This window comes from Rattus norvegicus, chromosome 18, assembly GCF_021556685.1.
Source record: "Rattus norvegicus strain SHRSP/BbbUtx chromosome 18, alternate assembly SHRSP_T2T, whole genome shotgun sequence".
NCBI lineage: Eukaryota > Metazoa > Chordata > Mammalia > Rodentia > Muridae > Rattus > Rattus norvegicus.
In genome coordinates this window covers 423,385-495,473 of record NC_141551.1, presented here as the reverse complement: position 1 = coordinate 495,473, position 72,089 = coordinate 423,385, and the positions used below count along the sequence as shown (strand labels likewise).

Genomic DNA, 72,089 nt, shown 5'->3' with positions numbered 1-72,089 from the left:
CGGGATGATATTTTCTAGTTCCATCCATTACCCTAAGATTTTTATGAAGTCTTTGTTTTTAGTAGCTGAGTAGTACTGCATTGTATAAGTGCACCATATTTTCTATACCCTTTCCTCTGTTGAAGGCATCTGGGGTCTTTCCATCTTTTGGCTATTAGAAATAAGGCTGCTATGAACATAGTGGAGCATGAGTCCTTGTTATGTTTTTGGAGCTAATTATGGGTGTATGCCCAGGAGTAGTATAGCTGAGTCCTCAGGAAACACTATGGCCAATTTTCTGAGGAACCACCAGATAGATTCCCACCGTGGTTTTTCCAACTTGCATTCCCACCAACAATGGAGGAGTGTGCCTCTTTCTCCACATCCTCGCCTTTATGTACTGTCACCTGAGATTTTATCTTAGTCATTCTGACTGGTGTGAGGTGCACACTCCCAGGTTGTTTTGATTTGCATTTCCCAGAAGACTAAGTATGTTGACCATTTCTTTAGTTACTTCTCAGCCATTCTATATTCCTCAGGTAAGAATTCATTGTTTAGCTCTGTACTCTTTTTTTTCTTTATTAACTTGAGTATTTCTTATTTACATTTCAATTGTTATTCCCCTTCCCACTTTCTGGGCCAACATTGAACTGCCTGAGGATCCAGCTATACCTCTCTTGGGCATATACCCAAAAGATGCCGCAACATATAAAAAGACACGATCTCCACTATGTTCATAGCAGCCTTATTTATAATAGCCAGAAGCTGGAAAGAACCTAGATGCCCTTCAACAGATGCATGGATACAGAAAATGTGGTACATCTACACAATGGAATATTACTCGGCTATCAAAAACAATGACTTTATGAAATTTGTAGGCAAATGGTTGGAACTGGAAAATATCATTCTGAGTGAGGTAACCCAATCACAGAGAAACACATATGGTATGCACTCATTGATAAGTGGCTATTAGCCCAAATTCCTGAATTACCCAAGATGCCTAGAACACAAGAAACTGAAGACAGATGATCAAAATGTGAATGCTTCACTCCTTCTTTAAAAGGCGAAGAAGAATACCCTTGGCAGGGAATAGAGAGGCAAAGATTAAAACAGAGACAGAAGGAACACCCATTCACAGCCTACCCCACATGTGGCCCATACATATACAGCCACCCAATTAGACAAGATGGATGAAGCCAAGAAGTGCAGGCAGACAAGATCCGGATGTAGATCTCTCCTGAGGGACACAGCCAGAATACAGCAAATACAGATGCGAATACCAGCAGCAATCCACTGAACTGAGAAAAGGACCCCCGTTGAAGGAATTAGAGAAAGAACTGGACGACCTTGAAGGGGCTCGAGACCCCATATGAACAACAATGCCAAGCAACCACAGCTTCCAGGGACTAAGCCACTACCCAAAGAGTATACATGGACTGACCCTGGACTCTGACCTCATAGGTAGCATTGAATATCCTAGTAAGATCATCAGTGTAAGGGGAAGCCCTGGGTCCTGCTAAGACTGAACGTGATTAATGGGGGGAGGGTGGCAATGGGGGGAAGGATGGGGAGGGGAACACCCATAATGAAGGGAAGGGGGAGGGACTAGGGGGATATTGGCCCGTAAACCGGGAAAGGGAATAACAATCGAAATGTAAAAAAGAAATACTCAAGTTAAAAAAAATAAAAGAAAAAAAAAACACAATCGAAATGTAAGAAATACCCAGGTTAATAAAGATGGAAAATAAATTAATAATAAATAAATAAATTTTCCCAGTTAAAAAAAAAAAAGAAGGGCATTTGGGTTCTTTCCAGCTCCTGGCTATTATAAATAAGGATGATATGAACATAGTAGAGCACGTGGCTTTGTTGTATGTTGGGGCATCTTTTGGGTACATGCCCAAGAGAGGTATAGCTGGATCCTCAGGTAATTCAATGTCCAATTTTCTGAGGAGCCTCCAGACTGATTTCCAGAATGGTTGTACCAGTCTGCAACAATGTACCCACCAACAATGGAGGAGTGTTCCTCTTTCTCCGCATCCTCGCCAGCATCTGCTGTCATCTGAGTTTTTGATCTTAGCCATTCTCACTGGTGTGAGGTGAAATCTCAGCGTTGTTTTGATTTGCATTTCCCTTATGGCTAAAGATGTTGAACATTTCTTTAGGTGTTTCTCAGCCATTCAGCATTCCTCAGCTGTGAATTCCTTGTTTAGCTCTGAAACCCATTTTTAATAGGGTTATTTGTCTCCCTGCGGTCTAACTTCTTGAGTTCTTTGTATATTTTGGATATAATTCCTCTATCTGTTGTAGGATTGGTAAAGATCTTTTCCCAATCTGTTGGTTGCCGTTTTGTCCTAACCACAGTGTCCTTTGCCTTACAGAAGCTTTGCAGTTTTAAGAGATCCCACTTGGCGATTCTTGATCTTAGAGCATAAGCCATTGTTGTTTTGTTCAGGAAATTTTCTCCAGTGCCCATGTGTTCGAGATGCTTCCCCAATTTTTCCTCTATTAGTTTGAGTGTATCTGGTTTGATGTGGAGGTCTTTGTTCCACTTGCACTTAAGCTTTGTACAGGGTGATAAGCATGGATCGATCTGCATTCTTCTCCATGCTGACCTCCAGTTGAACCAGCACCATTTACTGAAAATGCTATCTTTTTTCCATTGGATGGTTTGGGCTCCTTTGTCAAAAATCAAGTGACCATAGGTGTGCGGGTTCATTTCTGGGTCTTCAATTCTATCCCATTTGTCTATCTGTCTGTCTCTGTACCAATACCATGCAGTTTTTATCACTGCTCTGTAATACTGCTTGAGTTCAGGAATAGTAATTTTCCCTGAAGTCCTTTTATTGTTGAGGATAGTTTTAGCTATCCTGGGTTTTTTGTTTTTCCTGATGAATTTGCAAATTGTTCTGTCTAACTCTTTGAAGAATTGGATTGGTATTTTGATGGGGATTGCATTGAATCTGTAGATTGCTTTTGGTAAAATGGCCATTTTTACTATATTAATCCTGCCAATCCATGAGCATGGGAGATCTTTCCTTCTTCTGAGGTCTTCCTGAATTTCTTTCTTCAGAGGCTTGGAGATCTTTTACTTGCTTGGTTAAAGTCACACCGAGATACTTTATATAATTTGGGACTATAATGATGGGTGTCATTTCCCTAATTTCTTTCTCAGCTTCTTTCTCTTTTGTGTAGAGGATGGCTACTGATTTATTTGAGTTAATTTTATACCCAGCTACTTTGCTGAAGTTGTTTATCAGCTTTACTAGTTCTCTCGTGGAACTTTTGGGATCACTTAAATATACTATCATATCATCTGCAAATAGTGATATTTTGACTTCTTCTTTTCCAATCTGTATCCCCTTGATCTCCTTTTGTTGTTTGATTGCTCTGGGTAGAACTTCAAGAACTATATTGACTAAGTAGGGAGCCAGTGGGCAGCCTTGTCTAGTCCCAGATTTTAGTGGGATTGCTTCAAGTTTCTCTACATTTAGTTTAACCTTAGCGACTGGTTTGCTGTATATGGCTTTTACTATGTTTAGGTATGGGCCTTGAGTTCCTATTCTTTCCAGGACTTTTATCATGAAGGGGTGTTGAATTTTGTCAAATGCTTTGTCATCATCTAATGAAATGATCATGTGCTTTTGTTCTTTCAGTTTGTTTATATAATGGATCACGTTGATGGTTTTCCGTATATTAAACCATCCCTGCATGCCTGGGATGAAGACTACTTGATCATGGTGGATGATTGTTTTGATGTGCTCTTGGATTCTGTTTGCCAGAATTTTATTGAGTATTTTTCTGTCGATATTCATGAGGGAAAATGGTCTGAAGTTCTCTTTCTTTGTTGGGTCTTTGTGTGGTTTAGATATAAGAGTAATTGTGGCTTCATAGAAGGAATTCGGTAGTGCTCCATCTGTTTCAATTTTGTGGAATAGTTTGGATAGTATTGCTATGAGGTCTTCTATGAAGGTCTGATACAATTCTGCACTGAACCCATCTGGACCTGGGCTCCTTTTGGTTGTGAGACTTTTAATGACTGCTTCTATTTCTTTAGGAGTTATGGGTTTGTTTAAATGGTTTGTCTGTTCCTGATTTAACTTCGTTACCTGGTATCTCTCTGGGAAATTGTCAATTTCCTGTACATTTTCAAGTTTAGTTGAATATAACCTTTTGTAGTAGGACCTGATGATTTTTTGAACTTCCTCTGATTCTGTAGTTATGTCTCCCTTTTCATTTCTGATTTTCTTAATTTCGATACACTCTCTGTGTCTTCTCGTTAGTCTAGCTTAGGGCCAATCTATCTTGTTGATTTTCTCAAGGAACCAACTTTTGGTTCTGTTGATTCTTTCTATGGTCCTTTTTGTTTCTATTTGGTTGATTTCAGCTCTGAGTTTGATTATTTCCTGCCTTCTACTCCTCCTGGGTGCATTTGTTTCGTGTTGTTCTAGAGCTTTTAGGTGTGCTGTCAAGCTGCTGACGTATGCTCTCTCCTATTTCTTTCTGCAGGCACTCAGAGCTCTGAGTTTTCCTCTTAGCACAGCTCTCTTTGTGCCCCATAGGTTTGGGTATGTTGTACCTTCATTTTCATTAAATTCTAAGAAGTCTTTAATTTCTTTCTTTATTTCTTCCTTGACAAAGATATCGTTGAGTAGAGCATTGTTCAACTTCCATGTATATGTGGGCATTCTTCCCTTATTGTAGTTGAAGACCAGCTTTATCCCAGGGCGGTCTGATAGGACACATGGGATTTTTTCGATCTTTATATATCTGTTGAGGCCTGTTTTATGAACAGTTATATGGTCAAATTTGGAGAAAGTACCATGAGGTGGTGAGAAGAGGCTATATCCTTTTGTTTTAGGAGAGAATGTTCTATAAATATTTAAGTCCATTTGGTTCATGACTTCTCTTAGTCTGTCTACGTCTCTGTTTAATTTCTGTTTCCATGACCTGTCCATTGATGAGAATGGTGTGTTGAAATCTCCTCCTATTAATGTGTGAGGCACAATGTGTGTTTTGACCTAAATAAGGTTTCCTTCAACTCTGTAGGTGCCCTTGTATTTGGAGCATAGATATTTAGGATTGAGAGTTCACCTTGGTGCATTTTTCCTTTGATGAATGTGAAGTGTCCTTCTCATCTTTTTTGATGACTTTTAGTTGAAAATCAATTTTATTCGATATTAGAATGGCTACTCCAGCTTGCTTCTTCCTACCATTTGCTTGGAAAGTTGTTTTCCAGCCTTTTACTCTGAGGTAGAGTCTGTCTTTGTCTCTGACGTGTGTTTCCTGTAGGCAGTAGAATACAGGGTCCTCATTGTGTATCCAATTTGTTAATCTACATCTTTTTATTAGGGAGGTGAGACCATTGATGTTGAGAGATATTAAGGATTAGTGATTATTGCTTCCTGTCATATTCATATTTGGATGTGAGGTTATGTTTGTGTGCTTTTCTTCTCTTTGTTTTATTGCCAAGACGATTAGTTTCTTGATTTTTCTAGGGTGTAGCTTGCCTCCTTATGTTGGGCTTTACCATTTATTATCCTTTGTATCACTGGATTTGTAGAAAGATTATTGTGTAAATTTGGTTTTGTCACGGAATATCTTGGTATCTCCATCTATGTTAATTGAGAGTTTTGCTGGATACAATAACCTGGGCTGAAATTTGTGTTCTCTTAGGGTCTGTATGGCATCAGTCCAGGATCTTCTGGCTTTCATAGTCTCTGGCGAGACGTCTGGTGTGATTCTGATAGGTCTGCCTTTATATGTTACTTAACCTTTTTCCCTTACTGCTTTTAATATTCTTTCTTTATTTTGTGCGTTTGGTGTTTTGACTATTATCTGACAGGAGGAGTTTCTTTCTGGTCCAATCTATTTGGAGTTCTGTAGGCTTCTTCTATGCTTATGGGCATCTCTTTCTTTAGGTTAAGGAAGTTTTCTTCTATGATTTTGTTGAAGATATTTACTGGTCCTTTGATCTGGGAGTCTTCACTCTCTTCTATACCTATTATGCTTAGGTTTGATCTTCTCATTGAGTCCTGGATTTTCTGTATGTTTTGGACCAGTAGCTTTTTCTGCATTACATTATCTTTGATAGCTGAGTCGATGATTCCTATAGAATCTTTTGCTCCTGAGAGTCTCTCTTCTATCGCTTGTATTCTGTTGGTGATGCTTGTATCTACAGCTCCTTGTCTCTTCCTTTGGTTTTCTATATCCAGGTTTGTTTGCCTGTGTTCTTACTTGATTGGTTCTATTTCCATTTTTAATTCCTTCCTGAATCCCATTCATTTTTTTAATTATCTTGAGTATTTCTTATATACATTTCGAGTGTTATTCCCTTTCCCGGTTTCCGGGCAAACATCCCCCTCCCCTTCTTTATGGGTGTTCCCCTCCCCATCCTCCCCCCATTGCCACCCTCCCCCCAACAATCTAGTTCACTGGGGGTTCAGTCTTAGCAGGACCCAGGGCTTCCCCTTCCACTGGTGCTCTTACTAGGATCTGAATCCCATTTTTTAATAGGGTTATGTGTCTCCCTGCGGTGTAACGTCATGAGTACTTTGTATATTTTGGATATAAGCCCTCTTTCTGTTGTAGGATTTGTAAAGATCTTTTCCCAATCTGTTGGTTGCCGTTTTGTCCTAACAACAGTGTCCTTTGCCTTACAGAAGCTTTGCAGTTTTATTAGATCCCATTTATCAATTCTTGATCTTAGAGCATAGGCCAATGGTGTTTTGTTCAGGAAATTTTCTCCAGTGCCCATGTGTTCAAGATGATTCCCCTTTTTCTCTTCTATTAGTTTGAGTGTATCTTGTTTGATGTAGAGGTTCTTGATCCACGTGGAATTAAGTTTTGTACAGGGTGATAAGCATGGATCGATCTGTATTCCTCAACATGCTGAACTCCAGTTGAACCAGCACCATTTGCCGAAAATGCTATCTTTTTTCCACTGAATGGTTTCGGCACTTTTGTTGAAAATCAAGTGACCATAGGTGTGTGGGTTCATTTTTGGGTCTTCAATTCTATTCTACTTGTCTATCTGTCTGTCTCTGTACCAATAACATGCAGTTTTTAATCACTATTGCTCTGTAATACTGCTTCAGTTGAGGGATAGTGATTCCCCCTGAAGTCTTTTATTGTTGAGGATAGTTTTAGCTATCCTGGGTTTTTTGTTATTCCTGATGAATTTGCAAATTGTTCTGTCTAACTCTTTGAAGAATTGGATTGGTATTTTGATGGGAATTGCATTGAATCTGTAGATTGTTTTTGATACAATGGCCATTTTTACTATATTAATCCTTCCAGTCCATGAGCATGGGAGATCTTTCCATCTTCTGAGGTCTTCTTCAATTTCTTTCTTCAGAGGCTTGAAGTTCTTACCATACCGATCTTTTACTTGCTTGGTTAAAGTCACACCGAGGTACTTTATATTATTTGGGACTATAATGATGGGTGTCATATCCCTAATTTCTTTCTCGGCTTGTTTCTCTTTTGTGTAGAGGAAGGCTACTGATTTATTTGAGTTAATTTTATACCCAGCTACTTTGCTGAAGTTGTTTATCAGCTTTAGTAGTTCTCTGGTGGAACTATTGGATCGCTTATATATACTATCATATCATCTGCAAATAGTGATATATTGACTTCTTCTTTTCCAATCTGTATCCCCTTGACCTCCTTTTATTGTCTGATTGCTCTGGGGAGAACTTCAAGAACTATATTGAATAAGTAGGGAGCCAGCGGGCAGCCTTGTCTACTCCCTGATTTTAGTGGGATTGCTTCAAGTTTCTCTCCATTTAGTTTAATGTTAGCGACTGGTTTGCTGAATATGGCTTTTACTATGTTTAGGTATGGGCCTTGAGTTCCTATTCTTTCCAGGACTTTTATCATGAAGGGGTGTTGAATTTTGTCAAAAGCTTTCTCAGCATCTAATGAAATGATCATGTGGTTTAGTTCTTTCAGTTTCTTTATATAATGGATCACGTTGATGGTTTTCTGTATATTAAACCATCCCTGCATGCCTGGGATGAAGCCTACTTGATCATGGTGGATGATTGTTTTGATGTGCTCTTGGATTCTGTTTGCCAGAATTTTATTGAGTATTTTTCTGTCGATATTCATAAGGGAAAATGGTCTGAAGTTCTCTTTCTTTGTTGGGTCTTTGTGTGGTTTAGTTATAAGAGTAATTGTGGCTTCATAGAAGGAATTCGGTAGTGCTCCATCTGTTTCAATTTTGTGGAATAGTTTGGATAGTATTGCTATGAGGTCTTCTATGAAGGTCTGATACAATTCTGCACTGAACCCATCTGGACCTGGGCTCCTTTTGGTTGTGAGACTTTTAATGACTGCTTCTATTTCTTTAGGAGTTATGGGTTTGTTTAAATGGTTTGTCTGTTCCTGATTTAACTTCGTTACCTGGTATCTCTCTGGGAAATTGTCAATTTCCTGTACATTTTCAAGTTTTGTTGAATATAACCTTTTGTAGTAGGATCTGATGATTTTTTGAACTTCCTCTGATTCTGTAGTTATGTTTCCCTTTTCATTTCTGATTTTCTTAATTTCGATACACTCTCTGTGTCCTCTCGTTAGTCTAGCTTAGGGCTTATCTATCTTGTTGATTTTCTCAAGGAACCAACTTTTGGTTCTGTTGATTCTTTCTATGGTCCTTTTTGTTTCTATTTGGTTGATTTCAGCTCTGAGTTTGATTATTTCCTGCCTTCTACTCCTCCTGGGTGCATTTGTTTCGTGTTGTTCTAGAGCTATTAGGTGTGCTGTCAAGCTGCTGATGTATGCTCTCTCCTATTTCTTTCTCCAGGCACTCAGAGCTATGAGTTTTCATCTTAACTCAGCTTTCATTGTGTCCCATAAGTTTGGATATGTTGTACCTTCATTTTCATTAAATTCTAAGAAGTCTTTAATTTCTTTCTTTATTTCTTCCTTGACCAGTTTATCGTTGAGTAGAGCATTGTTCAACTTCCATGTATATGTGGGCATTCTTCCCTTATTGTAGTTGAAGACCAGCTTTATCCCAGGGCGGTCTGATAGGACACATGGGATTTTTTCGATCTTTATATATCTGTTGAGGCCTGTTTTATGAACAGTTATATGGTCAAATTTGGAGAAAGTACCATGAGGTGGTGAGAAGAGGCTATATCCTTTTGTTTTAGGAGAGAATGTTCTATAAATATCTGTTAAGTCCATTCGGTTCATGACTTCTCTTAGTCTGTCTACGTCTCTGTTTAATTTCTGTTTCCATGACCTGTCCATTGAGAGTGGGGTGTTGAAATCTCCTCCTATTATTGTGGAGGTGCAATGTGTGCTTTGAGCTTTCATAAGGTTTCATTTATGTAGGTAGGTGCCCTTTTATTTGGAGCATAGATATTTAGGATTGAGAGTTCATCTTGGTGCATTTTTCCTTTGATGAATATGAAGTGTTCTTCCTTATTTTTTGATGACTTTTAGTTGAAAATCAATTTTATTCGATATTAGAATGGCTACTCCAGCTTGCTTCTTCAGATCACTTGCCTTTCACTCTGAGGTAGTGTCTGTCTTTGTCTCTGAGGTGTGTCTCCTGTAGGCAGCAGAATGCAGGGTCCTCATTGCGTATCTAGTTTGTTAATCAATGTATTTTTTTTTGCAGCACAACATTTAATTGGGGCAGGCATACAAGTATAGAGGTTTAATCCATTATCATCAAGAAGAGAGCATGGCAGCATCCAGGGGGGCATGGTGCAGAATGATCTGAGTTCTACATCTTCACCCAAAGAAAGCCAGGAACAGACTAATCATCTGAGGGAGTAGGTAGAAGGAGCATCTCAAAGGCCATCACACAGTGACACACAACCTCAAACAAGGCCATCCCTGATAATAGTGCAAATCCCTGGGCCAAGCATATGCAAACCATCACAATTTATAATGAGATGAACATGGGTTTTTTCTTTGAGTTTGTTTATACAATGAATTACATTTATTGAGTTACATATACTTTACCATCCCTGCATTCCTTGGATGAAACCTTCTTGATCGGGATGGGTGATTATTTTGATGTGTTCTGGGATTTAGATTGCTAGAAATTTATTGAGTATTTTGTAATAGGTATTCTTATGGGAAATTGTTCTGGAGTTCTCTTTGATGGGTGTTTGTGTGCTCCCCTGCCGGGAAATTCCACCAGTTATACCTCCCCCACTCATTTGTGGTTTTATTACCTAGTTACATCCTCTCCTCTTGGTAGTCACATGACCGGTAGGAATGGCAGAGACTTTCCACCACCCAAAACCACAGCATTGTTCCAGGAACCAAGGACAATCTGACTATAGCTCCAAAAAAATCCTTGTGGGCCTTGATAGCCCCATCCCCATTCCTGTGGCTTTTTTTTTTGGTTGTTGTCCTTACATATAGCATATATCTGTAGAATGGGGTTCTTAGCCATCTTCTCCTGCTTGAAGGCTGAGGAACCCCGATGCCCCAGAATTAATAAACCTCTTGCTGATTGCATCAAATCTAGGCTCTGGTGGTCTTTGGTTACCTGTGGATCTTTGGTGGTATTCCTTCGGGTCCAAGAGTATCTGTGTAGAAAATTTTCCACTTTCTCCTGATGTTCAAGTTTTGTTGAGTATAGGTGTTTGGAATGGGATCTCATAATTATTTAGTATTTTCTGTTTCTGCTGTTTTTTCTCCATTTTCATTTCTGATTTTGTTAATTTCGAAACAGTCAAGGTGCCCTCCCCTGAGTTTGGCAAAGGTTTTTCTACCTTGGCCATTTTCTCAAAGAACTAGCTTCTGGTTTTTTTCATTCTACATAGAGTTTGTTTTGTTGTTGTTGTTGTTGTTTCTTTGTATTTGTTTTGTTTGATTTTTCTTTTTGTTTTTCTTTCTTGTTTCTTTCTTTGTTTCCACTTGGTTGTTGACAGCACTGAGTTTCAGTATGCCATGCTGTCTTTTTGTGTATTTGTTCCATTTTGTTCTAGAGCTTGCAAGTGTGTTGTCAAGCTGCTGCTGTACTCTCTCCAGTTTGATTTTGGAGAAACTCAGAACTTTGAGTTCTCTTGTTAAGTGTGCTTTCATTGTGTCCCATGAGTTTGGGTATGTTGTCCCTTCATTTGCATTAAATTCTTAAAAGTCTTTAATTTTTTTCTTTCTTCCTTAACTAATTATGTTGTTGTAAAATTATTAAATATATAATGGTTGTCTTTTACTCCCTCTAGATCCAGCATTTGGGTCTTTCTTACTTACAGTTGGGTATTTCTTATTTACATTTCAATTATTATTACATTTACTGGTTTCCATGGAAACATCCACCTAACTCCTTCCCCTCTCCTTCTGTATGGGTATGGAGTATGCTAAGCAGTCCTGTTTAAGATTAGGATAGTAGTATATATGTTTGTTTAGCAGGATTGTCCAGATATTTGTCTCCAAACCATAAAAAAGGGGACAAATCTTGTTTAAACTCAGCGATAAGGCCCATGATGGTATAAAAAACAGGACCCTAATAAAATGCTCAAGATGAGATTAGAGTGCCACAAACAACATTGAGGCCTGGTCTTCCATATGGATACGATTATCAGTTCCAAGTCAAATGTGGACTTGGATAGGAATGTTTTTTGGATACTTAGGGTTCCCTTTGTACAGCACTGTTTTATTAGACTTCTCCTGAGTTTGTACCATTTTATGAGAGTTACTGACGGCTTCATAGAAATTTCCACTTGGTTCTACTTATCCCCTGTAAATAGTAAAAAACACGCTACTCTTCAGAAGCTCACTTCATATAAGACACAGCTTGTGCATGATCTACCCACCACAGCTGCTGCAGATTCTACCTTCTACCTTTCCTAGCATTGTCATCCTCTGGACCTCCAAATCAGGATCCCATCACTGGAAAAGAAACTACTATTTCAGGACTCTCATGCACTTAAGAAATGATTCTGGGGATCTTTGCTGTGTAAATCTGCTAGCTGCCTACGTAGCACTTGCAATCCTTATTTAAACTGTATTTCAACAACCTGAGGCCTTTTCTGGATAGAAAATCATCCATCCCAGCATATGTGGAATCCAAAACACTGTTTTTTGGCTAGCTCCTCTTTTAGCATTACACAGAACGGAGCCCATGGTATCATTAAATTGTTGATATTTTAATTGTATGGGAAGTGATTTCTTTCTGGGATATATTAACTCTGAGAGAGCTGTATCTTCTAGTCTGTATTGAAATGATTCTCAGACAATGTAGTCTTAGACTAGCCTAAGACTCAGGTAGCCTTGATCTTGGTCAGTTGCTCACCAGGGCGATGACCTTGCATTCTTTTACTGGAAATGCCTAAATTTTTGAGATAAAGGAATGAAGCAAAATGATTTTTTATACTTGCTTTTTTGAGTCATATAATGAACTGTCCATTTTTTCTACCTTCACATGAGAACCAGGGGAATTGTGTACTCTCTTAACTGTCAGATGAAAAAGGGTGGGCAATAGCTAGATCAACAACCAAAGTTGAAGGGAGTCTGCTGTAGCAGTCGCCATTCTGGAGAAGTACCTGATTCAGGCAGGGTGAAAAATTTGTAATTTCACATCACATATTAAATAATACATGTAATAAAAAAGTAGATTAGTGGATCCTTAATTTTTTTTATGTGGAAATCCATTGATATAATTCAGTATATAAAAACTGAAAAATGTCACATGATTATATCATTAGATGCTGAAAAATATCGCAAAATTCCATCATTTCTTTTTTTTTTTTTTAAAGACACCTTCACACTTTTTACTCCCTTTACCTAATGCGTCCTTAATGCACAAACAACCTAAAGAATCCAATTAAAAGAATCGAAGTTTACAACACGGTGGGGCAGCGAGACCGCCATGGTTCTATATCATGACACAGTGAGTGAAGGGTTAATTTGGAATTTCTGCTCCATAAACTGTTCCCAAATGGTTTACTGCACCCATAAGAGATAAATACACAATACTGCCGCTGCTGATCCATAGCATGGCTTCTTTTCTTTTCTTTTCTTTTCTTCTCTTTTCTTTTTTTTTAAGCTGAGCACAACTATTATCATTTTGTAATTAAAAGCATAAAATATATCTAACACCCAGTCCAACACTACATCAGTTGTACAGAATATTTAGTTATCCATTCCATTATTATCCATTATTTAAGAAAGGCCTAAAATCTATATTATATCTTGCTAGCTTGTACACTATCTGATAACTATCCAATAAAATATGTATTTTCAGAGTTAAACAGCCTGATAGGCTATGAAACTAGAATCAGTCTTCAACCCCATCAGAAATCTGAGAACGACCAAATATCTATACACATAGGAAGCCTAACATGGCTTCCAGAACTGAGAGGTTGTAGAGACAAATCTCCACTAGTGCAGTCGCCTGTTAGGAACATGTGAGTGCAAGTCTTCAGTCTTCGGGCCCAAAATCAACTGACAGACTCTTGAAATGGAGATTTTGAAGGGCTAATCACCCTGTCTTGGCAGTTTATCAGTCAAATATTCTGCATAATTTGTCCTTTTCTGGACAGTATAGTCTGCACATGAAACAGGCAGTTTTGTCAAGTGGCTGCCTAGCCACAAATTATTTCCTCACCTGAAGGTAGAGATGTTCACATTCTTCGTTAAATCCACCAAAGGGGAACAGTTAGGAGCAGATATGACTCAAAAAAAGATAAATAACTTTAAATCTCATACTTTGTGGATTTCTGACGTTTGTGAAAACCATCTATGTATATGAGACTATCTGGACTGTTGTCTTTATATCTTTTTTCTTTTTCAGTTACTACTGTACATTATTGTGTTCAACCAAATCATCATGCTACAAAAATAGCAAGCTGCCATAATAAAAAATAAGGCTCCTCTATCCAGCACCAGATAGCATCATTTTACTTTCAAGCCTAGAAATTGCACACTTGTATATAAACCAACCGAAGATGAGCATTGAGAGTTCATCTTGTTGGATTTTTCCTTTGATGAATATGAAGTGTCCTTCCTTATCTTTTTTGATGATTTTTAATTGAAAGTTGATTTTATTTGATATTAGAATGGCTACTCCAGCTTGCTTCTTCTGACCATTTGTTGGGAAAGTTGTTTTCCAGCCTTTTACTCTGAGGTAGTGTCTGTCTTTGTCTCTGAGGTGTGTTTCCTGTAGGCAGCAGAATGCAGGGTCCTCATTGCGTATCCAGTTGTTAATCTATGTCTTTTTATTGGGGAGTTGAGGCCATTGATGTTGAGAGATATTAAGGAATAGTGATTATTGCTTCCTGTTATATTCATATTTGGATGTGAGGTTATGTTTGTGTGCTTTTCTTCTCTTTGTTTTGTTGCCAAGACGATTAGTTTCTTGCTTCTTCTAGGGTATACCTTGTCTCCTTATGTTGGGCCCTACCCTTTATTATCCTTTGTAGTGCTGGATTTGTAGAAAGATATTGTGTAAATTTGGCTTTGTCATGGAATATCTTGGTTTCTCCATCAATGTTAATTGAGAGTTTTGCTGGATACAGTAACCTGGGCTGGCATTTGTGTTCTCTTAGTGTCTGTATGACATCAGTCCAGGATCTTCTGGCCTTCATAGTTTCTGGCGAGAAGTCTGGTGTGATTCTGATAGTTCTGCCTTTATATGTTACTTGACCTTTCTCCCTTACTGCTTTTAATATTCTTTCTTTATTTTGTGCGTTTGGTGTTTTGACTATTATGTGACGGGAGGTGTTTCTTTTCTGGTCCAATCTATTTGGAGTTCTGTAGGGTTCTTGTATGCCTATGGGTATCTCTTTTTTTAGGTTAGGGAAGTTTTCTTCTATGATTTTGTTGAAGATATTTACTGGTCCTTTGAGCTGGGAGTCTTCACTCTCTTCTATACCTATTATCCTTAGGTTTGATCTTCTCATTGAGTCCTGGATTTCCTGTATGTTTTGGACCAGTAGCTTTTTCTGCTTTACATTATCTCTGACAGTTGAGTCAATTATTTCTATGGAATCTTCTACTCCCGAGATTCTCCCTTCCATCTCTTGTATTCTGTTGGTGAAGCTTGTATCTACAGCTCCTTGTCTTTTCTTTTGATTTTCTATGCCCAGGGTTGTTTCCATGTGTTCTTTCTTGATTGCTTCTATTTCCATTTTTAATTCCTTCAACTGTTTGATTGTGTTTTCCTGGAATTCTTTCAGGGATTTTTGTGTCTCCTCTCTATGGGTTTCTACTTGTTTATTTATGTTTTCCTGGGATTCTTTCAGGCATTTTTGCGATTCCTCTCTGTAGGCTTCTACTTGTTCTCTAAGGGAGTTCTCCATGTCTTTCTTGAAGTCCTCCAGCATCATGATCAAATACGATTTTGAAACTAGATCTTGCTTTTCTGGTGTGTTTGGATATTCCATGTTTATTTTGGTGGGAGAATTGGGCTCCGATGGTGCCATGTAGTCTTGGTTTCTGTTGCTTGGGTTCCTGCGCTTGCCTCTCGCCATCAGATTATCTCTAGTGTTACTTTGTTCTGCTATTTCTGACAGTGGCTAGACTGTCCTATAAGCCTGTGTGTCAGGAGTGCTGTAGACCTGTTTTCCTGTTTTCTTTCAGCCAGTTATGTGGACAGAGTGTTCTGCTTTCGGGCGTGTAGTTTTTCCTCTCTACAGGTCTTCAGCTGTTCCTGTGGGCCTGTGTCTTGAGTTCACCAGGCAGGTTTTTTGCAGGTGAAAAGTTGCTCCTACCTGTGGTTCCAAGGCTCAAGTTTGCTCGTGGGGTACTGCTTAAGTCCTCTCCGTGGCGGCAGCAACCAGGAAGACCTGCGCCGCTCTTTCCGGGAGCCTCCGTGCACCAGGGTTCCAGATCGCGTTTGATGTTTTCCTCTGGCGTCTGGATGTGTGCAGAGTGCAGTCTCCTCTGGCCTCCCAGGCGTGTCCGCCTCTCTAAAGGTTTAGCTCTCCCTCCCACGGGAGTAGGGTGCAGAGAACTGTTTATCCGGTCTGTTTCCTTCAGGTTCCGGCGGTGTCTGAGGCGCAGGGGTCCTGCCGCTCCTGGGCCCTCCCCCACGGGAACCCAGAGGCCTTATACAGTTGCCTCTTGGCCAGGGATGTGGGCAGGGGTGGGCAGTGTTGGTGGTCTCCTCCGCTCTGCAGCCTCAGGAGTGCCCACCTGACCAGGCGGTGAGGTCTCTCTCCCACGGGGTTTGGGAGAAGAGAGCTGCTGCGGGCCGGGATCCGCGGGTGTGGGACTTCCGGTAAACACAGGAAGTGCCCTGTCCTAGAGGAATTTTGCCTCTGTGTGTCCTGAGTTCACCAGGCAGGTTTCTTGCAGGGGAAAAGTTGGTCCTACCTGTGGTTCCAAGGCTCAAGTTTGCTCGTGGGGTACTGCCTAAGTCCTCTCTGCGGCGGCAGCAACCGGGAAGATCTGCGCCGCTCCTTCCAGGAGCCTCTGTGCACCAGGTTTCCAGATGGTGTTTGGTGTTTTCCTCTGGCGTCTGGACGTGCGCAGAGTGCAGTCTCTTCTGGCCTCCCAGGCGCGCCCGCCTCTCTGAAGGTTCAGCTCTCCCTCCCACGGGATTTGGGTGCAGAGAACTGTTTATCCGGTCTGTTTCCTTCAGGTTCCGGCGGTGTCTGAGGCGCAGGGGTCCTGCCGCTCCTGGGCCCTCCGCTACGGGAACCCAGAGGCCTTATACAGTTGCCTCTTGGTCAGGGATGTGGGCAGGGGTGGGCAGTGTTGGTGGTCTCCTCTGCTCTGCAGCCTCAGGAGTGCCCACCTGACCAGGCGGTGAGGTCTCTCTCCCACAGGGTTTGGTAGCAGAGAGCTGCTGCCAATTAATGTATTTTTATTGGGGAGTTGAGACCATTGATGTTGAGAGATATTAAGGATTAGTGATTGTTGCTTCTTGTTATATTCATATTTGGATGTGAGATTATGCTTGTGTGATTTTCTTCTCTTTGTTTTGTTGCTAAGACGATTAGTTTCTTGCTTTTTCTAGGTTGTAGCATGCCTCCTTGTGTTGGGCTTTGCTATTTATTATCCTTTGTAGGGCAGGATTAGTAGAAAGGTATTGTGTAAATTTGGTTTTGTCATGGAATATCTTGGTTTCTCCATCTATGTTAATTGAGAGTTTTGCTGGATACAGTAACTTGGGCTGTCATTTGTGTTCTCTTAGGGTCTGTATGACATCTGTCCAGGATCTTCTGGCTTTCATAGTCTCTTGTGAGAAGTCTGGTGTGATTCTCATAGGTCTGCCTTTATATATTACTTGACCTTTTTCCCTTACTGCTTTTAATATTCTCTTTTTTTTTTGCATTTGGTGTTTTGACTGTTATGTGATGGGAGGAGTTTCTTTTCTGGTCCAATCTATTTGTAGTTCTGTAGGCTTCTTGTATGTTTATGGGACTCTCTTTTTCTAGGTTAGGTAAATTTTCTTCTATGATTTTGTTGAATATATTTATTGGTCCTTTGAAATGGGAGTCTTTACTCTCTTCTACCTGTTATCCGTAGCTTTGATCTTCTCATTGAGTCCTGGATTTCCTGTAAGTTTTGGGCCAGTATCTTTTTCTGTTTTACATTATCTTTAACAGTTGTCTCAATGATTTCTATGGAATCTTCTGTTCCTGAGATTCTCTCTTCTTTCTCTTGCATTCTGTTTGTGATGCTGGTATCTATGGCTCCTTGTCTCTTCCTTCAGTTTTCTATATCCAGGGTTGTCTCCCTGTGTGCTTTCTTTATTGCTTCTTTTTTTTTCCGGAGCCGGGGACCGAACCCAGGGCTTTGCGGTTGCTAGGCAAGCGCACTACCACTGAGCTAAATCCCCAACCCCCTCTTTATTGCTTCTATTTCCATTTTTAATTCCTTCACCTGTTTCATTGTGTTTTCCTGGAATTCTTTCAGGGATTTTTGTGATTCCTCTCTGTAGGCTTCTACTTGTTTATTTATGTTTCCTGCATTTCTCGAAGGGAGTTCTTTATTTCTTTCTTGAAGTCCTCCATCATCATGATCAAATGTGATTTTCCATCTAGATCTTGCTTTTCTGGTGTGTTTGGATATAGAGTGTTTCCCTTGGTTGGAGAATTGGGCTCCGATGATGCCATGTAGTGTTGCTTTCTGTTGCTTGGGTTCCTGTGCTTGCTTCTTGCCATCAGGTTGTCTCTGGTGTTACCTTGTTCTGCTATTTCTGACAGTGGCTGGACCGTCCTACAGACCTGTGTGTCAGGAGTGCTGTAGACCTGTTTTCCTCTTTTCTTTCAGCCAGTTATGGGAACAGAGTGTTCTGCTTTCAGGCATGTAGTCTTTCCTGTCTACTGGTCTTAAGATGTTCTTGTGGGGCTGTGTCTGGAGTCCACCAGGCAGGTGGCTTGGAGCAGAAAAGTTGGTCTTACCTGTGGTCCTGTGGCAGAAGTCGTTCCTGGGGGGCTGCTTTTGAGCTCTCTTTTGGGCGGCAATCAGGAGGGCTGGCACCGCCTTTTCCTGAGTTCCCTGTGCATCAGGGTACCAGGTGGCACTAGCTGTTTTCCCCTGGAGTCAGAAATATGGGCAGAGTGTAGTCTCTTCTGGCTTCCCAGGCATTTCTGCCCCTCTGAAGGTTTAGCTCTCCCTCCCACGGGATTTGGGTGCAGGGCGTTTTTGATCAGGTCCCTTCAGATCCGGGCGGTGTCTGGCCTGCAGAAGACCTGCCGCTTGAGTGCCCCTATCTTCTGGTTCACAGATGCCCTATACAGTTTCCTCTTGGGCCAGGGATGTGGGCAGGGTGGGCCTTGACCTTACCCCAATGACTGTACTGTTGGAGGTAGAATAATGCTCACAGCTTGCTTATGTGACTCAGACCACTTGTCAATATTTCTCAGAAAAGTGTTAGAAGGCCTTGGCCACTTTCATTTTCCCTATCAATGAATATTGCTGGGCAAATATGAGGGGAACAAATTTTCTACAGAGAGAACATGACTTTAATGTATAGAAACACCAGAATGGTGATACAATCTTAATATGACTAAAGAATATATACAAGAAATGGAAAGATATGAGCTGATATGGAGCATCACTCTAACTAGAGTGCAGGTGTGTGCTTGGGTCACCTAGCTCTTCTAGACATCCTGCTAACTGGTGTGAGATGCAGGAACAGGGTTTCTGGTAGATCTCTCTTTGTTATTTAGACTGAATTCAAACTGACAGGACCCCTGTCTCAACCTGTTCAGTTCTGGCTACCATGCCATGCTGGAAAATGAACTTAACTCACAAGCATATAGAGACAGTACTTTTGTTCCTTGAAGGTGGCTCATGCAGAGAAGAGTGTATAATTTGATGGCTGCATGTCTAACAAAATGTTCAACATCCTTAGTCTTCAGGGAAATGCAAATCAAAACAAGCCTGAGATTCCACTCACACCAGTCAGCAGGGCTGAGATAAAAAAACTCAGATGACAACAGGTGCTAGTGAAGATGTGGAGAAAGAAGAAAACTAGTCCATTGTTGGTGGTATTCCAAGCTGGTACAACCACTCTGGGTATCAGTGTGGAGGTTGCCCAGAAAATTGGACATAGGACTACCTGAGAACCAAGCTATATAACTCCTGGGCATATACCCAAAATATGTTCCAACATATAGCAAGCACACATGCTCTCCTATGTTCAGAGCAGCCTTTTATAACAGCCAGAAGCTGGAAAGAACACAGATGTCCTTCAACAGACAGATGGTTACAGAAAATATAGCACATTGACACAATGGGAGACTTCACAGCTGTAAAAAATGACTTCATGAAATTCATAGCCAAATGAATGGAACTAGAAAATATCTTCCTTTGTGTGGTAACCCAATCACAAAAATCACATATAGTATGCACTCACTGATAAGTGGCTGTTAGCACAAAAGTTTGGATTACCCAACATACAATACACAGATCACATGAAGCTAAAGGAAAAGGACAATGAGAATGTAGATGCTTCATTCCTTCTTAAAAGGGGGAACAAAACTATTCATAGGAGGAGATAAGGAGACAAAGTTTGGAGCAGAGACTGAAGGAATGGACATTCAAAGACTGCCCCAAATAGAGATCTAATCCATAAACACACAGCCACCAAACCCAGACAATGTTACTGATGCCAAGAAATTCATGCTGACAGGAGCCTGATATAGCTATCTCCTGAGATATCTGTCAAAGCATGACAAATACAGAGGTGACAGCTCACAGTCAATCATTGAACTGAGAACTTGGCCCGAATTGGAAGAGTTAGAGAAAGGATTGAAGGAGATTAAGTGGTTTGGAACCCCACAAGAACAAAAATACCAACCAACCAGTGCTCCCATGGACCAAACCACAACCCTAATAGTACACATTGACAGACCCATGGCTCCAGAAGCATATGTAGCAGTGGATGACCATCTTGGGCACCAATAGGAGGAGAAGCACTTGGCCCTGCCAAGGCTGACCCCCCTCAAGTATAGGGGAATGTCAAGGTGCGAAAGCAGGAAGGTGTGGGTTGACAGGTAGCAGAACACACTATAGAAGATGGGTGAGAGGGTAGCGGCTGGGGGTTTAGGGATGGGAAACAAGGAAAGTGGATAAAATTTGAAAAGTAAATGAAAAAACTGGGGGGTGCCTGAACATGCCTTTTATCCAAGCTCCCTCTCCCTGCCCCAAAGCAGGTAGGTCTCTATAAGTTTGAGGCCACACTCATGTACAAAGAGAGTTCCAAAACAGCAAGTGACATACAGAGTAGATATATCTCAATGAAAAATAAAATTCTTTTTAAAGTTTAGAAAGAAAGAAAAAGAGAAAGAAAGAGTGAATGAATGAAAGTAAGAAATGACAGCACAGGAAAACTAATAGAAGTCCTTAAAGGAGAAACACAGTAATCCCTTAAAAATTACAGGAAAACACAAACAGGTGAAGGAATTGAACAAAACAATCCAGGATCTAAAAATGAAAATAGAAACAAGAAAGTAATCACAATGGGAGGCAACACTGGAGATATAAAACCTAGGAAAGAGATCAAGAGACACAGACAAGCATCACCAACATAATACAAGAGATAGAAGAGAGAATTTCAGGGAAAGAAAATACCATAGAAAACATAGATACAACCATCAAAGAAAATGCAAAATGGAAAAGGCTCCCAAGCCAACACATCTAGGAACTCCTGGACACAAAGAGATGTTGCAGTAAAATTAAAAAGGAGGATTTTTTTTTATCCCTAGTAGTTCTGGAACCATAGTGCCACATGGAATCTATTGGATATTTTCATCTCAGTCAACAAACTGTTTCGCCTGCTAAGCTCCATCCCATATCACACTGCCAAAGACTACTCTCAGAACCTGGCAACAATCTCTCTACCCATCTAGTTTCCAAGGAAGGTTGCCACCATGCCACACACACACATCCCAATTCTGTAGCATCCCAGTGTATCCAATCACCACACGCTGGCTTAAACTCAATTAAACCGTCATATGAGAAACACACAACACAATAACCTCTGTTCCAATTGATAAGATATAATTTGATCATCTAGCCCTGTACACAAGCATGACTTAAAAATAATCATAATAACCTGTAGATGTGCAAAGACAAATCTTAACATTCCCTGCCATGTACTCTCTCAGCTGTTTCCCTCTCATCTCCTTCCAGTCTCCTCTTCCTCTAAAATGTTGCTCCTGCCCATTGTTCCTTCTTGTCCAGTGACAGGCCCCATCCTGTACCTGCCTTCACCTGCATAAAGGCATCAACCTACAATGAAAAGACCAAACCTAAAGATAATAGGAATAGAAGAAAGTGACAATGCCCAAATTAAAGGGCCAGTAAATATCTTCAAAAAATTATAGAAGAAAACTTTCCTTACCTAAAGAAAGATGCCCATAATCATACATGGAGCCTACATAACTACAAATAGAATGGATTAGTAAAGAAATTCCTCTGATCCCATAATAGTCAAAACCTCAAATGCACCAAACTAAGAATATTAAAAGCAGTACAAGAAAAGTGTCAAATCATTTATAAACTCATATCTATGAAAATTATATCAGACTTCCCACCAGAGACTGTGAAATCCAGAACGTACTAAGCAGAGGTAATACAGAGAGAACATAAATGCTAACCCAGACTACTATGTCCAGCGAAATTCTCAATTAATATAGATGGAGAAACCAAGATATTCATGACAAATCCAAATTTACACAACATCTTTCAACAAATCCAGTCCTACAAAGCCTAATAGATGAAAAACTCCAACACAAGGAGGGAAACTCCACCCTAGAAAAAGCAAGAAAGATATCTTACAACAAATCCAAAAGAAGGTAGCCACACAAATATAATTCCATCTCTAACTACAAAAATAAAAGGAAACAACAACCACTATTCCTTAATATCTCTTAACAACAGTGGACTCAACTCCCCGATAAAAAGACATGGACTAACAGATTGGACAAATAACCAGGAACCAGCATTTTGTTGGATACAGGAAATGCACCTCAGTGACAAAGACAGACACTACCTCGGGGTAAAAGGCTGGAAAAAAAATTCTGAGCATTTGGTCCCAAGAAAGAAGCTGGAGTAGCCATTGCAATATCAAACATAATTGATTTTCAACCAAAAAATATCAAAAATTATAAGGAAGAACTGAAATAATCCCATGCATCCTATAATATCACCATGGGCTAAGTCTGGTCTTCATTAATAACAAAAACAACAGGAACCCCACAAATGCATGGAAGCTGAACAATGTTCTATTCAATGACAACTTGGTCAAGAAAAAAAATAAAGATAGAAATTAAAGAACACATAGATACTAGGTGAAATTTTCCTAAACAGAAAACCAATGGAAATCAGTATGGCAGTTCCTAAAAATCTTGGACATAGTACTACCTGGGGACCCAGCTATACCACCCCTGGGCATACAACAAGAAGATACTTCAACATACAACAAGGATACATGCTTCCATATCTTCATAACAGCCTTATTTATAATAGGCAGAAGCTGGAAAGAACCCAAATATCCTTTATCAGAATAATGTATATACAAAATGTAGTAAATGTATACAATGGAATACTACTCAACTTCTAAAACAATGAATACATGAAATTCTTAGTAAAATGGATGGAACTAAAAGATATCATCTTAAGTGTGGTAACCCAGTTACAAAAGAACACACATGGTAAACAATTATTGATAAGTGGAAATTAGCCCAAAGGTTTGGAAAAAATTCAAAGACCATGTGAAGCTCAAGAAGAATTCCAAAGTGTGGGTGCTTCAGTACATCTTAGAAGGGAGAACAAAATATTCACTGGTGGAAATACAGGGATAAAGAGTAGACCAAGGACTAAAGAAAAGGTCATTCAGAAACTGCATAACTTGGGGATCCATCCCATATCGAGCCACCAAACCCTGACACTATTGCTTATGCCAAGAAGTGCTTGCTGACAGGAGCCTGACATGGAAGTCTCCTGAGAGGATCTGCCAGAGTACTACTGATACAGATGAGGATGCTTGCAGCTAAACATTTGACTGAACAAGGGGACCCCAATGGAGGAGTTAGAGGAAAGACTGCAGGAGCTGAATCAATAGATAGAAAAGCCTTTGGTTCTGTGATGACTTACTTCTACAGTGTAGAGCAATGCCAGGGCATTGAAGGGGACTTGGAGTGCTTCCTCATAGAAGAAGGGAGAGGAGGGAGGCATACTCAAGAATGGAGGAAGGGGATAACATTTGAAAGGGAAATACATAAAATATCCAAGAAAAATAAAAAATTTTAAAAAGTAAAAAATAAGAAAACAGAGATATGTTAGGACAATTTTCATAATATGAGTAAGCATATTGTCTCATCTTAAAGAAGAAATATGTTTAAAGAGCAAAAGTTCTGAAAAAATATACTAAAATATTTTCCCTTGGTTCCCAGTATTTCTTTCTGTTTTTTTCTCCCTCAAAAATTTGGGATTTTTAAAATTAAATTTTTGAAGTTGGATGTACTTGCTGGTTTTATATCGACTTGACATAGCCATGGGCATCTGGAAAAGAGGAATTTTGATTGATAAGATGTCTCTCAATAATTGGCTTGTAGGCAAGGTCCTAGGGTATTCTCTTCATGTGGGAGGGCTTAGATCACCGTGGTCAGTGCTACCTCTAAGCAGATGATCCTGGAATATATAAGAAAGCAGGTTGAGCAATCTGGTAAGCAGTACAATTCACTGCTCTGCATCAGCTCCTCCTTTCAGGTCCTTACCATGAGCTCCTGCCCCGAATTCTTCCAATGAAGAACAGTGATACAGAAGTATAAGTCAAATAAACCCTTTCCTCTCCAAAATAAAATGATGCTTCTGCTTTCTAAGAACACATTGAAGTTATAAATTATAATTTTATGTTAGAACAAATATTGCTCTTGTATCTAAAATTAAGAGAGATGTCTATTTGTGATTATAGAAGAGATGGCAGATTTCTTCTTTCTATAGAAACAGGAGAGGGACAGGTACAATTGTGCACAACTTTTATCCTGGCACTCACAGAGGCAGATGTGTCTCTGAGTTTGAGATCAAGATGGTCTACATAGTAGGTTACAAGATAGCAGGAGGTACATGGTGAGATACTGGCTCTAAAAAGCCTTAAAAGGGTAAAGTAAATCTAGCCTTCTCTGCAGATTACATCTTATTAGCTAAATCAAAAAAATCAACTAAAAACCTTCTACAAATGGCAGGCAGGTTTATCACTTTGATTTTCACCTTTTAACAAAACTATCTAAAGATGGATTAAACACATAAACCTGAATAAAAACCTAGAAACAGTAGGAATAAATCATAAATTATGCTTTATATGTGTATCTGTAACTTTTTATCTATGATACCTATACTATATCATATCATTACATAGTTTATGCCTCTATATTTATCAGTAGAATTACAGATAAAAGATACATGTTTATATGAATTAACATTGATGTTACAGGTATATATGATTCAGATACACATATAGATAATTATACATGTTAATATAGGTAAACGTAGAGATAAATATATTACATATGTATGTATATTCATCTCTATAAATTCCCATTGTCAATTGTTGATCTTAATCTTGGAGAAAATGGAGTCCAACTTAGAAAATATATGTATATATTGCATATGTACATATGTAAATTGGCATTTAAATAGATATAATAGATACGTTTTCATATATTCCTTTATACAAAAGGTCTCTATATACAAATATATCTATGATATACCTATATAGACTTGAGGCACCAGAGAGTGGGGAGGTCTGGTGGGGTGGGTGAGACATGCCTTTGGAGTTTGGGAACAGTAATTGGATTAGAAACTGTTAGAGGGAAGAACAAGAGGGAGATAATGACTGGAATGTAGAAAACGATTAAAGATATTTTCCTTTAAAAAGAAAGAAAAGAAGAGCCAGAACACACAGAACAGGTAGGGACAACCAGAGTCCTGTCTGCAGCCACACCATGTGGCACAGATAAGAGGAATATAGCCAGAGGTCAGCCCACTGCTCCTCACATTGGGAACTGTTAGAATATGCAAGTGCGTGATAGACAGATGGTAGAAAAATGAAAGTGGAATAGTTTCAGCAATGTGAATAAAGACAGAACTACAGAGTCAAGGATCGAGAAGAACAGACTGGTATGGATAGCCTGCCCTGACCCCTCAGGCCATGGTGAATTCCAAGTCCATGCTACAACTGATGGTCATGCCTGTGTCTATGCCCATGAAGCAGCAAGGGATTATGTGAATGACAATGGCTCATATTACCACTTAGGACCATGTGGTTGTCCTTGGTCTGGACTGCCATCTTGAATAATATGTGATACTGAAAGAACCTAGCTCGAGTCTCGGGATGGCGCACCCCAGGAAACACCAATTTCGGATGAGCCCCAAATTGAAAGATCCCCGAAGAGAGACCCTTACTCAAGTCTCGGGAAATTGCGGACCCCAGACACAGAGAGACCATTTTGGATGTAATAAGCAAAGACGAGGTTTATTACAGAGATCTATTACGGAAATCTCCAGGCCGACACGTATCCAGTGCAGGAGACAGAGGTGTAGACCCCGAAACTCAAAAGTCAGGGGTTTATATAGGGAAGGCTAGGGGTTTTGGTGCAGTTTCACATAATTGGCTGTTTCAAACAGTGGCGGCTAATTTTTGGCACGGCTGTAAGTGATTGGCTCATTTAAACATAGCAGTGAGATTACAGCACAGCCGAAGAGTACATGCTGACTGGGGCATTCAGGGTTTTAGAAGCTCGGGGCTTATCTGTGTTTGAAGGACAACTGGTTAAAGTGTGACTATGAGTAAGCTGGGGGAGGTGCCCTCCTGTCAAATGGTTTATGAGTCAGACCTGATAACTCAGGCTGGTTTTTGCATTCCTTTTCTTTATCTTTATGGTCTGTTAGTCCGGGCGGGGCTGCCTGGACTTGCTTTTCACAGTGTTTAGCCCTGAGTCTGTGAATTTTGAAACTTATTCTTTTAACTTCATATTTTTAAACCCTAAATCTGTATAATTTTCCTTTCAATAACCAATGGCTGTGTGGACCCCACCACTCACTGGCTGTAACATTGATGAGAGCTAAGCATATACTTTGCTGCTTGCAGCATTTGGGAAACACAATGCTGTACTTCAACTGGATACCAAAGTGGATCTGGCCTTGATTGTAATGGCACCATGGAGCAGACTGAGGGTGTGAGAACAGGAGTGCTGGCCCCTCTCTGATGCTACATGCAACATGCAGGAGAGAGGTATCCAAACCTCAACTGATCTGTAAATTATATCTGTTCCTGATAGTGAACTCATGTATAATCGAGCCTTTACAGCATGAGAGAGGTAGAACTTGCCAGCTGAGGCATTGGGTGAGCAAGTCTAGGCAGTGACAAGGGCTGACCCGAGTAGTAATGGTTGTGGAGAGCTGGTGGGCAAAGCAACTCAACAACCATTCATGCCCAAATCCAGGGCTATCCCCTTATCTGTTAATATATACTGTATGTGTCTTTTGTGGTCTGGTTTCCCTCACTCAAGAAGATATTTTCTAGTTCACAGACTAAGATTTTATATAATTAAATATAGTATACATCCATTTCTTAAAGCAAATTTAATTTCAGTACAGTTAAAAATGTATTAACTTAAAGAGATGGTAAATTTTCATTAACATGGACAAAGAACATTTTAAGAACTGAAAAAATAATCCCCATCAAAATACCAACCCAATTCTTCAGAGAGTTAGACAGAACAATTTGCAAATTCATCTGGAATAACAAAAAACCCAGGATAGCTAAAACAATAATAAAAGGACTTCCGGGGGAATCACTATCCCTGAACTCAAGAAGTATTACAGAGCAATAGTGATAAAAACTGCATGGTATTGGTACAGAGACAGACAGATAGACCAATGGAACAGAATTGAAGAACTAGAAATGAACCCACACACCTATGGTCACTTGATTTTTGACAAAGGAGCCAAAACCATCCAATGGAAAAAAGATAGCATTTTCAGCAAATGGTGCTGGTTCAACTGGAGGTCAGCATGGAGAAGAATGCAGATCGATCCATGCTTATCACCCTGTACAAAGCTTAAGTGCAAGTGGAACAAAGACCTCCACATCAAACCAGATACCCTCAAACTAATAGAAGAAAAAGTGGGGAAGAATCTCAAACACATGGCTACTGGAGATAATTTCCTGAACAAAAACACCAATGGCTTATGCTCTAAGATCAAGAATTGACAAATGGGATCTCATAAAACTGCAAAGCTTCTGTAATGCAAAGGACATCGTTGTTAGAACAAAACGGCAACCAACAGATTGGGAAAAGATCTTTACCAATCCTACAATAGGGGGCTTATATCCAAAATATACAAAGTACTCAAGAAGCTAGACTGCAGGGAGACAAATAACCCTATTAAAAAATGGGGTTTGGAGGTAAACAAAGAATTCACAGCTGAGGAATGCCGAATGGCTGAGAAACACCTAAAGAAATGTTCAATATCTTTAGTCATAAGGGAAATGTAAATCAAAACAACCCTGAGATTTCACCTCACACCAGTGAGAATGGCTAAGATCAAAAACTCAGGTGACAGCAAATGCTGGCGAGGATGTGGAGAAAGAGGAACACTCCTCCATTGTTGGTGGGGTTGCAGACTGGTACAACCATTCTGGAAATCAGTCTGGAGGTTCCTCAGCAAATTGCACATGAACTAATTGAGGACCCAGCTATACCTCTCTTGGACATATAGCCAAAAGATGCCCCAACATATAACAAAGCCACATGCTCCACTATGTTCATAGTGAAGAGTTCAATTTCAAAAAGTTAGTCATAAACAAGGTCCGAACTACCTGAGGGAAACTATAGGGCTTGCCGGGCCATTTGGAGCTGAAGAGTTAAAATAAAAACTTCATAAAAACTGCAAAAGAACAGCAGATATGGGGCAGGACAGAGCTGGCCTGAGATGTGCCCGGCCAAGCCCAAAAACAAGGTCAAGGGATTGTTCCAGGAAGGGGGCCATCTGGACGGATGACTCCCTGCTCTACAGATAAAGATAAGACATTCTCCTATATCGAGAACACCCCAGCCCGCACGTACTGCTTGCAGATGAGACCTTGTACCCATTTCCCTTGGTGATAACCACGCGAAACCCTCTGGCTTCTCCTATATAAACCCCTGCCTGAAGAGGCTCAGGGCCGATTCCCATGTCTCCTGTGTGAGATACGTGTCTGTCTGGGATCTCGTTAATAAACGCTACCTCTTGCTGTTACATCAAGAACGGCTACTCGCGTTTCTTGGGGGCACCTCAACCTGTGCCTGGAGCGAGAGTCTCCCCAAGTTTGGGGGTCTTTCATTTGGGGGCTCATCCGGGATGGGAGCGTGACCCTCCCGGAGACTCAAATGCCCCTTGTAGGTACGTCGGTATGTGTGTTGAGAAGTGGCCGCTGTGTGTGTGTGTGTGTGTGTGTGTGTGTGTGTGTGTGTGTGTGTGTGTGTGTGTGTACATGGTTTTTGTGCTGTAAATTGTGTCTTTTTCGGTACCGGTTTTCAGTTTGAGTGCACTCGGGTGGATGAAGGATTCCCAACCCGTATAGGCGCCTGAGAGTAGATGCAGGATTCCTACTCTGAGAGAGAGTAGATGCAGGATTCCTACTCTGAGAGAGAGTAGATGCAGGATTCCTACTCTGAGAGCAGATGCAGGATTCCTCCTCGGAGAGTAGATGTAGGGTTCCTACTCTGGGAGTCGATGCAGGATTCCTGCTCTGGGAGCAGATGCAGGATTCCTGCTCCGGGAGCAGATGCTGGATTCCTGCTCCAAACAACCACCCTTCTTAAATTTTTTTGACTGTGGACAGGGGACACCCCGGTGCTACAGGCTCTGGAAGACGTTCCAAGAGCCGAACATAGTCGGGAGGATAGTAAAGAAGATCTGACTGTGACTTTCCGGAACCAGGGGGACGGAGAGCTCCTCCTACCAAGGCGGTCCTATTTTTCTTCACCATGGGACAGTCTGTGTCCACCCCGTTGAGTCAAACTTTGAATCATTGGTCAGAGGTTAAAGCTAGAGCTCGAAATTTATCTGTGGAAGTGAGAAAGGGACGCTGGCAGACTTACTGCACATCTGAGTGGCCAAGGTTTGGAGCAGGCTGGCCACAGAGGGCACCCTAGACAAAGCTATTATTTTGTCAATTAAAAAGATTGTTTTTCAGTCCGTACCTGGATCTCACCCGGATCAGGTCCCCTACATCGTGATATGGGAGAACCTCGCCTCCGACCCTCCCCCATGGCTGAAGCCCTGGTCCCGGGCATCCCCATCCCTGTCCTCACACATATTGGTAGCCCAGGAGCTGCAGACGGAGAAGAAGACGACTCCTCGAATTTATCCTGACATCGAAGGTCTTCCAGATGAAGATGAACCCACACCTGAACCCACACCGTGGGCGCCCAGTCCTCCCCCACCCCCTTATCAACATAACAAATCTAAGGGCCCTGCGGCCAGTACTAGAAGCCGGTGTGGAACAAATATAGTGAGTAAAAAAACTTTATTTTGTGGATCCCGCTCTAGTGGCGGTGTGTTGGTTGATAGCCAACGTTAATTTTTTAAAAAAACATATGTTTTATCTGTGCTTGTGCTCGCAGCCCACACAATAGGGGAAAGGGAAACTAGCTGCGGAGCTGCTGCAGCGAGCATGGGGACTTCTCAAGTCTCACCCAATTTTTCTGGCTCTTCAAGAGCTGTTTAAAAGAAAAAGGCTTAAGGTAAAAAGAAAGACTATAGTGAATTGCTACATCTTGGTTCGCTATCTCTGGAAATCTCACGGTAGACATCTGTAATAAGTGGAAAAGATTTAAATTTTGCTTGGGAGCAAAGAACCTTAAAGGGACAGGCTACATTAGAAATGCTACAGGAGGAATATCTGAAAAGGCTTAGAGCGAGGTGGGAGAGGACTCTAAGGAAAACAAGAACAAGAAAGGAATTTCTGACATTTGCTCACAGAAGGAGAGCGCTCATTAAGAGAAGTTCTTTAAGGAAGCCTGCCTTATCTGCTGGCCCTATTCCAAGAGAGGAGTCAGTCTCCAGCATTAAATTACTTTTTTCGTTGGTCATCATTAACATGGAGAGTGTCTTTGATCCTATTCCCACAGCAGCCAGTTCCTGCCCCTTTGGTCAAAATGCCCCAGGTTGTGGGACAAAAAGAGCCCCTAAAATAGTTTCAAAGAATCTACAACAAACTGAAAAAAAACCAACTATGTTTTGCCAGTCAAGATTTAGAATTCAGGCTTTGGCGGTGGCCAAGGTCAGGATTAATGTTTTCTTTTCCACGGGCCTTTAACCCAGTGAGACAGTTTGGTAAAGGGCTACTACTGAGGTCCTTATAGCCCCAGGTAAACTGGTTACAATTCTTTTGTCAGCCACCTGGCATCTAACACCCAGGTTCTAACGTCCCTCCATCCTTTTGTTATTAGTTCTTACTGGAAGCCTAGTGTCTTTTGGAGGCCGGTTCTCTTGAGAGGCAAAGCCACCAAGCAGACTCTGAAGAGAGACATTCCTTGAGAGAAAATCTAAGTCTAGAGAGATAGTCGATAACAGATCGGCTGCCTCTCTGCTCGCCTTTCTGGTTCATAGACAAAGCTTGTGCTTATTTGTACAATGGCCTTTTTGTCCAAGAAGGCCTCCTGGTTTAGCTGTGTGACTAAATGCTGTTTGCCCTCTTCAGTAGACCTCTATTCTCAAGATTCTCTTGTTTTCTCACCATCCCATTTGAGATGCTTGTTAGTAACTATTACAGGCCTTCTTTACCACTGAGGAAAGACAGAATCCTACTGGAGGCCAGAAAGAATGTTCCAGACATAGATGGAAGGCCCGCACTTCTGCCTGTTGACTTCAATACACCTAAAGGTAGGGAGTGCCAGGTCTGCCGCCAGGCTCCAAGGGTGGGTCTCTGAGGGGCTGGAAAATGCCCCACCAATCTGGCTAAGATAAGGAAAAGATATGAAGAAAAAGTTACAGAAACTTGAAGGGTTAAGCTAAGTTGCTGAGAGTTAGTGTAAGTTACAGAAAAAGTAAAGTTAAAGTGTGGTTACGTGGACAGCATCTAATAGCTGTAAAAGAAGATACAGAAGATATGAGAGAGACTGTGGAAGAGAAAGAGAAAAAAAGGTAAAAAGAACAGGAAGCTAGGGAAGAAAAGAGACAAAGAGAGGAGGTTAAAGAGCTAAAGAGAGATAAGAGACAAGAGAGAAACATATACTGGCCACAGTAGTTAGGGAACCTAGGAAGATAGTACCTGGCAACTGAAGAGAATTCCTGACTAAAGATCAATGTGCCTAATTCAAAGAAAAAGGACACTGGGTCAGGGACTGCCCAAGAAAGAACAAGAGGGGCCACTGGAGAGCTTCTTGGTCCTAGAGTGCTGGCTATGTACAGAGAGAAAAGAGAAGTGTGGATACAGGGACCCAATGCTCTGTGCTCCTATGCCCCCCTAGTGGGCCAATATCCAAAGACCTTGAGTACAAGGGGCTACTGACAACAAACAATACTTATGGACTGCCCGAAGAACAGTGGACCTTGGCGTGGGCTGGGTAACCCACTTGTTCATGGTTATCCCTGACTGCCCCTATCCTGAGAAATTTGCTCTCCAAAATGGCTTGCGTGGACTGAAATGGCTGGGTGAGGCCATGTATATGCATATCTACAGACTGTGTATGTGGAGCTCAAGACCTGTCTCAGTGCACCAGTACCTGATGCTGAGAGATGTGTGGCTTAGTCCTGTTCTGCCTGGAACACATTACTCCTGCCAGCCGGGCACTAACAATTATCACCCAATCCAGGACTTATACTGTGGTAGAGTGGCTGATGTTTTGCATTTAAATGAAATGTCCCAGAAGATGGGACCACTGGTCAGCTGCCATGGAGACAATCTGGTCACCTTGCTGCCCAATCCTGACCTGGAGCCACTGCAACATGAGTGTCAAGCACTGGCAGAAGCCCATGGGTGGAGAAAAGACCTCTGTGACTGGTTGATTGACCCCTGCTGAAAGCCGAGGCTACCTTGTCTACAGATGGAACAGTTCTCTTCATGAAGGTCAGAGATAAGTGGGTGCTGCCATGGTGGACAACACAATGTCATCTGGGATGGCTGAACCTCAACCCCCCAGCACATCAGTGCCGCAGATTCCTTTGCCATCTCTTGGATGCCCTGGTGAAGCCAACAACTGTGAGTACTATTCATTGCTCAGGATATCAGAAGGAAGAGATTCAGTGGCATGGGGCAGTAACAAAGCAGATAAAGTGGCTCAGGAAATGGCTATACAGGAGCCTATCCTGGTTACAGGCCTACAAGAGACAGCCACTGGGAACTGGGATTGGACTAAGTGATGGCCTCACTTAGAATGTACAACAGAAGAAAAAGCCCAAATTGCTTAAACAAACAAACAAACAAACAAACAAAAAGACAATGGCACACTTGAAAAAGCTATACTCCTCAGAGAACAAAGAAAAAAACTCACTTTGCCAAATACAGAAATGGACTCATTTAAGAGATAAAAAGTTTGTCCAAGTAGTTAAGTATATGTAATAGACTTTAAGATTTTAGCCAGAGAGACAGTAAAAAATATAAGGTATGTCAATAAGTGAATACTTAACAAGCAAACAGGGCAAAGAGACCTAAAGAGTTTAGTGAAAAGTTGAAGTGAACTTCACTGAGACAAAAACCGGAAAATATGATCACAAGTATCTCCTAGTGCTTGTAGATACTTTTTCAGGAATAGATAGAAGCTTTCCTCACCAAACGAGAGACGGCCTCTACAATCATCAAGAAGATACTGGAAGAAATCTTCCCCAGGTCTGGAATGCCCAAGGTAATCTGGTCAGACAACGGCCCTACTCTCATTGCCAAGGTAAGCCAGGGTGTGGCCAAGTATTTAGAGGTCGATTAGAAATTACATTATATTTACAGACCTCAAAGTTCAGGACAGGTAGAATTAAAAAAAATAAGACTCTAAAAGAGACCCTATTCAAATTGACCATGGAGACTGGCACAGACTGGGTGACACTCCTTCCCTCTTGCTCTCTTCAGAGCAAGAAATACCCCTTCCAGATTCAGCTTTACCCCCTTTGAGATCTTATATGGGGCCTCAGCTCCTCTGACTGTATCAGATGATGTTACTGAACCAACATGTCATAGTAATAATGATTTGTATGCCAGGCTAAAAGACCTACAGGTGATATGGAAAGAAATCTGCTCACAGCTGACAGCAGCCTATGCCCCGGGGACCCCTGAGACATTTCATCAGTTCCAGGTCAGAGACTGCAGCTACACTGAGCCCAGACACTCGAGCCTCACTAGAAAGGACTGTACCTGGTGCTACTGACCACCCTGACAGCCATCAAGTCCCAGCCCTCACCAACAGCGTACTAGCTGTTGGGGCTGAGAGCTGGGACCTAGAGGGACACTCAGATCTTCAAAAAGCTCCCTAGACTTAAGTGACTGGGAGGTTGCTAAAATGCAACAAGAATTTCATGTTTGCCCTGGGTTCCATCGGGATAGGTGAGGAGATAGGCTTGATTTAACATTACATATGTTAGTACTCCTAACACTTCTTGAGACTGTGCTTCAGGAATCACAATCTGTATAAGTTTAAAAGTTCTGAAAGCTGGTCATGACCTTGGTGTATAGGTTTAGATAGTGTCCAGATTAGAATCCTGATGCTAAAAACTTAATAAGACACAAAAGAGAGTTAAAAATTATTTAAGGCTATCTAGGTGCTACAAGGACATCTGATGTTGCCCTACAATACAAGGCTTATAGAGAATTCAGAACTGTCATTGACTCTGACCTCCAAGAATATCTAACCTTCCTCTCAGAGGTAGTCCTTCAAAATAGGAGAAGATTAGACCTGATATTCCTTAAAGAAGGAGGGCTATGTGCTGCTTTGAAAAAAAAAATGTTGTTTTTACCTCGATCACTCAGGGACCATTAAAGATTCTATGGCTAAACTTAGAGAGAGGCTAGACAAGAGACGACGAGAATGAGAAGCCACTTATAGCTGGTTTCAAAGCTGGTTCAATAGGTCCCCATGGCTTACCACCCTGTTGTCGGCCTTAGCCGGTCCCTTGATTATCCTCCTCCTTTTGCTCACTTTTGGACCTACATCATTAATCGCCTTTTAACATTTGTCAGGGAACGGATTAGTGCTATACATGTCCTCATGTTAAGACAACAGTATCAGGCTGTACGGGGTGAAGAGCCTCTAGATGCTGAACTCATCATGTAGTTCTAAGATTAGAACTACTCACAACAAGTAGAGAGGAATGAAGAGTTAAATTTCAAAAAGTTAGTCATAAACAAGGTCCGGTCTACCTAAGGGAGACTATAGGGCTTGCCGGACATTTGGAGCTGAAGAGTTAAAATAAAAACTTCATAAAAACTGCAAAAGAACAGCAGATAAGGGGGCAGGACAGAGCTGGCCTGAGATGTGCCCGGCCAAGCCTCAAAACAAGGTCAAGGAATTGTTCCAGGAAGGGGGCCATCTGGACAGATGACTCTCTGCTCTACAGATAAAGATAAGACATTCTCCTATATTGAGAACACCGCAGCCCACACGTACTGCTTGCAGATGAGACCTTGTACCCATTTCCCTTGGTGATAACCACGCAAAACCCCCTGGCTTCTCCTATATAAACCCCTGCCTGAAGAGGCTCGGGGCCGATTCCTCTGTCTCCTGTGTGAGATACGTGTCGGTCCGGGATCTCGTTAATAAACGCTACCTCTTGCTGTTACATCAAGACCAGCTACTCGCGTTTCTTGGGGGCTCCTCAACCTGTGACTGGAGCGAGAGTCTCCCCAAGTTTGGGGGTCTTTCAATAGCAGCCTTATTTATAATAACCAGAAGCTGGAAAGAACCCAGATGCCCTTCAACAGAGGAATGGATACAGAAAATGTGGTACATCTACACAATGGAGTACTACTCAGCTTTCAAAAACAATGACTTTATGAAGTTCATAGGCAAATGGTTGGAACTGGAAAATATTATCCTGAGTGTGGTAACTCAATACTCGAAAAACATACATGGTATGCACTCATTGATAAGTGGATATTAGCCCAAAGGCTCGCATTACCCTAGATGCACAGAACACATGAAACTCAAGAAGGATGACCAAAGTTCAAATGCTTCACTCCTTCTTTATAAAGGGAACGAGAATACCCTTGGGAGGCAAAGTGCAGAACAGAGGCAGAAGGAACACACATTCAGAGTCTGCCCCATGTGGCCCATATATATATACAGCCACCAAACTAGATAAGATGGATGAAGAAAGAAGTGCAGGCTGAAAGGAACTGGATGTAGATCTCTCCTGAACGACACAGCCAGAATTCAGCAAATACATAGGCGAATGCCAGCAGTAACCCACTGAACTGAGAATGGGACCCCCGTTGAAGGAATCAGAGAAAGGACTGAAAGAGCTTGAAGGAACTTGGGACCTCATATGAACAACAATGCCAACCAACCAGAGCTTCCAGGGACTAAGCCACTACCAAAAGACTATACATGGACTGACCCTGGGCTCCAACCTCATAGGTAGCAATGAATAGACTAGTAAGAGCACCAGTGGAAGGGGAAGCCCTTGGTCCTGCCAAGAATGAACCCCCAGTAAACATGATATTTGGGGGGGATGGCGGTAATGTGGGAAGGATGTGGAGGGGAACACCCATATAAAAGGGGAGGGGGAGGGGTTAGGGGGATGTTGGCCTGGAAACCCAGAAAGGGAATAACAATCGAAATGTAAATAAGAAATACCCAAGTTAATAAAGACGGAGAAAAAAAAAAGATCTGAAGAATCAATATTTTCTGGGCTTCCAGGAAAGTAATCATTTCTGAATTTTAAGACTTGTACCAATGTCATAGCTTAGTTTATGAATATATTAAAGGAAACAATTCTAAGAATTGGTTTTATTTAGAAAAGGTTCTTTCTATGAATTTATGTCCATAAGATGTTATCTATAAAGACTTGCTGATGTAATAATTTTTGTTTAATGAACTATAATTTTCCACCTTAATAAGAAAGTATGAATAAATTTCATTTGAAAGACTGAAAATACTTCTTTAACCAAAAAATTGTTGTCCTAAACGTGTCAATGGCAGAATATCTCCAGCAATGGAACTGATGCTGTGTCGAGGCAATATTTAAAACAGAAAAAAACAAACAAACGGACCTGTTTCAAAGATAGGACCTACTAGTGTTCTAGTGATTGAACTGCAGTGTTGACACACTGCACCCAGGAAGCTCAGCAGGATCATTACACACAGATTAACAGATTAACAAGGAAGCCAGTTTATACCAACAAACCAGAAGAGACTCAAGGTTATAGTGAGTGTGTGTGTGTGTGTGTGTGTGTGTGTATGTGTGTGGTGTGTGTGTGTGTGTGTGTGACTAAGTACTTTCTTCATCTTTGTAGATAAAGTTTCCTTATGGGAGCAATACTTAGGACAAAACTTCTATGAGCAACACTTGTATGATATACAATATAAAGCACACTGCATGAATATGAATATTTTGGCCAATGGAGAAGTTGTTATGTTAAAGCTTCAACCCTCTCCTCCACAAATGGGTCCACATAGGATTTTTCACTAGAACAGAGACTAGGTTCTTTGAAATGTCAGTGAATTTATGCCTAAAACTTACACATGCATGCACACTCACACACATACACACACAAACACATACACACACAGGCATACAAACTCAGATAGCCTGATGGTGTCCTTGGATCACCATATATATGCTTCATAATTACTGTCTGGAATTTGTCTAAAGCAATCAAATTTATGCTTTTGGGACAGGTTTCTCTTGGCATCATCAATCAGGAAATGGAATATATGAATGACTTCATCCTTGCACAAAATAGATACTAATCGCACTAAGGTAGTAGTAATGAAAAACTTGTAATATATTTATTAATAATTGTGACAAAGAAGGGATTAGTTTCAGATTAAAAATTACTCTATAAAAGCTTAAAGACAAACACCACAATAAAATCTACAGAAAATATATATCACAAAAACAAATATTCTATCAAACTAAACTATATAGAACTTTAAACAACAGGTTTGTATAAGAATAGTTATTAATATTATTTTGGCTTAAATGCTTAAATTTTAAAATACTGTTATTTAATGAGTTTGAAAATGAAATCTATACTATCACTAATCAATGATGTCAGATTAATGCTGGGTGAATTTTTTCATAGTTTATAGCTAATAAAACAACTTAAAATGTAGAAAGGGTCATTTCTGAATAAAATATTTCCAACTACTATCAAGTATATGCCTACCCTATGGGAATTATTTATAATGCTTTAGGTTTCAACAATATTTTTAAATAAGTATTTCTATATAAATATGCATAAAGTAATTACCTATTAAGTTAATCTTATGCATGGAGACAGTTGATTCAAGGTTTGAACTTGTTCTAAATGATTAGCCATACTGTTTACATTTGTAAGGTTTCTCACCAGTATGCATGGTGTGCTGTATTTGAAGATATGATTACTTTGAACAAATATTTACATCCATTACATTAGTAATGTTTTTTCTACTTAATGGATTCTGTGGGGACCTTGAAGAGGTGAGGAATAGGAAAAGTATTTCTCACATTCATTATACTTATAAGGCTGCTTTCCAGGATGGATTCTTTGATGAATTTGAAGAGTTGAGAACCAGGAAAAGACTTGCCAACTTTTTTCATTAGTGAAGATTATCTCTTCTCTAGATCCTATACTGAACTTAAAGATTTGAGTACTGGGTAAATGATATTCTACAGTGATTTCATTTAAATGGTTTTTCTCCAGTATGTAACCTGTTGTGACTTTTATGACTTCAGTAGTCTGTAAAAGATTCCCCACATTCATTACACTTGCAAGGTTTTTCTCCTGTATGGATTCTGTGGTGAATTTGAAGACTTAAGGAGTTTGTAAAAGATTTTCCACATCCATTACATTTGTAAGATTTGTTTCCAGTATGGATTATATGGTGAACATTAAGAGCTGAAGACTGTGTAAAACATTTCCCACATTCATTACATTTATAAGGTTTGTCTCCCCCATGGATTTTGTGGTGAGTTTTAAGATGTGAAGACTGTGTAAAGGATTTCCCACATTCATTACATTTGTATGGTTTATCTCCAGTATGGGTTCTGTGGTGAGTTCTGAGTTTTGAGTACTTGATAAAAGATTTGCCACATTCATTACATTTGTAAGGTTTTTCTCCTGTATGGATTCTGTGGTGAATTTTAAGGCTTGAAGACTCTGTAAAAGATTTCCCACATTCATTACATTTGTAAGGTTTGTTTCCAGTATGTATTCTGTGGTGAATTTTAAGACCTGAAGACCGTGTAAAAGATTTCCCACATTCATTACATTTGTAAGGTTTTTCTCCTGTATGGATTCTGTGGTGATTTTGAAGACTTAAGGAGTTTGTAAAAGATTTTCCACATCCATTACATTTGTAAGGTTTGTTTCCAGTATGGATTCTATGGTGAACTTTAAGACCTGAAGACTTTGTAAAAGATTTGCCACATTCATTACATTTGTAAGGTTTTTCTCCAGCATGGATTCTGTGGTGAGATTTAAGATTTGAAGACTGTGTAAAAGATTTGCCACATTCATTACATTTGTAAGGTTTTTCTCCAGTATGGATTCTGTGGTGAGTTTTAAGACTTGAAGACTGTGTAAAAGATTTCCCACATTCATTACATTTGTAAGGTTTGTCTCCAGTATGGGTTCTGTGGTGAGATCTGAGTTTTGAGTATTTGACAAAAGATTTGCCACACTCATTACATTTGTAAGGTTTTTCTCCTGTATGGATTCTGTGGTGAGTTTTAAGATTTGAAATCTGTGTAAAAGATTTGCCACATTCATTACATTTGTAAGGTTTGTCTCCAGTATGTATTCTGTGGTGAATTTTAAGACCGGAAGACCGTGTAAAAGATTTCCCACATTCATTACATTTGTAAGGTTTTTCTCCTGTATGGATTCTGTGGTGAATTTTAAGACTCGAGGAGCATGTAAAAGATTTCCCACACTTATTACATTTGTAAGGTTTGTCTCCAGTATGAAATCTGTAATGAATATGAAGATTTGAGAGACCTGTTAAGGATTCCTCCCATTCGTTATATTTGTAAGGTTTGTCTCTGGCATGGATTCTGTGATGACCTTTAACTCTTAGGAACTGTGTAAAGATTTTTCCACATTCATTACACTTGAAAGTTGTCTCTTGAGTAGAAATTCTGTAGTGACCCTTAAGAGTTGAGGACTGAATTCTCTCAGGAGGAGAATCTGGAGATTCCTGAGCTTCTTCAGGAATGAAACAGATGACTTTTGCAAAGAAATCATTTCCATACTCATCTATTTCATGTTCTTCATTGTCATATCTACATTCCCAGAATTTCTCTCTATGTAGATCTGAAACGTCATTACATGCAAATCTTTGTATTATTTTCTTGAGAAAATAATCCTGTGTAAATGCCTTTGAGAATAGCTTCTTTGTAGAATCACAACACAGACCTGAAATTAATGAGAATATGTCATTATATGACACATTGCAATTGGTTGAAAATCATAAATATATATATATATATATATATATATATATATATATATAATCATGACAGAAATATGCATCACCAAACTGCACAAATTTTGTCCAAAGAAACAAATATCATAGATATAATGTACATTAGGAGATATTTCATGAAATCTATGATATATTTTATATAAGTGAACTTCATCAATAATAACTCAATGGCAAATACATCAACAAGATATTTTTGTTTATATGTCTTTTTATTTATTCTTTATTTTTTTTACAGAACAAAATGTACCACATCAAGTTCCACCCTATAAGTGTTGCACATCAAATACCAGTTTGAGACACTCCCAACACCAAGATGATATCCCAACCCACACAAAAACCACTCTACCAGATAACCCCAATCCTTGAGGCCTCAAGTTTCTTGAGGATTAGATATATCTTCTATGGCTGAAGTCAGACCCTGCAGTGTTCTACTATAAAGTGTTGGGAGCCTCATATCCACTGGTGAATGTTGGCCGGTTGGTGGCTCAGTATCGGACAGATTTCATGGGTCCAGGTTAGTTGAGACTTACACACTTCCTATAGGGTTGTCCTGCTCCTCATTTTCTTCAAGTATTTCCTTAATTCAAAAACAGGGGTAGAAATCCTGTGGAGGAGAGAGCTGGACCCTCAGAAGTACAGACACGCCTGAGAATCCATAGTCGACAAAAACATTCTGCCCTCATTCCTGACCCTAGGGGACATCGCCTAGGCACAGGGATATAGCAAGAGTCAGGGGCAGGACCCTATGAGATCCAGATGAAAGAAAACAGGTCAACAGGAGTTCTGTCACAGAGGCCTAATGGAACGACAAGCCACTTTTACAGTCAGCAAGAAAAGCCAACGCCAAAGAAAACCTGTTGGTGAGAGGCAAGCATGGGAACATAAGCATTAGAAACCAAGACTACTTGGCATCATCAGAGCCCAGTTCTCCCAAAAAAGCAAATACTGGATATACAAACATGCTGGTAAAGCAAGATTTGGATTTAAAACCAAATTTATGGTGATGATGGAGGACTTTAATAAGGACATAAATAATTCCCTTAAAGAAATACAACACAAGTACAAAAATAGAAACCCTTAAGGAGGAAACACAAAAATTCCATAAAAATGGCAATTTTGCCAAAAGAAATCTACAGATTCAATGCAATCCCTATCAAAATATCACCTGATTTCCCCATACAGTTAGATAGAGCTATTTGCAAATTACGTTGGAATAACAAAAACCCAGGATAGCGAAAAATATACTCAACAATAAAAGAACTTCTGGGGGAATCACCATCTCTGACCTCAAGCAGTATTACAGAGCAATAGTGTTAAAAAATTTTATGGTATTGGTACAAAGACAGGCAAGTAGATCAGTGGAATAGAATTAAGACCCAGAAATGAATCCACACATCTATGGTCATTTGATCTTGGACAAAGGAGGTAAAAAAATCCAATGGAAAAAGGATAGCATTTTCAAAAAATGGTTCTGGTTCAGCTGGAGGTCAGCATGAAGAAAAACACAGTTTGACCCACTCATATCACCCTGTACAGAACTTATGTCCAAGTAGACAAGTACCTCCAAATCAAACCAGATACACTCAAACTAATAGAAGAAAAAGTAGGGAAGAGTCTCGGTCACGTGGACACTTTGGAAAATTTCATGAAAGAAACACAAATGACTTATGCTCTAAGATCAATAATTGACAAATGAGACCTCATAAAGCTGCAAAGCTTCTGAAAGGCAAAGGACATTGTCATTAGTACAAAAGAACAACCAACAAATTGGGAAAAGAAAACCTACATCAGAGGGAGTGCTAATATCAAAAAATAGACACTAGAGAGGCAAATAACAGTATTAAGAAATGGGGTAAAGGTATAACAAAAGAATTCTCAACTAAGGAATATCCAATGGCAGAGAAATACCTAAAGAAATGCAAACAAACAAACAAATAAAAACAAACAAAAACAAACAAGCAAAAAATGTGAAATTCCAACTCACACCAGTGAAAATGGCTAAGATTAAAAACTCAGATGACAACAGATGTTGGTGAGAATGTGGAGAAAGAGGAACACTCCTCCATTGTTGGTGGGATTGCAAACTGGTACAACCACTCTGGAAATCAGTCTGGAGGTTCCTCAGAAATTTTCATATTGCAATACCTGAGGACCCAGCTATACCTCTGCTGGGCATAAGCCCATAAGATGCTCCAACACACAAGAAGACACATGCTCCACTATGTTCATAGTAGCCTTATTTATAAGAGCCAGAAGCTGGAAATAAAACAGATGCCCTTCAACAGAGGAATGGACACAGAAAATGTCATATATCTACACAGTGGAGCACTAAAAAGCTATCAAAAACAATGACTTCATGAAATTCATAGGCAAATGGAATGAACTAGAAAATATCATCCTGAGTGAAGTAACCAAATTCCAGAAAAACACACAAGGTATGCTCTCACTTATAAGTGGGTATTAGCCCAAAAGCTCTAATCACCCAAGGTACAATACCCAGACCACATTAAGCTCATGAAGATGGATGTCCAAAGTGCAGATGCTTCACTCCTTCTTAAAAGGGGGAACAAAAATATTTGTAAAGGGTAAGTGGGGGCAAAGTTTGGAACAACGAGTGAAAGAATAGCCATTCAAAGTCTGCCCCACATATGCCCCATATATGTACAGTCACCAAGACTAGGCAAAATTGATGAAGCTAAGAAAGGTATGCTGACAGGAACTAAATATGAATGTCTCCTGAGAGACACAGCTAGATCATGTCAAATACAGACATGAAGGGTAGCAGCAAACCACTGAACTGTGAACAGGACACATGTAGGAGGAATTAGAGAAGGGATTGAAAGAGCTGAAGGGGACTGCCACACCACAAGAACAGGAATGCCAACCAGGGAGTAAATTATTACCTAAGGACTATATACATGGAATGACACATGGCTCCCACTAAATATGGAGCAGAGAAAGGCCTTGTTGGGCAACAATGGAAGAATAATCCCTTGGTCTTATCAAGGTTGTATCCCCAATTTATGGAAATGTCAAGGAGTCAGTAAGAGGAGGTGGACGGGAAGGGGAACACTCTTATAGAAGATGGGGAGAGGGATGGAGCAGTGGTAGTATGTCCTGGAAACCAGGAAAGGAACGACATTTGAAATGGAAATAAAATATATCCAAGAAAAAATGAAGAAAAAACACAGCTGAAAAAAAAAGAATTGACAAATGGAACCTAAGAAAACTGCAAAGCTTTCATAAGGCAACAAACACTATCATTAGATGAAAATGGCAAGGAACAGATTGGGAAAAGATCTTTCCCAATCCTCCATCTGTTAGAGATGCAAGAACTTAGACTCTAGAGAGACAAATAACTCTATAGAAAACTGGAGTACAGAGCTAAACAATGAATTCTTACCTGAGGAATATAGAATGGCTGAGAAGTAACTAAAGAAATGGTCAACATCCTTAGTCATCAGTTTAATGCAAATCAAAACAACTGTGAGATTCCACCTCACACCAGTCAGAATGGCTAAGATCAAAAACACAAGTGAAAAGAGATGCTGATGAGGACATCGACACCCGGCATTTTGCTGCATGCAAGAAATACACCTCAGAGAGAAAGACAGACACTCTACTCAGAGGAAATGGCTGGAAAACAATTTTCCAAGCAAAAGGCCCGAAGAAACAAGCTGGAGTTGCCATTCTAATATCAAATAAAATTGACGTTTAACCAAAAGTCATTAAAAAAGATAAGGAAGGACACTTCATATCCATTAAAGGAAAAATCCACCAAGATGAACTCTCATTCCTAAATATCTATGCTCTGATTGCAAGAGCACCTACATTTATAAAAGAAACCTTACTAAAGCTCAAAGAACACATTGCCCCTCAGACGATAATACTAGGAGATTTCAACACCCCACTCTCATCAATGGACAAATCATAAAAACAGAAAAAAAAAAACAGAGACATAGAGAAACTAACAGAAGTTATGAAACAAATGGTTTTAAGAGATATTTATAGAACATTCCATCCTAAATCACAAGGATATACCTTATTCTCAGTACCTCATGGAACCTTCTTCAAAATTGATGATATATTTGGTCAAAAAAGAGGCCTCAACATATACATGAAGATAGAAATAATCCTGTGCATCCTATCAGATCACCACGAACTAAGACTGGTCTTTAATAACAACAGTAATGACAGAAAGCCCACACAACATGGAAGTTTAACAATGCTCTACTCAATGACAACTTGGTCAAGGAAGAAATAAATGAATACATTAAAAACTTCTAAGAACTTAATGAAACTGAAGATACAACATTCCCGAACTTATAGGACACAATGAAAGCAGTACTAAGAGGAAAATTCATAGCTCTGAGTGCCTAGAAAAAGACACAGGAGAGAATATATATCAGCAGCTTGGCAGCACACCTACAAGATCTAGAACAAAAAGAAATAAATAAACCGAAGAGGAGTAGAAGGCAGGAAAAAAATCAAACTGAGGGATGAAATCAACCAAGTAGAAACAAAAAGGACTATACAAAGAATCAACAAAAGCAAGAGCTGGTTCTTTGAGAAAATAAACAAGATAGATAAACCCTTAGCCAGATTATCCAGAGGTTACAGAGAATGTATCCAAATTAACAAAATCAGAAATAACAACAGAATCTGAAGAAATTTTTAAAAAATCATCAGATTCTATTACAAAAGCCTATATTCAACAAAACTTAAAAATCTGGAGGAAATGGACAATGTCCTAGACAGATACCAGGTACCAAAGTTAAATCAGGAACAGATAAACCATTTAAGCAACCCCATAACTCCTACAGAAATAGAAGGATTCATTAAAGGTCTCTCAACCAAAAAGAGCCCAGGTCCAGACGGGTTCAGTGCAGAATTCTATCAGACCTTCATAGAAGACCACATATGAATACTGTCCAAACTATTCCACAAAATAAAAACAGACAGAACACTACCAAATTCCTTCCATGAAGCTAGAATTACACTTATTCCAAAACCAAAGACCCAACAAAGAAAGAGAACTTCAGACCATTTATTAATATTGATGCAAAAATACTCATTAAAATTGTTGCAAACCGAATCCAAGAACACATCAAAATGATCATCCATCATGATGAAGTAGGATTCATCCCAGGGATGCAGGAATGTTTAATATACAAAAATCCATCAGTGTAATCCACTATATAAACAAATTCAAAGATAAGAACCACATGATCATTTCATTATATGCCAAGAATGCATTTGACAAAATATAACACCCCTTCATGATAAAAGCCCTGGAAAGATCAAGAATTCAAGGTCCATATCTAAACATATTAAAAGCAATATATGGAAAACCAATAGCTAACATCAAACGAAGTGGCAAGAAACTTGAAGCAATCCCACTGTAATCAGGGACTAGACAGGGCTGCCCACTCTCTCCCTACCTATTGAATATAGTACCTGAAGTCCTAGACAGAGCAATCAGACAGCAAAATGAGGTTAAAGGGATACAAGTTGGAAGGGAAAAAATCAAAATGTCACTGTTTGCAGATGACATGATAGTGCACTTAAGTGACCCCAAAAGTTCCACCAGAGAACTACTAAGCCTAATAAACAACTCCAGCAAAATGACTGGGTATAAAATTACCTAAAAACAAATCAGTAGCCTTCCTTTCCTGAAAAGATAAACAGCCTGAAAAAGAAATTTGGGGAATGACTCCCTTCACAATAGTTACAAATAACATAAAATACGTCAGTGTGACTCTACCCAAGCAAGTTAAAGATCTGTATGACAAGTACTTGAAATCTCTGAAAAAGAAATTGAAGATACCAGCAGATGGAAAGAGTTCCCATACTCGTGGATTGACCAGATAGATGTAGTAAAAATGGCCATTTTGCCAAAAGCAACCTTCACATTCAATGCAATCCCCATCAAAATCCCAATTCAATTCTTCAGAGAGTTAGAAAGAGCAATTTGTAAATTCATCTAAAATAACAAAAAAACCCAGGAGAGCAAAAACTATCCTCAACAATAAAAGAACTTCTGGGGGAATCACCATCCCTTACCTCAAGCAATATTACAGAGAAATGGTGATAAAAACTGTATGGTATTCATACAAAGACAGGCAGAGAGATCATTGGGATAGAATTGAAGACCAAGATTTTAACCCACACTCCTATGGTCACATGATCTTCGTCAAAGGAGCTAAAATTATCCAGTGGAAAAAGGATAGCATTTTCAACAAATTGTCCTAGTTCAAATGGAGGTCAGCATGCAGGGGAATACAAATCGATGCATTCTTAATGGCCGTGCATAAAACTTAAGTGTAAGTCAATCAAGGACTTCAACTTGAAACCAGACACACTAAAACTAATAGAAAAAATGGAGAAAAGCCTGGATTGCATGGGCACTGGGGAAGATTTCCTGAACAGAACACCAATGGCTTATGCTCTAAGATCAAAAATCAACAAATGGGACCTCATAAAACTGCAAAGCTTCTGTAAGGCAAAGGACACTCCCTTTAGGACAAATCAGTAACCAACAGATTGAAAAAAGGTCTTTACCAATCCTACATAAGATAGAAATATATACAAAGAAATATATACAAAGAAATCAAGAAGGTAGACCACAGAGAGACAAATAACCCTTATTAAAAATATCAAGTAGGACTCACAGGGATACAGGGATAGTTCAATACACAAATATCCATGAACCTAATCTACTGTAGAAAAAATCTCAAAGAATATATATAATCATCTAATTAGATGCTGAGAAAGCATTTGAAAGATCTCAACATCCCTTCATGATAAAAGTCTTGGAAGATCAGGAATTCAATGCCCACAACTAAACATAGTAAAAGCAATATACAACAAACCCTTAGCAAACATCAATATAAAAGTACAGAAATTTGAAGCAATCCCACTAAATTCAGGGAATAGACAAGACTGCCCACTCTCTCCCGATCTATTCAGGATAGTACTTGAAGCCCTAAAGAACAAAAATAGGTCAAAGGGATACAAATTGGAAAGGAAGAAATCAAAATATCACTATTTGCAGATGATATGATAGTAAACTTAAGTGACCCAAAAGTTCCACCACAGAACATTTAAACCTGATAAACAAAGACGTCAAAGGGGTTGGATTAACAAAATAATGGAAAGAAAACAATTGGCTGTCTCTACTTAAAAGATAAAAAGGCTGAGAACGAAATTAGTGAAACAACACCCTTTACATTAGTTACAAATAATATGAAATAACTTGGTGTGACTTTAACCAAGCAAGTGAATGATTTGTATGACAAGAACTTCACTTCTCTGAGGAAAGAAATGGAAAAAGATCTCAGAAGATAGAAAGATCTCCTTTGCTCATGGATTGCCAAGATGGATATATTACAATGGCCATTTTGTCAAAAGCAATATAAAGATTAAATGCAATCGCATCAAAATCCCGACTCAATTCTTCATAACTTATAAAGAGCAATTTGCAAATTCATTTTGGAATAACCAAAAAGCCAGGATAGCAAAAAATATTTTTACAACAACAACAACGAACTTCTGAGAAAAACCACCATACCTGACCTCCAGCTATATTCCAGGGCAATTGTGATCAAACAAACAAACAAACAATGAACAAACCAACATGGTATTGGTAGAGAGACAGGCTAGTTGAGGAACAGAATAGATCAGTAGACCCAGAAATGAACCCACCTACCTATTGTCACTTGATCACAGGAGCAAAAACCAGCAAATGGAAAAAATACACTGTTCTCAACAAATGGTGCTGGTTCAACAGGAGGTCAGCATGGAACAGAATGCAAATCATTCCATTCTTACTGCCTTGTACAAGGATCAAATCCAAGTGACTTAAGGACCTCTCATAAAACCAGATACACTGCAACTAACAGAAAACAAAGTGGTAAGAAGCCTTAATCACAGGGGAACAGGGGAAAGTTTTCTGAACAGAATACCAATGGCCTATGCTCTAAGATCAAGAATTGACAAATGTGACCAAATAAAAGTGCATAGCTTCTGAAAGGCAAAGGACACTGTCAATAGGACAAAGCTGCAACCAACAGATTGCAGCTTTACTAAGATACATAGTACTAATGAGTACCCAGTTACAAGACACCTTGCAATATACCCAAAATATGCTCCAACATATAACAAGAACACATACTCGACTATGTTCATAGTGGCCTTATATATAATACCCAGGAATTGGAAACGATGCGGATGCCCTTAGACAGAGGACTGGATACATAAAATGTGGTACATTTACACAATGGAGTACTACTCAACTATTAAAAGCAATGACTTCGTGTAATTCATAAGCAATGAATGGAACTAGAAAATATGATCATGATTGAAGTAACCCAATCACAAAAAAGGCACATGGTATATACTCACTGATTCTTGGATATTAGCCGAAAGGCTGGGAATACCCAAAATACAAATTACAGACCACATGAAGCTCAAGATTAAGGAAGACCTAAGTGTGGATGCTTCAAGCCTGTCAAGAATGGGGAACAAAATACCCATAGGAAGAAATATGGAAACAAAATGTGGATTAGAGACTGAAGGAAAGGCCATCTAGAGACTGCCCCACCTGGGGATGTGTTCTATATACAGTCACCAAAACCAGGCACTATTGCTGATGCCAAGGACTACATGCTGACAGGAGCCTGATATAACTGTCACCTGAGAGGCTTGCCCAAGCCTTACAAATACAGAGATGATTAGTCATATCTAACCATGGCACTAAGAATGGGGTCCCCAATGGTGTAGGTGGATAAAGGACTGAAGGAGCTGAAGGAGTTTGAAATCCCATAGGAAGAACAACAATATCAACCAACCAGATACCCCAGAGTTCCCAGGGACTAGACCACCATCTCAAGAGTATAAAGGGATAGATCTATGTCTCCAGCACATATGTAACAGAGGATGGACTTGTCAGGCATCAATGAGAAGAGAGGCCTTTGGTCCTGTGAAGTCTCAATGACCCAGTGTAGGGGAATGCCATGGCAGGGAGGAGGAATAGCTTGGTTGGGTAGAGGTACACCCACATAGAATCAGGAGGAGGGGAGTTGGGATAGGGGATACCAAGAATGGTATAACATTTGAAATGTAAATAAAGACCTATCCAATCAAATAAAAAAAGTGAATGTGTGAGTCACAGTGCATTCAAATATAAATGTTACTAAATGCTTATTCCAAGGACATATAAGAATGAAGAATCCTTATATAAAATGTAAAACCAAGATAAAGGTACTTAACATGTTAACTGTAAAGAAGATACATTGATTAATCAGTAACAATTTAAGACACCTAATGATTAATGTAAGTCAGATCAAAACAGTAAGTAGAGTTTTACAAATCCCTTAAGTAGAAATTACGAAAAAAATATTTCTCACCTGCAGAAACCAGGTTGTTATAATTCTCCAACATGACATCTCTGTACAAAGTCCGCTGAGCAGAATCCAGACATTCCCACTCCTCCCTAGAGAACTCTATAGCCACATCCATGAAAGTAAATAGACCCTGTAATTAAAATTAACAGTATCCCTTTGTATCCATTATCCAAGTTCTATATTTCACCCAAGGAAAGATTCATTAATTATGGAACTTGGTCTGGTATAAATAACTAGTATACATTTTTGATAAATTGTGCTCTGAATGAAAGAATGCTGTGCAAAGAATCTTTGCAAAGATTCAATATGCTATCAGTTCTCAACCTGTGGGTGGTGACCCTTTTGGAAATGAAACTGCATGACCCTCTAGTATATCTAATGGTAGTTGCCTATGGTACCAGAAAACAGAGGTATTTACTTTCTGCCTCATACACTAGAAAAATTGCAATTATGAAGTAGCAATAAAAATAAAATTATAGTTGGGATCACCATGACTTGAGGAACCCTAATAAAATGTTGCAGCAGTAGGAAAGCAGAGAATTACTGCCTTGGGACTGAGATGCAACATTCATGAAACATGAGCCTTTATCTCAGGTAAAGAATGACACAAGCGACTCTGTAGAATTATACATTCCCCTTTGCCATCATGTACATTCAGCTTTGTTAGCAGAAGCTTCACAAGATTTTCAGAATACATTTCCATATATATATTGAAAAATAAGTAGCCTGCAATAAGTAAAAACCTGTCTTTAGCACACCATTGACATAAGTTTTGAAAACTTAATTCTGAGAGTCATATGAAAAAATAGTGCTGTAAATGTGAGTCAGCATAGGAAAGTTTGGAAGTTTTGGCAATGAAGATTCTGTAAGAATACTCAACCTTTCCCATCATCATGCATACATTTACCTGACAAGAAGCCATCTTTCCTTTCTCCTTCAGAAGGGAATATCTCACAGAAGTTCACATTTCACATTTCACATTTCACAAAGTCACTCTGTACTTAGAGAGAGCAGGTCCTCCTGTTCCTTGTAAAACTGAAGAGCAGAAAGCAGGAATCAAAACTAACCACACACTGTGACTCGTCTCAGAGAAGAGATGGGAAAAATGATTTCTATAGGCAGAAATAAAACAAAAGATTTTCTTGTTCTGAATTTAGGTGCTGTTTTTCTAGAAAATGGTGTACTCTCTTCCGACCTGGAAATGCGGCTGCAGCGACCTGCTATAAACCTAATTCAGGCAGATCAGAGTTGTAAATGCAGGATGAGCAGAGCCGTCAGTTGAAGATGATGGTCACCTTTTCTTTCCTTATATTTTTCTCAGATGGTTATTCAAAATCAAGTGGAGGCATCTCTTTTCAATAATTGCCAGAATCTGTGAGGTGTCCACAGCTGAAGGCATTTTTCATGCTGGGAATGCATTAGAGTCTCCTGAGGCTGAGAAAAGCAAGTCAGTCAGTGCCTGTCTCACCAGTCTGAAAAGAGATAGTACTTTTGGAGTTTATGTCCTCTTCTAAGAGGCCATGATGTTGTCGTTTTAAAGGAAGACGCATGGCTGTATTTTCGCACCAATTTCCTTTTAGCAGTGACATCTCTTGTTTTGGATTCATAATTGAGTACTCATATATTCATACCTCAATATCTCTGCATCTTGTTTAATATCTTCAGCTGTCACAGAAGGCAGCTGAACTTCATGCTCCTACAATACCTTCCCTGGTGGGACTTTTGGCTGATAAGAGGCTGAAAATACAGTTATATTAAAGATGGCTTTACCAACCAAGGGCATTTAATTTCTACAAAAAAATATACTAGACAACACAAGGAGACATGTTTTTCTCTGCTGGAAAACTCACCCTAATGGATTAACAACAGACACTAGAGGAAATGCTAATAGAAACACAAATTGTGCCTCAAGGTTCTGTGAAATTTTCTATATATTTCTTTATTTCTTTTTCCTCTATCATTCTCATATTATTTTTAATACTTTACACCTATATACCATGTATTTGAGATTCAGGTGTTTCAGGAATGCAAGATGTAGAACTAGTCCAAGAGAGATTTCAAGTTTTATTGTGTACCTTTAAATTAGTACAATCTAGTAGTTAGAACTATACTAGAAAAAAATACTGTACCTAGGGGAAAAAAGCAATGTCTTCATGAAATTCTTAGGCAAATGGATGGACCAAGAACGTATCATCCTGAGTGAGGTACCCCAGTCACAATACAACACACACGGTATGGAATCACTGATAACTGGATATTAGCCCCAAATCTCAGAATGCCTAAAATACAATTCACAGGCTAAATGAAGCTCAAGATAAGGATGCTTGCAGCGAAACATCCGACTGAGCACACAGACCCCACTGGAGGAGATAGAGAAAGGACTGAAGGAGCTGAAGGGGTTTCTAAAACCATAGGAAGAATAACAAGATCAACTAGTCAGACACCCCAGAACTCATGGGGACTAAACCACCAACCAAAGAGTGCACATGCAGAGATACCTGGCTCCAGACACATATGTAGCAGATGATATCATTGTCTGGCATAAATAGGAGGAGAAGCACATCTTCCTGAGAAGACTCCCTTCCTCAGTATAGGGGAATGCCAGTTGAGTTGGTAATGGGTGGGTTGAAGTGGGATCTTCTTCATAGAAGCATGGAGAGGGTGGCGGAGGGATGAGAGAAGGGGGAAAGGGGATAATATTTGAAATCTAAATTCGTAAAATATCTGATTTTAAAAATATAAAGAAAAATGCTGTACCTAAGAATATCTAGAGGCATGGCACAATATCGCCAGATGAAAATACACTGCCCAAGAAGCTTTCAGTTCTAGGAAGATGGAAGTTGCTATCTCTTAAAATGTATTGTTTTGTATTGTAAACATTCTAAAATAGAAACACATTGGTTTAATAATTGAACACTATCTTTGTATGCACTTGCCTCCAATAAATACTCAGCTCTGATTCTGCATGTTTTAACACATTCTTTTAACTCTGGCTCTTAGGAGTCAGAGACAAGTGGATATCTGTGATTTGATAGGACAAGTCTCACACATGTATGTAGAAGCACCCCTGAATATTCTATTACTCTAACTACAAAGGATCTTGAAAACCTGTCGTGCATTTTTATTTGTTCATGCTCTTCTTGTTTATATACTCAGCCTCCTGCTGCTGTTCATCTTTCTTTTTCTGTTATGAAAAGAGTGTTTTTTATTTGAGGCATAGTAATTTTCTCAGTATATTTTGTTCTACATTTTTTACTTTTATGCTTCTACCACACATCCATTGTCAGCAGTTGTATCACATCATTATTTATACAGTGTGTTTTATTGACTATCTTGCTTGTCTTAAATTAGAAAGCCATCGAATATGCAAGCAACCAATCCCTGACATTAGTAGTGATACTCTGTTATGCTTGCAGACCGGAACCTAGCATAACTGTCCTCTAAGAGGCTCTGACTGAAATAGGTACAGATACACACAGCCAAACTTGTGATGGTGAGTAGTGACCCTTATGGAAGTGTGAGGGAAGGATGGGAGACCATGAATGGAATGGAACCCAGAGGCATGACCAAGAGATTCTACTGACCTGGAATCCAGGGACCTATCAGAGACTGAACCACCAACCAAGAAACATACAAGGACTGAAACATGTCCCCTGGTACATATGCTGTGGGTGTGCAGCTTAATTTTCGTTCGAGTCCAGAAAAAAGTGTTACAGAGGCTCTCACTAAAGTTGTAGCCTGATTGAGCTTTATGGCTAATATCAACAGTATCAGTTGATCCACTCATGGTATCAGTAAGTGTATATACCATGTGGTTATCTCACTCAGGATGATATTTTGTAGTTCCATCCATTACCCTAAGATTTTTATGAAGTCTTTGTTTTTAGTAGCTGAGTAGTACTCCATTGTATAAGTGCACCATATTTTCTATATCCTTTCCTCTGTTGAAGGCATCTGGGGTCTTTCCATCTTTTGGCTATTAGAAATAAGGCTGCTATGAACATAGTGGAGCATGTGTCCTTGTTATGTTTTTGGAGCTAATTATGGGTGTATGCCCAGGAGTAGTATAGCTGAGTCCTCAGGAAACTCTATGGCCAATTTCTGAGGAACCACCAGATAGATTCCCACCGTGGTTTTTCCAACTTGCATTCCCACCAACAATGGAGGAGTGTGCCTCTTTCTCCACATCCTCGCCTTCATCTACTGTCACCTGAGATTTTATCTTAGCCATTCTGACTGGTGTGAGGTGGAAACTCCCGGTTTGTTTTGCTTTGCATTTCCCTGAAGAGTAAAGATGTTAAACTTTTCTTTAGGTTTTTCTCAGCCATTCAGTAGTCCTTAGTATAAAATTCTTTGATAGATCTGTACCCTTTTTCTAAAAGTAGGATTATTGTCTTCTCTGGGGTCTAACACCCAGACTTCTTTTTATATATTAGTTATTGGCTTTCTCTTGGATGTAGAATTGGTAAAGATCTTTTCTCAATCTGTTGATTGCTGTTTTGCACTACTGACTGTGATGATTGCACATGGGAGGGCTCATGGCTTCAGACGTATATGTAGCAAAGGATAGCATTGTCTGGCATCAATAGGAGGACAAACCCTTGGTCCTGGCAAGACTTGTTTCCCGAGTGAGTGGAAAACCAGTGTTTAGAGGTAAGAGTGGGGAGGTAGGAGAGGGAGTATTCTCAAAGAGACGGGGTGGGGGAGTATTAGAGAGGGGGAACTGGGAAAAGGGATAACATTTGAATTATACATACATAACATATTCAATTAAAAAACTTAGGAGAGAAGAGCTAACGGTGGTGGTGCATATTTTTAGTCACAGAAACTGGGAGGTAGCATGAGATAAATCTCTGATTTCAAGGCCAGTCTAGTCTACAGAGTGAGTTCCAGGTCGTCCAGTGCTACACAGAGAAACCCTGTCTCTGCAACTCAAAAGCCATAAGATTTTAATTCATTCTGAAGCCAATCAGGCCTTTGAGATGTGAGAATTTTTAAATATTTAACTGTCAAATATCACAAATAATTATGCATGCATGCAGTGGGAACTACAGTGTGGAAAGAGGCTTCAAGATGTGAGGGTGCAGACATGTGACTATACATCACACATGACAAGTACTCACCGTGATGGTGGTAAAACCAAAGACCCCTCAGGTTTAGAATGTTATCCCTGAAGATTACTTTGTTATTCCCAGAGTACTTGACAACTCTTTCAATGACCTCTTACTGTTCATCAGTAATAAAGGAAGGGTCCATAGAACAGAAGACCCCATGGGTAAACCCAGGAATGCACCAGAAACATACTCTCTGCTCTGCCCACATTTCCTCTTTTGATCTGAAAGATCAGAATTCTCACTACTTGACTGATTCATAGTGAATGACATAAGAGAACATTCTTTTATTACTTAAATTAACATTCTCTTGAAAATTAAAACAAATAAACACAACAGAAAAACAAAACAAAAAACCCCCTTGTAATCTGTCTGTAGTATTTGAGTCCCCTATTCATTAAAATTACTATATGCTAACAAAACATTAAAAATTAATGCCTCATTGCCTTTACGTTGTAGTTAGACCTAGTGATAGGTGGAAGTTGAGCTTCTAGTACAAAGAATATTTTGTAGAGGAATTTAGGCATGGATAGGAATCAGAAAGGGGACCTCTGTGGTTGTCGCAGAAAAACTGGTATTATAGATGTTTTGAATTTAAAAGAAAGTAAAGATATTTAGCTTTAATAATTAGAAAAATGGTAAATTCAATTTCAAAGACTGGCTGAAGAGGTGGCTCAGTAGATGAAGTGCTTTAAGCACATGAGAGAGGGTCTGAATTCAGATTTTTCAGTAGCCCATAAAATCAGGAATGGTAGGTGTTTTTCTGTAACCACAGCACTAGGAACATGGAGTAGTGAATAGAGACTAATTCCTAAAATTCCATGGTCAGCTGCTGTCACCAAAATTGTGAGCTCCAAGTATTATGAGAGACCTTGTTCCAGAAAAACTAGAAATACTAGAGCATATTAGTATCCAGAAGGCATATGATTTTGTCTTTTGCCTGCACAGTTTAAGGGTTATATGTATGTAGCTGGTTTTTATATAGGAACTTGAGATTCAAAAGTTTTTGTTCTCGTGCTTTGCCTGGTGCTTTTACCCACTGAGTCATGACACCATTCAAGATTAAGTACAATTTATTAATCTTTTATGAATTAATGTTAATTATTAACTGAATTGATAAAGAATAATAAACTATGCTTCCATAAACATACTCAAAGGAAATGCATTTTCAGTAGTTATTTTAGTTCACAAAATTTATATTAATTTATTTACTAATATTAAATACAAAACATTAAATATAAAACATTTCCCATAATTATTGATATATGTTATTTTAGCAATTCAGTAATAATTATTCCGACTGATTCTATTTCACCATATAATCAAGTTAGTATAACTGATTTGAAAAATTTTTATGGTTTTTTTTCTATTTTGTTTTTGGGTAGTGCTTTTTTTAAATTATTTTATTTATATTTTATTTATTTACATTCCAGTCATTGCCCATGCACTTGGTGCCCCCCCTACTTCTCTATACTTTATCCCCTTTCCATACCAGAGGATATACCCCCAGCAGGCCTCCCCCTTCACTGGGATCTCAATTATCTCAAGGATTAAGAATATCTTCTCCCACTAAGGCCCAAACAAGCAGACCTCTGCTGTACATGTGACAAAGACCTTGGACCAACTGGTGTGTGTTCCTGTTGGATCAGGCCCTCAGAGATCCCCAGCAACTGGTTAGTTGAGACTGCTGGACTTCTTATAGGGTTGCTCTGTCCTTCAGTTCTTTCATTCTTATTCCTAATTCAACCATAAGGGACTTCAACTTCATTACTACGATTGGGTTTAAGAGTCTGCTTCTGTAACAGTCAGCTGCCAGTAGGGCTTCTCGGAGGACAGCCATGCCAGGCTCCTGTCTGTAAGCCCATCACAGCTTCAGTAATAATATCAGGCCTTGGTGTCCACCAACCATGAGATGGATCCCAATTTGGGTCAGTATTTGGACCACCTTTCATTCAGTCCCTTCTCCATTTTTGTCCATGCAGTTCTTTTAGACAGGAACAATTCTGGGTCAGAAATTTTGACTGTGGGTTGATAACCCTGTCCTTCCACTACAGGCTCAGGCATTCTACTCCTCTCTCCCCAGTATTGAACATTTTGCTTAAGGTAAGCCTAATTGAGTCTTGAGAGTCTATCACCTAGCTTCTGGTACTTGCTAGAGGGTCCCCTTACCTCCCACCACCCAAGGATGCTTACTTTTATTCATACCCCTGACCTTCTGGGCTCTTCTCCTGTTCCCCCAGACACATAACTGATCCCCTGCCTTTTTCCTCCTCCCCCTTCACACTTCCACCCAGGTCCATCCCTCCCTCTGTCCCCATGATCATTTTCCCCCTTTGTAAGTGGAATTGATGCATCCTCACTTTGGCATTCTTCCTGTTATATTTCATATGGTTTGTGGGTTGTATTATAGATATTGTGTATATTTGACTAAGAACCACTAGTCAGTGAGTATGTACCATGCATGTTATTTTGAGTCTAAGATACCTCACTTAGGATGATATTTTCTAGATCCATCTATTTGCTGCAAAATGCATGGTACATACTCATTTTTAATAGCCAAGTAGAATTCCATTGTGTAAATGGACCACATTTTCTGTATCCATATTTGGGTGTGGATATCTGCTTTTCTCTTCTCTAAAGCTGAACATTGAAGGGCTGGAATGATGCTTCAGTGGTTAAGAGTTCTTTAAGTGGATACAAGTAAATTTAGATATCCTAGGTGTCTCCAATGGTCTATACTCCAGCTCCAGGGAAACTGATCACCTTCTCTGGTCTCTGCATATTTGTGCCATGAATTTACTCAAACATATATTCAGGTAAATAAAAATTATAATAAATTTTTTTTCATCTTTATTAACTTGACTATTTGTTATTTACATTTCAGTTGTTATTCCCCTTCCCGGTTTCCGGGCCAACATCCCCCTAACCCCTCACCCTCTATACGGGCTTCCCCTCCCTATCCTCCCCCCATTACCACCCTCATCCCAAAAATCACATTCACTGGGAGTTCAATCTTGGGAGGACCAAGGGCTTTCCCTTCCACTGGTGCTCTTAATAGGCTATTCATTGCTACCTATGAGGTTGGAGCCAAGGATCAGTCCATGTATAGTCTTTGGGTAGTGGCTTAGTCCCTGGAAGCTCTGGTTGGTTGGCATTATTGTTCATATGGGGTCTCGAGCCCCTTGAAGCTCTTCCAGTCCTTTCTCAGCTCAGTGGATTGCTGCTGGCATTCACCTATGTTTTTGCTGTATTCTGGCTGTGTCTCTCAGAAGAGATCTACATACGGTACCTGTTGGCATGCACTTCTTTGCCAATCCATGAGCATGGGAGATCTTTCCCTCTCCTGAGATCTTCTTCAACTTCATTTGTTAGAGACTTGAAGTTCTTATTGTACAGATCTTTTACTTGCTTGGTTAAAGTCACATCGAGGTACTTTATATTATTTGGGACTGTTATGAAGGGTGTCATTTCCCTAATTTTCTTGGCTTGTTTCTCTTTTGTGTAGAGGAAGGTTACTGATTTATTTGAGTTAACTTTATACCCAGCTACTTTGCTGAAGTTGTTTATCAGCTTTAGGAGTTCTCTGGTGGAACTTTTGGGATCACTTAAATATACTATCATATCATCTGCAAATAGTGATATTTTGACTTCTTCTTTTCCAATCTGTATCCCTTTGATCTCCTTTTGTTGTCTGATTGCTCTGGCTAGAACTTCAAGAACTATAATGAATAAGTAGAGAGCCAGTGGGCAGCCTTGTCTAGTCCCTGATTTTAGTGGGATTGCTTCAAGTTTCTCTCCATTTAGTTTAATGTTAGCAACTGGTTTGCTGTATATGGCTTTTACTATGTTTAGGTATGGGCCTTGAATTCCTATTCTTTCCAGGACTTTTATCATGAAGGGGTGTTGAATTTTGTCAAAAGCTTTCTCAGCATCTAATGAAATGATCATGTGGTTTTGTTCTTTCAGTTTGTTTATATAATGGATCACGTTGATGGTTTTCTGTATATTAAACCATCCCTGCATGCCTGGGATGAAGCCTACTTGATCATGGTGGATGATTGTTTTGATGTGCTCTTGGATTCGGTGTGCCAGAATTTTATTGAGTATTTTTCCATCGATATTCATAAGGGAAATTGGTCTGAAGTTCTCTTTCTTTGTTGGGTCTTTGTGTGGTTTAGGTATAGGAGTAATTGTGGCTTCATAGAAGGAATTCGGTAGTGCTCCATCTGTTTCAATTTTGTGGAATAGTTTGGATAGTATTGGTATGAGGTCTTCTATGATGGTCTGAAAGAATTTTGCACTAAACCTATCTGGACCTGGGCTCTTTTTGGTTAGGAGACCTTTAATGACTTCTTCTATTTCTTTAGGAGTTATGGTGTTGTTTAAATCGTTTATCTGTTCCTGATTTAACTTCGGTACGTGGTATCTGTCTAGGAAATTGTCCATTTCCTGCAGATTTTCAAGTTTTGTTGAATATAGGCTTTTGTAGTAAGATCTGATATTTTTTTTAATTTCCTCTGATTCTGTAGTTATGTCTCCCTTTTTATTTCTGATTTTGTTAATTTGCACACATTCTCTGTGTCCTCTCGTTAGTCTGGCTAAGGATTTATCTATCTTTTTGATTTTCTCAAAGAACAAATTTTTGGTTCTGTTGATTCTTTCTATTTTCCTTTTTGTTTCTACTTGGTTGATTTCAGCTCTGAGTTTGATTATTTCCTGCCTTCTACTCCTCCTGAGTGTATTTGCTTCTTTTTGTTCTAGAGCTTTTAGGTGTGCTCTCAAGCTGGTGACATATGCTCTCTCCTGTTTCTTTCTGCAGGCACTCAGAGCTGTGAGTTTTCCTCTTACCACAGCTTTCTTTGTGCCCCATAAGTTTGGGTATGTTGTACCTTCATTTTTCATTAAATTCTAAGAAGTCTTTAATTTCTTTCTTTATTTCTTCCTTGACCAAGTTATCATTGAGTAGAGCATTGTTCAACTTCCATGTATATGTGGGCATTCTTCCCTTATTGTTATTGAAGACCAGCTTTAGCCGGTGGTGGTATGATAGGAGGCATGGGATTATTTCTATCTTTCTGTACCTGTTGAGGCCTGTTTTTTGACCAATTATATGGACAACTTTGGAGAAAGTACGATGAGGTTCTGAGAAGAATGTATATCCTTTTGCTTTAGGATAGAATGTTCTATAAATATCTGTTAAGTCCATTTGGTTCATGACTTCTCTTAATCTGTCTGTTTCTCTGTTTAATTTCTGTTTCCATGACCTGTCCATTGATGAGAGTGGCGTGATGAAATCTCCTCCTATTATTGTGTGAGGCACAATGTGTGTTTTGAGCTTTACTAAGGTTTCTTTCACTTATGTAGGTGACCTTGTATTTGGAGCATAGATATTTAGGATTGAGAGTTCATGTTGGTGGACTTTTCCTTGATGAATATGAAGTGTCCTTCTCATCTTTTTTGATGACTTTTAGTTGAGAATTGATTTTATTCGATATTAGAATGGCTACTCCAGCTTGCTTCTTCAGATCATTTGCTGGGAAAGTTGTTTTCCAGCTTTTCACACTGAGGTAGTGTTTGTCTTTGTCTCTGAGATGTGTTTCCTGTAGGCAGCAGAATGCAGGGTCCTCGTTGTGTATCCAGTTTGTTAATCTATGTCTTTTAATGGGGAGTTGACGCCATTGATGTTGAGAGATATTAAGGAATAGTGATTATTGCTTCCTGTTATATTCATATTTGGATATGAGGTTATGTTTGTGTGCTTTTCTTCTCTTTGTTTTTTTGCCAGGACAATAAGTTTCTTGCTTCTTCTAGGGTATAGCTTGCCTCCTTATGTTGGGCTTTACCATTTATTATCCTTTGTAGCGCTGGATTTGTAGAAGATTATTGTGTAAATTTGGTTTTGTCATGGAATATCTCGGTTTCTCCATCCATGATAATTGAGAGTTTTGCAGGTTATCGTAACCTCGGCTGGCATTTGTGTTCTCTTGGAGTCTGTATGACATCTGTCCAGGACCTTCTGGCTTTCATAGTCTCTGGTGAGAAGTCTGGTATGATTCTGATAGGTCTGCCTTTATATGTTACTTGACATTTTTCCCTTACTGCTTTTAATATTCTTTCTTTATTTTATGCATTTGGTGTTTTGACTATTATGTGACGGGAGGAGTTTCTTTTCTGGTCCAATCTACTTGGAGTTCTGTAGGCTTCTTCTATGCTTATGGGCATCTCTTACTTTAGGTTAGGGAAGTTTTCTTTTATGATTTTGTTGAAGATATCTACTGGTCCTTTGATCTGGGAGTCTTCACGCTCTCTATACCTGTTATCCTTAGGTTTGGTCTTTTCATTCAGTACTGGATTTTCTGTATGTTTTGGACCAGTAGCTTTTTCTGCTTTACATAATGTTTGACAGTTGTGTCGATGATTTCTATGGAATCTTCTGCTCCTGAGAGTCTCTCTTCTATCTCTTGTATTCTGTTGTTGATGCTTGTATCTACGGCTCCTTGTCTCTTCCTTTGGTTTTCTATATCCAGGTTTGTTTGCCTAGGTTCTTACATGATTGCTTCTATTTCCATTTTTAATTCCTTCCTGAATCCCATTTTTTAATAGGGTTATGTGTCTCCCTGCAGACTAACGTCATGAGTTCTTTGTATATTTGGATATAAGCCCTCTATCTGTTGTAGGATTTGTAAAGATCTTTTCCCAATATGTTGGTTGTCGTTTTGTCCTAACAACAGTGTCCTTTGCCTTACAGAACCTTGCAGTTTGATTAGATCCCCTATATCGATTCTTGATCTTAGAGCATAGGCCATTGGTGATTTGTTCAGGAAATTTTTTCCAGTTCCCATGTGTTCCAGATGCTTCCCCACTTTTTCTTCTATTAGTTTGAGTGAATGTGGTGTGATGTGGAGGTCCTTGATCCACTTGGACTTAAGCTTTGTACAGGGTGATAAGCATAGATCGATCTGCATTCTTCTACATGCTGACCTCCAGTTGAACCAGCACCATTTGCCGAAAATGCTATCTTTTTTCCACTGAATGGTTTTGGCTCCTTTGTTGAAAATCAAGTGACCATAGGTGTGTGGGTTCATTTCTGGGTCTTCAATTCTAGTCCACTGATCTATCTGTCTGTCTCTGTACCAATACCATGCAGTTATAATCACTATTGCTCGGTAATACTGCTTGAGTTCAGGGATAGTGATTCCCCCTGAAGTCCTTTTATTGTTGAGGATAGTTTTAGCTATTCTGTGTTTTTTGTTATTCCAGATGAATTTGCATATTGTTCTGTCTAACTCTTTGAAGAATTGGATTGGTATTTTGATGGGAATTGCATTGAATCTGTAGATCGTTTTTTATAAAATATCCATTTTTACTATATTAATCCTGCCAGTCCATGAGCATGGGAGATATTTCCATCTTCTGAGGTCTTCTTCAATTTCTTTCTTCAGAGGCTTGAAGTTCTTACCATACAGGTCTTTTACTTGCTTGGTTAAAGTCACACCGAGCTACGTTATATTATTTGGGACTATAATGAAGGGTGTCATATCCCTAATTTCTTTCTCAGCTTGTTTCTCTTTTGTGTGGAGGAAGGCTACTGATTTATTTGAGTTAATTTTATACCCAGCTACTTTGCTGAAGTTGTTTATCAGCTTTAGGAGTTCTCTGGTGGAACTTTTGGGATCGCTTAAATATACTATCATATCTTCTGCAAATAGTGATATTTTGACTTCTTCTTTTCTAATCTGTATCCCCTTGATCTTCTTTTGTTGTCTGATTGCTCTGGCTAGAACTTCAAGAACTATAATGAATAAGTAGGGAGCCAGTGGGCAGCCTTGTCTAGTCCCTGATTTTAGTGGGATTGCTTCAAGTTTCTCTCCATTTAGTTTAATGTTAGCGACTGGTTTGCTGTATATGGCTTTTACTATGCTTAGGTATCAGCCTTGAATTCCTATTCTTTCCAGGACTTTTATCATGAAGGGGTGTTGAATTTTGTCAAAAGCTTTCTCAGCATCTAATGAAATGATCATGTGGTTTTGTTCTTTCAGTTTGTTTATATAATGGATCATGTTGATGGTTTTCTGTATATTAAACCATTCCTGCATGCCTGGGATGAAGCCTACTTGATCATGGTGGACAATAGTTTTGATGTGCTCTTGGATTCGGTGTGCCGGAATTTTATTGAGTATTTTTCCATCGATATTCATAAGGGAAATTGGTCTGAAGTACTCTTTCTTTGTTGGGTCTTTGTGTGGTTTAGGTATAGGAGTAATTGTGGCTTCATAGAAGGAATTCGGTAGTGCTCCATCTGTTTCAATTTTGTGGAATAGTTTGGATAGTATTGCTATGAGGTCTTCTATGAAGGTCTGATACAATTCTGCACTGAACCCATCTGGACCTGGGCTCCTTTTGGTTGTGAGACTTTTAATGACTGCTTCTATTACGTTAGGAGTTATGGGTTTGTTTAAATGGTTTGTCTGTTCCTGATTTAACTTCATTACCTGGTATCTGTCTGGGAAATTGTCAATTTCCTGTACATTTTCAAGTTTTGTTGAATATAAGCTTTTGTAGTAGGATCTGATGATTTTTTGAATTTCCTCTGATTCTGTAGTTATGTCTCCCTTTTCATTTCTGATTTTCTTAATTTGGATACACTCTCTGTATCCTCTCATTATTCTGGCTAAGGATTTATCTATCTTGTTGATTTTCTCAAAGAACCAACTTTTGGTTCTGTTGATTCTTTCTATGGTCCTTTTTGTTTCTACTTGGTTGATTTCAACTCTGAGTTTGATTATTTCCTGCTTTCTACTTGTCCTGGGTGTATTTGCTTCTTTTTGTTCTCGAGATTTTAGGTGTGCTCTCAAGCTGGTGACATATGCTCTCCTGTTTCTTTCTGCAGGCACTCAGAACTATGAGTTTTCCTCTTTGCATAGCTTTCATTGTGTCCCATAGGTTTGGGTATGTTGTACCTTCATTTTCATTAAATTCTAAGAAGTCTTTAATTTCTTCCTTTATTTCTTCCTTGACCAGGTTATCATTGAGTAGAGCATTGTTCAACTTCCACATATATGTGGGCGTTCTTCCCTCATAGTTATTGAAGACCAGCTTTAGCCCGTGGTGGTCTGATAGGACGCATGGGATTATTTCTATCTTTCTGTACCTGTTGAGGCCTGATTTTGACCAATTATATGGTCAATTTTGGAGAAAGTACCATGAGGTGCTGAGAAGAATGTATATCCTTTCGCTTTAGGATAGAATGTTCTATAAATATCTGTTAAGTCCATTTGGTTCTTGACTTCTCTTAGTCTGTCTACGTCTCCGTTAAATTTCTGTTTCCATGACCTGTCCATTGATGTGAGTGGTGTGATGAAATCTCCTCCTATTATTGTGTGAGTTACAATGTGTGTTTTGAGCTTTAGTAAAGTTTCTTTCACGTATGTAGGTGCCCTTTTATTTGGAGCATAGATATTTAGGATTGAGAATTCATCTTGGTGGATTTTTCCTTTGGTGAATATGAAGTGTCCTTCTCATCTTTTTTGATGACTTTTAGGTGAAAATCAATTTTATTCATTATTAGAATGGCTACTCCAGCTTGCTTCTTCAGACCATTTGCTTGGAAAGTTGTTTTCCAGCTTTTTACTCTGAGGTAGAGTCTGTCTTTGTCTCTGACGTGTGTTTCCTGTAGGCAGCAGAATGCAGGGTCCTCATTGTGTATCCAGTTTGTTAATCTATGTCTTTTTATTGGGGAGTTGACGCCATTGATGTTGAGAGATATTAAGGAATAGTGATTGTTGCTTGCTGGTATATTCATTGGATTTGAGATTATGTTTGTGTGCTTTTCTTCTCTTTGTTTTATTGCCAAGACGATTTGTTTCTTCCTTTTTCTAGGGTGTAGATTGCCTCCGTATGTTGCGCTTTGCTATTTATTATCCTTTGTAGGGCAGGATTAGTAGAAAGGTATCGTGTAAATTTGGGTTTGTCATGGAATATCTTGGTTTCTCCATCTATATTAAGTGAGAGTTTTGCTGGTACAGTAACCTGGGCTGGCATTTGTGTTCTCTTCGGGTCTGTATGACATCTATCCAGGATCTTCTGTCTTTCATAGTCTCTTGTGAGAAATCTGGTGTGATTCTCATAGGTCTGCCTTCATATATTACTTGACCTTTTTCCTTTACCACTTTTAATATTCTTTCTTTGTTTTTTGCATTTGGTGTTTTGACTGTTATGTGATGGGAGGAGTTTCTTTTCTGGTCCAATCTATTTGGAGTTCTGTAGGCTTCTTGTATGTTTATGGGACTCTCTTTCTCTATGTTAGGTAAGTTTTCTTCTATGATTTTGTTGAAGATATTTAATGGTCCTTTGAATTAGGAGTCTTTACTCTTTTCTACCTATTATCCTTAGGTTTGATCTTCTCATTGTGTCCTGGATTTCCTGTATGTTTTGGGCCAGTATCTTTTTCTGTTGTACATTATCTTTGTCAGTTGTGTCGATGATTTCTATGGAATCTTCTGCTTCTGAGATTCTTTCTTCTTCCTTTGCATTCTGTTTGTGATGCTTCTATCTACGGCTCCTTGTCTCTTCCTTCAGTTTTCTATATCCAGGGTTGTCTCCCTTTGTGCTTTCTTTATTGCTTCTATTTCCATTTTTAATTCCTTCACCTGTTTGGTTGTGTATTCCTGGAATTCTTTCAGGGATTTTTGGGATTCCTCTCTATAGGCTTCTACTTGTTTATTTATGTTTCCTGCATTTCTCTAGGGGAGTTCTTTATTTCTTTCTTGATGCCTCCATCATCATGATCAAATATGATTTTCCATCTAGATCTTGCTTTTCTGGTATGTTTGGATATTCAGTGTTTCCTTTGGTGGGAGAATTGGGCTCCGATGATGCCATGTAGTGTTGCTTTCTGTTGCTTGGGTTCCTGTGTTTGCTTCTTGCCATCAGGTTGTCTCTGGTGTTACCTTGTTCTGCTATTTCTGACAGTGGCTAGACTGTCCTACAGACCTGTGTGTCAGGAGTGATGTAGACCTGTTTTCCTGTTTTCTTTCAGCCAGTTATGGGAACAGAGTGTTCTGCTTTCAGGCGTGTAGTCTTTCCTGTCTACTAGTCTTCAGATGTTCTTGAGGGCCTGTATCTGGAGTCCACCAGGCAGGTCGTTTGGAACAGAAAAGTTGGTCTTACCTGTGGTCCCGTGGCTGAAGTCGTTCCTGGGGGGCTGCTTTTGAGCTCTCTTTTGGGCGGCAATCAGGAGGGCTGGCACCACCTTTTCCTGGGTCCCCCATGCATCGGGTACCCAGGTGGCACTAGCTGTTTTCCTCTGGAGTCAGAAATGTGGGCAGAGTGTAGTCTCTTCTTGCTTCCTAGGTGTGTCTGCTCCTCTGAAGGTTTAGCTCTCCCTCCCACGGGATTTGGGTGCAGGGGGCTTTTGATCGGGTCCCTTCAGATCCGGGCGGTGTCTGGCCTGCAGAAGACCTGCCACTTGAGTGCCCCTATCTTCCAGTTCCCAGATGCCCTATACAATTTCCTCTTGGGCCACAGATGTCGGCAGGGTGGGCCTTGACCTTACCCCAATGACTGTACTGTTGTAGGTAGAATAATGCTCACAGCTTGCTTATGTGTTTCAGACCACTTGTCAGTATTTCTCAGAAAAGTATTAGAGGGCCTTGGCCACTTTCATTTTCCCTATCAATGCATATTGCTGGTCAAATATGAGTGGAACAAATTTTCTACAGAGAGAACATGACTTTAATGTATAGAAACATCAGAATGGTGATACAATCTTAATATGACTAAAGAATATATACAAGAAATGGAAAGATATGAGCTGATATGGAGCATCACTCTAACTAGAGTGCAGGTATGTCCTTGGGTCACCTAGCTCTTCTGGACATCCTGCTAACTGGTTGCCTTTGTGTGAGATGCAGGAACTGGGTTTCCGGTAGATCTCTCTTTGTTATTTAGACTGAATTCAAACTGACAGGACCTCTGTCTCAACCTATTCAGTGCTGGCTACCATGCCATGCTGGAACATGAACTTAACTCACAAGCATATAGAGACAGTATTTTTGTTCCTTGAAGGTGGCTCATGCAGAGAAGAGTGTATAATTTGATGGCTGCATGTCTAACAAAATGTTCAACATCCTTAGTCTTCAGGGAAATGCAAATCAAAACAAGCCTGAGATTCCAATTCACACCAGTCAGTAGGGCTGAGATAAAAAAAAACTCATATGAAAACAGGTGCTAGTGAAGATGTGGAGAAAGAAGAAAACTAGTCCATTGTTGGTGATATTCCAAGCTGGTACAACCACTCTGGGTATCAGTGTGGAGGTTGCCCAGAAAATTGGACATAGGACTACCTGAGAACCAAGCTATATAACTCCTGGGCATATACCCAAAATATGTTCCAAAATATAGGAAGGACACATGCTCTCCTATGTTCAGAGCAGCCTTTTATAACAGCAGAAGCTGGAAAGAACACAGATGTCCTTCAAAAGACAGATGGATACAGAAAATATAGCACATTGACACAATGGGTGACTTCACAGCTGTAAAAAATGACTTCATGAAATTCATAGCCAAATGAATGGAACTAGAAAATATCTTCCTTTGTGTGGTAACCCAATCACAAAAATCACATAGAGTATGCACTCACTGATAAGTGGATGTTAACACAAAAGTTTGGATTACCCAACATACAATACACAGATCACATGAAGCTAAAGGAAAAGGACGATGGTAATGTAGATGCTTCATTCCTTCTTAAAAGGGGGAAAAACTATTCATAGGAGGAGATAAGGAGACAAAGTTTGGAGCAGAGACTGAAGGAATGGACATTCAAAGACTGCCCCAAATAGAGATCTAATCCATAAACACACAGCCACCAAACCCAGACAATGTTACTGATGCCAAGAAATTCATGCTGACAGGAGCCTGATATAGCTATCTCCTGAGATATCTGTCAAAGCATGACAAATACAGAGGTGACAGCTCACAGTCAATCATTGAACTGAGTACTGGGTCCGAATTGGAAGAGTTAGAGAAAGGATTGAAGGAGGTTAAGTGGTTTGGAACCCCACAAGAACAAAAATACAAACCAACCAGCCTTCCCATAGAACAAACCACCACCCAATGTACACATTGAAAGACCCATGGCTCCAGTAGCATATGTAGCAGTGGATGACCATCTTGGGAACCAATGGGAGGAGAAGCACTTGGCCCTGCCAAGGCTGACCCCCCCCCAAGTATAAGGGAATGTCAAGGTGGGAAAGCAGGAAGGTGTGGGTTGACAGGTAGCAGAACACACTATAGAAGATGGGTGAGAGGGTAGGGGTGGGGGTTTAGGGATGGGAAACAGGGAAAGTGGATAACATTTGAAAAGGAAATGAAAAAAAAAACTGGGTGGTGCCTGAACATGCCTTTTATCCAAGCTCCTTCTCCCTGCCCCAAAGCAGGTAGGTCTCTGTAAGTTTGCGGCCACACTCGTGTACAAAGGGAGTTACAAAACAGCAAGTGCTATACAGAGAAGATATATCTCAATGAAAAATAAAATTCTTTTTAAAGTTTAGAAAGAAATAAAAAGAAAAAGAAAGAGTGAATAAATGAAAGTAAGAATGACAACACAGGAAAACTAATAGAAGTCCTTAAAGAAGAAACACAGAAATCCCTTAAAAATTACAGGAAAACACAAACAGGTGAAGGAATTGAACAAAACAATCCAGGATCTAAAAATGAAAATAGAAACAATAAAGTAATCACAAAGGGAGGAAACACTGGAGATATAAAACCTAGGAAAGAGATCAAGAGACACAGACAAGCATCACCAAAATAATACAAGAGATAGAAGAGAGAATGTCAGGGAAAGAAAATACCATAGAAAACATAGATACAACCATCAAAGAAAATGCAAAATGCAAAAGGCTCCCAAGCCAACACATCTAGGAACTCCTGGACACAAAGAAATCTTGCAGTAAAATTAAAAAGGAGGATTCTTTTATCCCCAATAGTTCTGGGACCATAGTGCCACATGGAATCTGTTGGATATTTTCATCTCAGTCAACAAACTGTTTTGCCTGCTAAGCTCCATCCCATATCACACTGCCGAAGACTACTCTCAGAACCTGGCAAGAATCTCTCTACCCATCTAGTTTCCAAGGAAGGTTGCCACCATGCCAGACATACGCATCCCAATTCTGTAGCGTCCCAGGGTATCCAATCACCACACACTCACTTAAACTCAATTAAACCGTCATATGAAAAACACACAACGCAATAACCTCTGTTCCAATTGATAAGATATAATTTGCTCATCTAGCCCTGTACACAAGCATGACTTAAAAATAATCATAATAACCTGTAGATGTGCAAAGACAAATCTTAACATTCCCTGCCATGTACTCTATCAACTGTTTCCCTCTCATCTCCTTCCAGTCTCCTCTTCCTCTAAAATGTTGCTCCTGCCCATTGTTCCTTCTTATCCAGTGACAGGCCCCATCCTGTACCTGCCGTCACCTGCATAAAGGCATCAACGTACAATGAAAAGACCAAACCTAAAGATAATAGGAATAGAAGAAAGTGACAATGCCCAAATTAAGGGGCCAGTAAATATCTTCAAAAAATTATAGAAGAAAACTTTCCTTACCTAAAGAAAGATACCCATAATCATACATGCAGCCTACATAACTACAAATAGATTGGATTAGAAAAGAAATTCCTCTGATCCCATAATAGTCAAAACCTCAAATGCACCAAACTAAGAATATTAAAAGCAGTACAGGAAAAGTGTCAAATCATTTATAAAGTCATATCTATGAAAATTATATCAGACTTCCCACCAGAGACTGTGAAATCCAGAACGTACTAAGCAGAGGTAATACAGAGAGAACATAAACGGTAGCCCAGACTACTATTTCCAGCGAAATTCTCAATTAATATAGATGGAGAAACCAAGATATTCCATGACAAATCCAAATTTACACAACATCTTTCAACATGTCCAGTCCTACAAAGCCTAATAGATGAAAAACTCCAACACAAGGAGGGAAACTCCACCCTAGAAAAAGCAAGAAAGATATCTTACAACAAAAAGAAGAAGGTAGCCACACAAACATAATTCCATCTCTAAATACAACAATAAAAGGAAACAACAACTACTATTCCTTAATATCTCTTATCAACAATGGACTCAACTCCCCGATAAAAAGACATGGACTAACAGATTGGACAAATAACCAGGTACCAGCATTTTGTTGGATACAGGAAATGCACCTCAGTGACAAAGACAGACACTACCTCGGGGTAAAAGGCTGGAAAAAAAATTCTGAGCATTTGGTCCCAAGAAAGAAGCTGGAGTAGCCATTGCAATATCAAACATAATTGATTTTCAACCAAAAAATATCAAAAATTATAAGGAAGAACTGAAATAATCCCATGCATCCTATAATATCACCATGGGCTAAGTCTGGTCTTCAATAATAACAAAAACAACAGGAACCCCACAAATGCATGGAAGCTGAACAATGTTCTATTCAATGACAACTTGGTCAAGAAAAAAATAAAGATAGAAATTAAAGAACACATAGATACTAGGAGAAATTTTCCTAAACAGAAAACCAATGGAAATCAGTATGGCAGTTCCTAAAAATCTTGGACATAGTACTACCTGGGGACCCAGCTATACCACCCCTGGGCATACAACAAGAAGATACTTCAACATATAACAAGGATACATGCTTCCATATCTTCATAACAGCCTTATTTATAATAGGCAGAAGCTGGAAAGAACCCAAATGTCCTTTATCAGAATAATGTATATACAAAGGGTAGTAAATGTATACAATGGAATACCACTCAGCTTCTAAAACAATGAATACGTGAAATTCTTAGTAAAATGGATGGAACTAAAAGATATCATCTTAAGTGTGGTAACCCAGTTACAAAAGAACACACATGGTAAACAATTATTGATAAGTGGAAATTAGCCCAAAGGTTTGAAAAAATTCAAAGACCATGTGAAGCTCAAGAAGTCCAAACTGTGCGTGCTTCAGTACATCTTAGAAGGGAGAAGAAAATATTCACTGGTGGAAATACAGGGATAAAAAGTGGACCAAGGAGTAAAGAAAAGGTCATTCAGAAACTGCCTTACTTGGGGATCCATCCCAAATCCAGCAACCAAACCCTGACACTATTGCTGATGCAAAGAAGTGCTTGCTGACAGGAGCCTGACATGGAAGTCTCCTGAGAGGATCTGCCAGAGTACTACTGAAACAGATGAGGATGCTTGCAGCTAAACATTTGACTGAACAAGGGGTTCCCAATGGAGGAGTTAGAGGAAAGACTGCAGGAGCTGAATCAATAGGAAGAAAAGCCTTTGGTTCTGTGATGACTTACTTCTAGAGTATAGAGCAATGCCAGGGCATTGAAGGGGACTTGGAGTGCTTCCTCATAGAAGAAGGGAGAGGAGGGAGGCATACTCAAAAATGGAGGAAGGGGATAACATTTGAAAGGGAAATACATAAAACATCCAAGAAAAATAAAAATTTTTAAAAAGTAAAAAATATGAAAACAGAGATATGTTAGGACAATTTTCATAATATGAATAAGCATATTGTCTCATCTTAAAGAAAAAATATGTTTGAAGAGCAAAAGTTCTGAAAAAATATACTAAAATATTTTCCCATAGTTCCGAGTATTTCTTTCTGTTTTTTTCTCCCTCAAAAATTTGGGATTTTTAAAATTAAATTTTTGAAGTTGGATGTACTTGCTGGTTTTATATCGACTTGACATAGCCATGGGCATCTGGAAAAGAGGAATTTTGATTGATAAGATGTCTCTCAATAATTGGCTTGTAGGCAAGGTTCTAGGGTATTCTCTTCATGTGGGAGGGCTTAGATCACCGTGGTCAGTGCTACCTCTAAGCAGATGATCCTGGAATATATAAGAAAGGAGGTTGAGCAATCTGGTAAGCAGTACAATTCAGTGCTCTGCATCAGTTCCTCCTTTCAGGTCCTTACCATGAGGTCCTGCCCCGAATTCTTCCAATGAAGAACAGTGATACAGAAGTATAAGTCAAATAAACCCTTTCCTCTCCAAAATAAAATGATGCTTCTGCTTTCTAAGAACACATTGAAGTTATAAGTTATAAGTTTATGTTAGAACAAATATTGCTCTTCTATCTAAAATTAAGAGAGATGTCTATTTGTGATTATAGAAGAGATGGCAGAATTCTTTTTTCTTTCTACATGAATATAGAAAGCAGGAGAAGGACAGGTACAATTGTGCACAACTTTTATCCTGGCACTCACAGAGGCAGATGTGTCTCTGAGTTTGAGATCAAGATGGTCTACATAATAGGTTACAAGATAGCAGGAGGTACATGGTGAGATACTGGCTCTAAAAAGCCTTAAACGGCTAAAATGGTGGATGGAGGGGATTTGCACCTCATAGATAGGACAAGTGATAAATACAGAGCATGTAAAATTTATAGAGTCAATGAAATGGGATCATGAGACTGTCCAACTTTACATAAAATTAGGTTGGTATAAATGCATTCTTTTTATCAGTTTCCATAACAC

At 39.4% G+C, this 72,089-nt stretch overlaps 1 protein-coding gene across 1 annotated transcript; it reads right to left on the bottom strand.

Moving 5' to 3' along the window:
- Positions 1-30,084: 30,084 nt before the first annotated feature.
- On the bottom strand, positions 30,085-50,342 carry LOC134482990 (zinc finger protein 320-like). Its single transcript, XM_087593644.1, has 5 exons — positions 50,328-50,342; positions 49,424-49,550; positions 39,641-39,733; positions 38,465-39,487; positions 30,085-30,119 (listed from the first exon to the last, which is right to left on the bottom strand). Exons 1-5 carry the CDS (start codon positions 50,340-50,342, stop codon positions 30,085-30,087), a joined length of 1,293 nt encoding a protein of 430 aa, XP_087449770.1.
- Positions 50,343-72,089: the final 21,747 nt, after the last annotated feature.

Coding starts and splice junctions, on each gene's coding strand:
- LOC134482990 (XM_087593644.1), bottom strand. Junction 39,734..49,423: donor TAACAACCTGGTTTCTGCAG/GTGAGAAATATT, acceptor TTCCTGAAGAAG/CTCAGGAATCTCCAGATTCT. Junction 30,120..38,464: donor GGGAGACAAACCTTATAAAT/GTAATGAATGTG, acceptor TCTTTTAAACAG/CTCTTGAAGAGCCAGAAAAA.